Source organism: Salvia miltiorrhiza, chromosome 1 (assembly GCF_028751815.1).
Source record: "Salvia miltiorrhiza cultivar Shanhuang (shh) chromosome 1, IMPLAD_Smil_shh, whole genome shotgun sequence".
In the NCBI taxonomy this organism is placed as follows: domain Eukaryota; kingdom Viridiplantae; phylum Streptophyta; class Magnoliopsida; order Lamiales; family Lamiaceae; genus Salvia; species Salvia miltiorrhiza.
The window spans coordinates 25379708-25451796 of NC_080387.1; the positions used below are offsets into that span (position 1 = coordinate 25379708).

At 39.0% G+C, this 72089-nt stretch overlaps 4 protein-coding genes and 1 long non-coding RNA gene across 11 annotated transcripts; 3 read left to right on the forward strand and 2 right to left on the reverse strand.

Moving 5' to 3' along the window:
- Positions 1 to 1314: 1314 nt before the first annotated feature.
- On the forward strand, positions 1315 to 4966 carry LOC131016628 (rhodanese-like/PpiC domain-containing protein 12, chloroplastic). 2 transcript variants are annotated; one of them, XM_057945340.1, is made up of 8 exons: positions 1315 to 1682; positions 2130 to 2246; positions 2648 to 2739; positions 3132 to 3232; positions 3326 to 3436; positions 3751 to 3859; positions 4352 to 4402; positions 4770 to 4966. In XM_057945340.1, the coding sequence occupies exons 1-8, from the start codon at positions 1457 to 1459 to the stop codon at positions 4848 to 4850; spliced, it is 888 nt and encodes a 295-aa protein (XP_057801323.1). In that variant the 5' UTR covers positions 1315 to 1456; the 3' UTR covers positions 4851 to 4966. The 2 variants fall into 2 exon arrangements, with proteins under 2 accessions (XP_057801323.1, XP_057801322.1); XM_057945339.1 differs by lacking the exon at positions 4770 to 4966 and having other exon boundaries at positions 1335 to 1682; positions 4352 to 4567.
- A 17996-nt stretch (positions 4967 to 22962) lies between these two features.
- Positions 22963 to 28547, reverse strand: LOC131016655 (uncharacterized). 6 transcript variants are annotated; one of them, XR_009099172.1, is made up of 4 exons: positions 28289 to 28547; positions 26932 to 28215; positions 26539 to 26818; positions 22963 to 23230 (listed from the first exon to the last, which is right to left on the reverse strand). It is a non-coding gene; the product is annotated as an uncharacterized LOC131016655 (long non-coding RNA). The 6 variants fall into 6 exon arrangements; XR_009099174.1 differs by lacking the exon at positions 22963 to 23230 and having other exon boundaries at positions 26378 to 26818; positions 26932 to 27469; positions 27560 to 28215; XR_009099175.1 differs by lacking the exon at positions 22963 to 23230 and having other exon boundaries at positions 26378 to 26818; positions 26932 to 27070; positions 27156 to 28215.
- LOC131016647 (calcium-dependent protein kinase 17-like) lies at positions 23538 to 26238 on the forward strand. The gene is made up of 7 exons (XM_057945348.1): positions 23538 to 24552; positions 24632 to 24784; positions 24869 to 24984; positions 25070 to 25237; positions 25338 to 25465; positions 25561 to 25660; positions 25742 to 26238. The coding sequence occupies exons 1-7, from the start codon at positions 23763 to 23765 to the stop codon at positions 25841 to 25843; spliced, it is 1557 nt and encodes a 518-aa protein (XP_057801331.1). The 5' UTR covers positions 23538 to 23762; the 3' UTR covers positions 25844 to 26238.
- Positions 28548 to 39182: 10635 nt separating the features above from the next.
- Positions 39183 to 45072, reverse strand: LOC131016671 (dihydropyrimidinase). Its single transcript, XM_057945383.1, has 13 exons — positions 44855 to 45072; positions 44468 to 44635; positions 43866 to 43917; positions 42588 to 42857; positions 42270 to 42481; positions 41499 to 41619; positions 40994 to 41081; positions 40826 to 40904; positions 40395 to 40482; positions 40270 to 40310; positions 40012 to 40064; positions 39688 to 39844; positions 39183 to 39590 (listed from the first exon to the last, which is right to left on the reverse strand). The coding sequence occupies exons 1-13, from the start codon at positions 44945 to 44947 to the stop codon at positions 39396 to 39398; spliced, it is 1617 nt and encodes a 538-aa protein (XP_057801366.1). The 5' UTR covers positions 44948 to 45072; the 3' UTR covers positions 39183 to 39395.
- Positions 45073 to 49867: 4795 nt separating this feature from the next.
- On the forward strand, positions 49868 to 50521 carry LOC131005100 (uncharacterized). Its single transcript, XM_057931913.1, has one exon. The coding sequence runs from the start codon at positions 49868 to 49870 to the stop codon at positions 50519 to 50521; it is 654 nt and encodes a 217-aa protein (XP_057787896.1).
- Positions 50522 to 72089: the final 21568 nt, after the last annotated feature.

Genomic DNA, 72089 nt, shown 5'->3' on the forward strand with positions numbered 1-72089 from the left:
TATGAGTTTAAATTAATTAATGGATATGAGTTTAAATTAATTAATGGATATGATTTTTCTTAAACATGAAATTCTGAATGAAAACCTTAACCTAGCTGCCGCCACTTTTCTTCGACGATGTCTTTGCCGGATTCCGATTCCGGCACCGACAACATGCATGGTTTCACAGACAAGTCAGTCCTCCGCTTACCTATGGTCTCTAACAATTTCCAACCGAATGCTCAATTTTCAAGGGTTGAGAGCCCACTGAACCCTACATGTTCGACAAGTCATACCAACACGGCTAATCTACGTCGTCAACCAATGGTGAACGCGTCTGAATCCGTTCAAGGTTGCGATGGACTTACAACCCCCAAAGCTGGTATGACTTATGTTGCTATCGCTGCGTCAACGAGTATTAAAAAATCTGATGTGGTTGCGCATAGGTTTCATGCGCTTCGACCAACAAAAGAGGGGGCGTTGCTGTCTCTCTCGGTAACCCAAGATTTAATCATGAAGAAGGTTATTGAATTTAGATATGCCCTAATTGGTATGCATCTTTTACGTAAGAGAGATAAACCCAGAACCACCCTTGAAATCAAACACGAGTTCACGACATTATGGAAAACATCATCTGATTGGAAGTTGATCTTCATGGACAGAGGGTATTACACGATTAAGTTCTCTACTGAGGCGGACAAGATTGCAACGAAGTGCAAGCCTGTTTGGGACTTGGCCACCAAACACTTGCGATTGCGAGAATTGATCGAAAATTTTGATCTTTATAAAGAAACTTCTTCTTTAGCTCAAATTTGGGTGCGAATATAATATTTACCTATTGAATACTGGCAACCAAAGGTAATATCAGGGATAGAGTGTGCTATGAGACAACCGATCAAGATTGATGGCACAACGCCTGATGAATTTTACATTTTTCTTCTTTCAAATTTTAAAGTTTGTAGTTTTTATAATTTGGTGGCTACGAATTCGAAGTTTTTCTTCTTCCAAATTTTAGAGCTCTTAGTTTTGAGAATACGGTGACTATAAGATTATGAGGAGTTATCAGAGATTTAATTTAAAAGTTAACAATAAAATAGTATATTTATTATTATTTTTATTATAATTTTAAAAAGGAGCTATGATGAGTAAAAAGAAAGCTATGAATAGAATTACCTAAAGAATGAGACGAAGAGAGTAGAAGAGATAATGAAGATATTAGTAATTTTTTTTAATAAATAAAGTGATTTATTGAATTAAAACATCTAAATAAAAAAAAAGAACGAAAGAAGTACGTTAAGCGAGTCTAAAATTACAATCACCGTCCACATGTACACTAGTTTTAAAGATAATGCTTGTAAGTTCTAATTCTAAAAAAATTAGGTGATTAGAGAAAATTGAGAACCCCAACCAATCCCAAAGACATACTCACTTCTACTTGTGCAACTCCAAATCGATCGAATCAAGAAAATTGTGAGCAATGATAAGAGTTTCATCCATTCACCTTTCCCCCTTTGTTAGCCGTTTTCCGCCGCCTATCTTTTCTCTTCTTCCGGCGCTCATTCTTCCATCCTCGCCGCTGCCGCTATCTCACCGGAGAACCGCCCACTCCTCGCCCATTGATCGTCGCAATTCTCTGTTTTTTAGCTCTAAGTTCATTCGGTTTCCGGGAATGTCCGCTCCTAAGCGCAATCTCATTGCCACAGGTCTGTCAGCGCGCTTAATATTTTCTTATGAAATGATTGATTTCATTTGAAGTTCTCGTGTTTTTGTTGGATGTTCTTGTTGGAATTTCATCCCTTGCTGTACTCCGGATGATTTTTTTCCTTTGTGTATAATGATTCAGGATTTTTTTTAGTCTTCATTATCTTTTTAGTTGCCGAAACTGGTAGGAATTTTAAATCGGATTGACATCTAGGTTTTGTGTACCTGCATTGCTTGTGCTTGTAGTCAGTGTTTGTGTTTTGTGTTGAACCCTACTAAAACCCTGTTCCTCATCAGTTATGCGTGCTTCCAACCCGTGAGATTCAGCATTTATGGTGTTTGTGAATGGTCCAGAGATGCTTAAAATGACTTTACGCTGTATTTCACTTTTGATTGACAGTTTGAGTTGACTTGAATTGGATATGGTTCTGTTTATGTATTACCTTCAGCTTCACTCAGCACCTCGAGCAGCTCTGAAGCTGGGAGAGAGATTTTAGTGCAGCATTTGCTTGTCAAAGAAGAAGACCAGAAGCTGTTGCTTGAGCTACAGAAAAGAGCTGCTGAGGGTTAGTTCCTGTATTTTCATTGTCCTGCTGGAAGGATAAGAATGCACACACCACACTAAAACAACATTACGTAGACTAGCTGCAGGATTTCTATATCAAGTCTTGATTATAGAAAAGCAAACATTTCTTATGATATCCTCTATGTTCTTACCACCCAGTCCCCAAAAATCTCCTTTGTTTTCAAATCTATTTCTAATAGTAGGAAATATACAGCATACCAGTACTTACTATGAATACATGGGGTGCCCTTTGTAGAGACATTGCTACATTGGAAATGCAAGCTTTACGCATGGTGTCACTGCTTTGAATTTTTTGTGAATACTAGTACTTTAAAAGCTTAAAAGACTTCTTCATTTTTCACTTGTCATTTGGGTAAAAAAAAAGGCACTTGTTACATTCAGGAGAGGACTTGAGTGACTTGGCTGTAGAACACTCGATATGCCCATCAAAAGAGGAAGGAGGTATGCTCGGTTGGGTGACAAAGGGGCAGATGGTATGCTGTTACGTTTATGTTTATATTTGTATCAATGTATCTCTAAGTAGTTTCAATCAAATGGTGAAAATGTTGTTTTCATGAAAGATAAGTAGATAACTAAACTGCATTGTCTAATGATGATAGGAAATAGACTTAGTTTCTCATGTATGAATCAAAATGTGTGCAATTTAGAAGTGGCTGATGTATGAGAGATGTTGGATGTTGAATTATCGATAAGAGTAGCTTAAAATCAGGCTATGTTTTGTCAAAAGAACCACTTTTTGCAGTATCCCAACTTGTACGTTGTATTAAATGACTGCTGTCGTTAATCCATCTTTATACTCTTTGTTAATATTGACAGTACTTGCAATTTTGGTTGTCTGAAACTTCTTCTTGGTGTGATGTATCAGGTGCCAGAATTTGAGGAGGCTGCATTTAATGCTCCTTTAAATAAAATTGTGAGGTGCAAGACTAAATTCGGGTGGCATTTATTGCAAGTACTGTCTGAAAGGTAATGTTTAAACTCTGAATGTAATCAAAACTTGTGTTTACTAGAGTTGGATTTATCAATTCCTGAAAGACACTTCCCTTTCTTAACTTGCAGAGAAGAATCAATGCTTGCAGACATTCAGCCTAGTGAACTCCACGAGAAAATGCAAGATCCATCTTTTCTTGAAGAGGCACAGCTGATTGACGTTAGAGAACCAGATGAAGTGTATGTATATAATTCCTGGTGCTATATTTGAATTACACCAGTAAATTATAGCTAAGAGAAGTCTGTGGTTGAAATCAACCGTTTAGGAGGTGTATATGTTTAAACTTGATTAGCAACAACTTATTGATACATAAAAATGTTATTGATGTGAAGAACATAGTATAAATTTTTTAAAGATGAATATAATCTCGAACACATCATTAAATACTTGAAACTGGGTGACTAGATGAAGAAGAGTTATTCCAAACTTTGAGTAGTACATTACAACGGGATAAAGATGTCACTATTTCTTGTTACATGTCGATCAATAACAGGTCCATAGCCTCGTTGCCGGGTTTCAAAGTTCTTCCACTTCGCCAGTTTGGAAGTTGGGGACCAGAAGTTGCAACAAAGTTTGATCCAGAAAAGGATACCTATGTTATGGTATGTACATCATGTTAGCCCATAGCCATAAATGCAATTTACTTGTGTTATGAGACTATCTTGGCTGTGCATGCTGTTGCTTAAAAAAGCCCTTAAATATCGTAATCTTTAATACTCATCTGAAACTGCCTGCTTAAAGTGAATGATTGCTTGTATTTGTGAATTTTGCTACCATTCATATTGTTATTACATGGATCCTACTTAATTTTCCTCTAAAAATAAAAATAAAATTATCCTGGTGATTTACATGTTGTAACATGTTTCTGTTTGGACAATTATGGTGGACACCGAGTATCTAGTTTTACCTTTATGGAAACTTAAGGTTTATGAGCATCTATGTTTTGGTGACTGTTGCCAACAGGTGCATGAATCTTCACTTGCATGTTTGTACACAAACTAGCTTCTGGATAATTTTTCCTTCTCCCAATCTTCTCGTATTTGTATCTCTTTGCCATTTGGCTTATTATTCAACATATGTTGTCTCTAATGCAGTGTCATCATGGTGTCCGGTCAATGCAAGTTGCTCAATGGTTGCAAACACAGGTAATCCCTTTGCCTCTATTTACAATAAACTACAAATTCTGGAGCGAGTCAGACCAGTCTTTAAGGCACTATTTTCAGTTCAGGATCCAATAAGATTTATAAATGTAAAATTATGCCTAAAGCATCCCCATTGTTCACTATAATTGTCTATATTGAAAATTGATACACATGTGTCAATATTATGGCACTGGGTCAATTTTATTCAAACAACTGAAAATTGAAATTGTGTCTTTGGTGGTTGATGTAAAAATGGTTTTCCCAATATCAGATCCGGCATCGTTGTGGTTAACAATTTTAGTGATGTCTGTAGTTGAAGTTGCATGCTGTTCCACAGATTAAAATTTATGTGGATTTATATGATTGACAGGGATTCAAGAGAGTATTCAATGTGACGGGAGGCATTCATGGATACGCTGTAAAAGTGGACTCATCCATTCCTACTTACTGATAACTTCGCGTCATTATTTCCTAGAACAATAATAGGTTGTTAACTATTCAGAAATTTAACAGTGAACTCCAGATTTTGATTCCGACTTAAAATCTTCATTGCTTTTTGTGGCATCATCCAAATCTTACCAACGAGCAGCTAAGATTGGAAGATAGAATTTTGGATAGGAAATAATGTGTAATGCGGGTAGCATGTCGCTGTGGCATCATACTCCCTCCGTCCCAGCTAACTTAATCAATCTGTTGGGTACAAGATTTAAGAAATTAGTGTTTAATGTTTTAAGTGTGTCTGGTAATAAAGTGAATAAGTGATTAAATGTTCATTGATTTATATTTATTACCAAAATGACCTTATAAATATACATTATTTATTACCCAATGACCTTGTATTTTTGTGCAAGGTTCATTTACTTATATTTTTTAGGATAAATATCACTTTTTGGCCCATCGTTTCAGCGTTTTCTCAAAAATATCTCCCTAAGCATAATTATAAAATAATGTTTCATTTTTTTTCTTCTTTGTGGCCAGCAAAAGTTATCCAGCAACCGGAAATTGATGTGTTTCGGCCAAGTGCCATCGTGGCAGTACACGCATAATAAAAAAAGGAAAAACTAAAGAAAATCCACCTATTTTATCTCTCTTATCCAGCAACCGGAAATTGATGTGTTTCGGCCAAGTGCCATCGTGGCAGTACACGCATAATAAAAAAAAGGAAAAACTAAAGAAAATCCACCTATTTTATCTCTCTTATCTTTATCTCTGCTCTTCGTCAAAGCTTCAGCCTCACCGCTCACGATTTCCTCCTCCTCAAGCTTTCTCTTCTCCTCCAGTTCTGCCAGATCCGCTAATGTTTCCACGTACGCCACCAATTCTTCGTTCGTCTTCCTCGTCGATTCAACTCACACTGTGATGAGAGGAATAAGGATCCTGTCCTGTTCATCGTGCGGAGTTCAAACAACTGCTTCCACCGCTTGCGGAATATGATCCACCCCAGTCGATGTCAGATATTGAGAATGTTGAATCTCTGGAAATTTAGGAGAATTTTACGTTTGATAAGACGACTCTTAATCTTCTACTTCTTCTTCTTTTAATAAATTGCAATTACCTCTACACAATTAAAACTCTCTTAATTTGACTTTCGCACCGTTAGTGATGTCACGGTTGATTGCTTTCTGAGGCACGTTGAGGTAGGTGCTGGTGGCCGGGCCTGGGGCGTCGTCGTTCTGCACGAGGGCCGCATGAGCAATCGAGTGGCAGGCAATGGTAGGCGATCTTGATGATTCTTCACCGTCTTTGTTTTATTATTCTTTACTGTCTTTATTTTTGTGGATGATTCTTCATTTGTTTTCTTTCAAACATACGTTTTTTAAAATAAGTGGTTTTTCTTTAATTTTTTTTTATATTATTATTCCACATGTGCTGCCACGACGTCACTTGGCCGGAACACATCAATTTTCGGTTGCCGGATAATTTTTGCAGGTCACAAAGAAAAAAAATGAAACGATGGGTATTGTTTTGTAATTATGTTTAGGGTGGGATATTTTTTAGAAAATGCTCAAACGATGGGCTAGAAAGTGATATTTACCCTATTTTTTTATAGGGATCTCGCGAGAGATGTTTGGGCTGGTAGATGGGTTAAGCCCAATTATGCATAGATTAAAAATAAGGTGATTCTATTCATAGCCTCAATTTTATTTTTTTTATAGCTCCCTATCTAAGATAATAATTAAAAATAATTAGTAATTTACTATTTTACCTTATATATACTTATAGACTCCAAATTAAATTAAGAGTAAAATTTTGAAGTAGCCAAAATGAAGCATAAAACACAATTTATGGCCACACATTGAAAAAACATAAAATTTGGCCATTTTTATTGATTTGGACGTTTTTACCCTTAATGAGGCGACCGGGTAGGATCAGGCATGCAGGTCGCGTGCCGGGTCGGGTTAGGCACTTACGGCACTATTAGTGCCATAAGTGCCAAGATTTTACTTTGATTTTATTTTGGATTTCTGTTGGCACTTATGGCACTAATAGTGCCATAAGTGCCAAAATGACTATTTTACTTGGTTTTATTTTGGATTTTCGTTGGCACTTATGGCACTATTAGTGCCATAAGTGCCATACGTGCAGCACAAATACAGAAACAACAACATCATTTAAACTCTAGATGGAACATCTAAACCCTAAATGGATAATCTAAACCCTAAATGGAACATCTAAACCCCAAATGGATAATCTAAACCCTAGGGGGAAGTGTGCACTTATGGCACTAATAGTTCCATAAGTGCCATACGTGCAGCACAGATCGGATCAGATCAGATCTGTCGATAGCTGAAATCGAAGGAGGCGGAGATCAGATCTGCCGAAGGAGGAGGCGGCGCAATGATCAGATCAGATCCACCGCCGCTGCCTCATCAGATCAGATCCACCGCCGGAGAATCGGTTTTTGCTGAGGTCAATTCGGTGAGCGAGGCGAGGTCTCTGAACAACGGCGGTACGCTGCCGCTGAAGCGGTTGCTGTTGTTTTGACCAGCGTGTCTTGCAAATTGGCGTGATTGAGAACTATCGCCGCCACCACTTGGCCGGCGGAATTGCCTATGAAATCGACGGAATCGGAGCAGAAGACGCTTTTGAAGGAGCAGAGTCGTCTGAAATGGTGGTTTTCCAGGCCTGGAGGGCGACAAAGGCGACGCTGAACTGAGGCAGCGGATGAGGAGGTCGGAGGGTTCCACCGCCAATCGACACACCTCCGCCGCCGCCGTTAAACTCTAATTGGAGAGAGTTTTTTCAGAATCAAGTGGGCTAGGTCACGCAAGTTAAAAGGGTATAATAGGCATACCGTTTAATTAATGGCCAAAATTTTATGTTTTAAGATTAGGGGCCAAAAATTGATTTTCATTCCTCATTATGGCCATCTGGGTGGATTGTTTCTTAAATTAAATATGCATTTATAGTCCGCTGGCGTAAATATATCAAAGAAACACATTTATGTAGATATGAACTCTATAAAGAAACACATTTACTATTTTTACTTATTTTTGTGTATGAAAGTATTTATTTATTTATTATGACGTGTAAACTCTATGATAATAACACGTAATACTAATTTTCATTATTGAATCCTAATGAAAATATGTATCCGCGGGGCCATTTTGAAGAAGAAAACACAAATTTTGGCCCCGAATTTCAAAAACACAAAATCTAGCCTTTTTTAGCCGTTCTGCCCAATATACTCTTGTCCGCGCCCCTTCTCTACCTCGTTCACTGCCCTGTTGGGCGACTGCTGGCACAATTGGCGCTAATAGTGCAGATTGTTAGTGCCATTTGTATCAACTGCCAGCGGCATCGGGAAAGTCAGCGGTCGCGCCTGAATGGCACAATTGGCACTAATAGTGCCAATTGTGCCATTCATATGGTACTATTAGTGTCATCGGTACCAACTGCCAGTGACCGCGAGAAAGTCTGCGATCGCGTCTGAATGGTACTATTAGTTCCATATGTACCAACTGCTAGCGACCGCAGAAAAGTCAGTCGACGCCTAAATGGCACAATTGACACTATTAGTGCCATTTGTACTATCATAACCCGCGAGTCCAACCCGACCCGAAGCCCAACCCGCGCGCGTAACCCTAACCTAGTCCGCCTAATCAAGAGCAAAATAGTCCTAAAACGTAAAAAAAAAATTGCCAAAATTTGTGTTTTGTAGATGAGTGACCAAATATTGTGTTTCATTGTTCAATATGGCTATCTCAAAAGTTGACTCATAATTTTAAATTTATATAATAACTATAATTATCATTACACTTTATATAAAGGTGAAAATTTATATTTTCAAATTCAGAATTTTATTGAGTAAATGATTTGAATTATTTTATTTTATTTTTAAAATATATTTTATATTTATTTATTTAAATATATTATTTAATTTCAATTTTCATCGTGCATCGCACGAATGAGCGTATTAATTACTAGCATAACTTTGGAGTTCAGACTAAACAGGAACTTACAAAGGAACTGTAAATAGCTGAATCCCAACTCCTACGAAACTACGAACATTGAAAAACAACGTAGTACATTATTTTGAAGAATATTCACTTATTAGTTATTAGTGTAGCATTTTGCATACTTTAAACAACTAATAGTAATTTTTATTTATTTATTTCCAAGACTTGTTTTATACCTATTGAAAATTTGTTACTTTCGCAAATTCAGATAAGTTGAATAAAATTATCAAACAATTCACTCAACAATATGTAGAAAAGCATAAATATAGCGAAAAAGTAAAGTACACACAATGAATTATGTTTATACTGCAATGTTAATTAATTTCAATTGTAAGTTCACTATTGGTAAAGCATAAATGAACGACGAACGTTTGCTTGGTGAATTGTCGGTTAATTACCTAGAGTTTGATCGGAAAAGTAGAAGAGGATTGATTGAATTGCAAAGAGCACGAGAAAATATTGCTGCAGTTGTGAAAGTATTGAAAGCGTAAAATTACAAGGCACGCGTTGGTAGCTATTTATAGATTACACGTAAAGGGCAAAATGGTAACTTCAGTGCCAGAGCATGCGCCTTGCGTGGTCGGGGGCATAATAGTAAAATTGCCCTCAAGCGGGAGATTTTCCCGCTCTTCTGGTGGTTCCTCTGGCGAAGATCGTTACTCTGGCGAGAATGACTTCTCTGGTGTGGGTTGTTCCTCTGATAAGGCCCAGCTTTCTGACTTCTCTGCGAGAGCCCGTTTCTCTGATGAAGCTCGCTCCTCTGTCAAGCCCGTTCCTCTGGCTAAGATGCTTTCTCTGCTCTGCACATATTACTCCTCATCAACTATAAAAATCATTTTACAATGAAGATACATGAATCATTCAATAGAATTTCTCTAATTGAATGAATTTGAAAAGAAAAGAAATCTCTTCTAATCCCATCAACTATGCTAGCAACAACTTAATGAAGCTAATCTATGAACGTCAAACACAGAAACCTACCGACTAGCCCTAACAAACGAGTTTCCCACTCAAAGATTGTTAGACACACGAGTCTCCCACTCAAGATGTGTTTTGAACTAGATGTCGTGTCAGATGTTTGATCATTAGCTTCCTAATTCTGCACTAGTGTTTCTTCGTGTTTGAACTGGTACTGAATGCAATGAGCTATGCCCCTATTTATAGATCCAACATCGAAAATTCACATATTTCAAAGTACATTTAAATTTCAAATCGAAAATTACATGGAGTTCAAATTTCCCTCTAAAATCTAAAACTATAAGACACACATAAAAACACAACTCCCTTCAACTTTAACATAAAGAGACTGAATTTTCTACAACAAAACCGCTCAAATCTGAGTTCATATTCAACAAAGAGAGGTACAAAGTCAACGAGTAAGGGTAAGGGAAATATTGTTGTCTCCATTTTTCTCACAACGAAGTAGAGATCTAGGATTTTGCTGAAGAGGGTTGCGGCATCAAAGAGGAAGTGAAAGTAGAGAGAGTTTGTGAGTAAAAAAAAGGAATTTAATTTAGGATTTCAACAATTAAGAGGTATACGGAGTTCATCAGTGAGGGAACTCATGACCTAATTTTTTTCATTCTAAAACTGGGCCAGAAATTGTGGAACGAATCAAAATGAAAAAGAGAACACAAATAATGGAATGAAGGGAGTATTAACGAAAACCTATTGAAATTAAGGTTTATAATGCTGAAATATTATTAATACTGTAATAATTATAATGCTGTAGTATTTATTTTGTGCTATTGAAATTTATAATACTGTAGTAATATTTTTTTAAAGGTTCCGAGGGGTTAATTTTCTGAAAGGTTATTAAATTATGTTATTTGTATCAAATTAATTATCAAACTTTAATTTAGTTTAAATTAATTACTAAACTTTCATTTTGTATCATTGTAGGTTTTATTTCAGTTTTTTCTAAAACAGAGTTTAATCCAATTTTCCAATCAATTTTATCATACGTGGCAACTAAAATACTGCATAAATATACTCCCTCCGTCCACTAATTCAAGGTCTTCTTTCCTTTTTGGGACGTCCACCAACTCAAGGCCTATCTATTTTTAGTAAACTTTTATACATATTTTAATCCAAAAAGTCAAATGTGGGTCCATTTCTCCACTCAACTAATTAAAATGTGGGTCTCTTTTTCCACTTAACTAATAAAAATATATTTTTTCCTCCACTCAACTAATAAAAATATATTTTTTCTTAAAATCCGTGTTTTGCCTCTTAGATCTTGAATTAGTGGACGGAGGGAGTATACATTATGGTTACATTATACTCCCTCTGTCCATGGAATGGATACCCATTTGGGAGTGACACGAATTTTAAGAAATTGATTAAGTTTGTGTGAATGGAATAAATGGCACACTTTTTATTGTGAGTGAGTTGTGTGGGGTACACTTACCAAAAAAAGAAATGGATACTCATTTGGTGGACGAACCAAAAAAAATATGGATAACTCATTTGGTGGACGAAGTGAGTAGTATATTATGAGATGATCTCTTGTACATTCATTCGCATGGCGAGGATAAATGGAATCCACTTATTCATTTATTTATTTATTTACTTTTAATTAATTAATTTGTCAAATATTATAATTATAGATAAATGTTTAACTCTATTTATTATCGGATTTCTTTTCTCATCGGATTTCTTTTCTCGATTATTATATATAACAAAATTGTGTGAAATTTCACAGGCACATACTTAGTTCAGGCAAATATGATCTTATTTGATGTAAATTTTAGAAGTAATTTTCATAAAATAAAGTGCAAATTGCATGAAAATACCCCACTTTATACTAAAATCTGATTTTTTTGACAATCTTTTTAATTGTAGAAAAATTTTTAACGACGTTTCAATTGATAGCAATGTCCGTCCGGAGTAATTTTTCGACCAAATTAAATATGAGTTGGCAGCCGGAATGCCAACATGGCATCAGAAATACCAAATCACACCCACACACCTCCCTTCCACGTCACCCTCCCCCTCCCACTCCCACGTCACTCTTCCCCCTCTTCACCCTCCCTCTCCCCCTCTCCCCATCGTCTCTCTCGCTCCCTCCTTTTCTCAAATCGCCACCGTCGCCGTTAAGAACTAGCGCCGCCGCCGCCTGAGCTTGCTTGCCGTTGAGGGTTTCTGTCGTTGCCGCTCAGCAAGAAGAGGACAACCATGTTCTCCTCGAAGAGCAAGAAGGCAGAGATTTCGGCTGGGCTGAAGCTCCCGATAGCGGCAGCGACGGCGGAGAGACTGATGTGTTCGTTGAGCCGCCGAAGGAAGGGGAGGCCGCAACGGAGTGAGAGACGAGAGAGAGAGAGAGAGTGGCGGCCGATCTGAGAAAATAATTAGGGCTGATATAAAAATTTGAAGTCTAATTCCAATTACGAAACCCTTCTCTCTCTTTTCCACGCTACCTCATCTTCGTTTATCTGCCCCTCTCCCTTACGCCACCTCTTTCTACTGAAACCCTAGTACGTCATCACATCGATTGATCCATTTGAAGCCACCTTCTTCTAACGGCGATTTCTTTGGCTCTCATCGTCCCCTCACTGGATGACGGCTCTGAGTTGTGGGTTTGCTGGTGGTGGGAGAAAACAGAAGCCTAAGCCCTTGAATCACCCCAATTTCAACGCCACTCATCTCGATACAGTTCCTTCCTTCATCGCTAGCTCCAACTAATTGGGCCTTTATTTTTCCCCAAAAATGCGAAGGCAAATATGATCATATTTGATGTAAATTTCAGAGGCGGCGAGCGAGCTCAGGCGGCAGCGGCGATTTGAGAAAAGGAGGGAGCGAGAGAGAGACGATGGCGAGAGGGGGAAGAGTGACGTGGGAGGGCGAGGGTGACGTGGAAGGGTGTGTGTGGATAATTTGGCATTTCTAATGCTACGTTGGCATTCCGACTGCCAACTCAAATTTAATGGGGTGTATTCGTTCAGGATTTTAATAGATTTCTGCAGACTTTTAAAATCTGGGTGTATTCGTTCAAGACTTTTAAAAGTCTATGAAAATCTAGAGGTATTCGTTCAAGACTTTTAAAATTCTATAAAAATCCAGAGGTATTCGTTTCAGACTTTTAAAAATCTATTAAAATCTAGAGGTATTTAAAAATCTATGAATTTTAAAATTGGATTGATTTTCATTGATTTCATTCAAAAAATACACATGAACAAATCTGACCTCAGACCACGAGATTTCGGAAATCTTCAAATTTCAATGCCGGCTAGGTTCCAGCGGCTGCGGCTCAAGAAGCCAACGCCGACTGGGTAGCGACCGCGGCTCAAGAAGCCAGCGATCGCTGGGTCCTAGCGGTCGCTAGGCAAAATATTAATTTTATCTATTAAAGTCTTGAACTAATACACCCCCCTTAATACCTTTGACATGAGATTTCGTTGTTCTCCGTTGGTTTGTCACCCAACAAGATTTGGTTCTTCTCAAATAGATAAATAACATACATACAGTTTGGACTTCATTCTGGGACACAACTTGGTCCTGCAAAAAAACAATCACGAGAAACTAAGAAAAGCAACCCGATTTCATGTATCGATCATCATCAACAACAGCGATAGTAAGGTAAGAAAGAGTACACGAATATAGAGAGAGAAGCTTCATTAGTTCGTTGTTAGAATATAGTGAAGTCTCTTCCTTGAATCTATTATTTGTTTGTAATCACCGATACACGTACGTATACGATCTCTTCATGTTTTTTGAGAAAGATTACCTCTATTTGTTTGAGAACCATTTCGATGTTTTTTGCATATTTTGATTGATTATAATACATGTTGTTGCTTAATTAAATCATCTACTTGAGGTTTTAATTTTTGTTGAGAAAAAGGCAAAATATTGATTAGAGGCCAAGGGTTTATATAAATATGTTGCCTAGCGGTTGCTGGGCAACATTCTTGATCATTCAACGATCACTAGATATTAAAATTTTATGAAGCCAGCGATCACTGGAAGCTGTCCCAGCGCTCAATTAACTCCAACGAGCACTGGGATGGTCGATTTCAAATCCGTAAAAATCACGTCAAATTCTTGTTAAAATCCCTACAAAATCCGTTCAAAATCTGTTTAGAATTCCAAAATACATGAAGAATCAGTGTGAAATCTGTAGATTTTTAAAATCTCTGGATTTTAAAAATCTATTAAAATCCTGAACGAATACACCCCCCTTAATTTGGCCGAAAAATTACTCCGGATGGACATTGCTATCAATTGAAACATCGTTAAATTTTTTGCTACAATTAAAAAGATTATCAAAAAATCAGATTTTGGTATAAAGTGGGATATTTTCATGCAATTTGCCCTAAAATAAAATAAGACTTTTCTTATGAGTACTCCCTCCGTCCCACGAATCTTGACACGTTTGAATTCGACACGGGAATTAAGGAGTTGTAGGTTCGTGTTTTAAGTGTGTAGTTAATAAAATATAAAAGCGATAAAGTAGGAGATAGAAGGTAATAAAAGTGATAAAGTAGGAGAGAGAATATAATAATTATTATCCAAAATGGAAACGTGTCAAGATTCGTGGGACGACCCAAAAAGGAAAACGTGTCAAGATTCGTGGGACGGAGGGAGTAAATAAGAGTAATACTCCCTTCATCCATTAAATATGATTCCATACTTTTGGGCACAATTATTCAAAAGGAGAATAATTAAGAATAAAAATGATAGAAAGTGATGGAGCCCATAATTTTTTGTGAAAGAAAGTGATTTTTTTTGGAATGAACCATTATTAATGAGACAAACAAAAAAGGAAAGTAAGTCATTATTAATTAGACGAATGAAGTAAGATTTTAAGATTTTTTATTTATAAATGAAACCTTTGTTTGAATGTAAACAATATTTTTTTTATAAAATTAAATAATTTTTTTTAAAATAATAATAATAAGACTTTATTTGAAAATGAGAGTAATCAAATAACTTGAATCGAATAGCCGGAAAAATCGAATGAGTTGATCCAGTTAATATTCCTAACTTTTTTTTTTTTATCGGTAAAATTAAAATTTTATTAAGATAAAAAGCAAGGCACCAGGGATGCCAATCAAAACAAGAAGGAAAGATTGAAACCCTTTGAGCACCACATGGTGAAAGGGATTCTCAACTCCAAAACTTTATAGACCTCATTCCAACTCCAAAGTCTACCCTTGATCTGTAAAACAAGTCTCTCAATATCCCAAATCTTTCCTTGAAAACGACTCTCGTTTCTTTTTTCCCATAGTGTCCAAACCGTTCCCACCCATAACACATTTAGCAATCTTCTTCCTTTCTTCTTTTTGGCAGCAGAGATGAAGGAAGTGTAATGATGGAGAGTACCTCTAGGATTTGCCGTTTTGATGTGTAACCATTGGAAGATTTGGTCCCACACCGCTGCAGCTTTCGGGCAATGAAGAAACAGATGTTCCGTCGTCTCCTCTCCAGCGACGCAGGCGTTGCATCCTCTCTCTTCCCAGCTAATTTGAATTTGTCGTCTTCTTAAGTTGTCACAGGTAGCCAAACGATTTCTAAGACATCTCCACGCTGTCACCTTGGCTTTGTGCGATGTTGGAGCCTCCCAAACCATAGCCATCTCAGCCGGTTGAGTTTGTTGCGCCTCTCTGGAAGCCGCCACCAAATCATAAGCCGACTTTGTTGAGAATTTACCGTCCGTAGTTGCCCTCCAACTCCATCCATCAGTTAAACCTGTAGAAGGGACAAAAGCAGCAACATGTCTCAAAAGTTCCTCCACCTGTCCATTCTCTCTTTCCCTCAAATCCCTCATCCAATTCACCGACCACACCCACTCTTCTCCTTCCCAAAACCCACTCTCTCCGACAAGGGCTTTCTTATTCGAGCACAAGTTATACAATCTCGGGAAAGAGAACTTGAGAGGTTTGTTAACAACCCACACGTCCTCCCAGAACATTGTATTCATCCCATCCCCGAGACTGTGTTGAAGGTGATCAATGAACCATCTATCGTCTCTTCCTCCCCCTTTCTCCACAATTTTCGCCCACCACCCCAACTACCTACTTCTTCCCACCATCGAGCAATCCCCCTCTTCGCCCTAGACAAGTTCCCCATAAATCGATTTGATCACTCTCGCCCACAAAAATCTGGAGAACAAGGAATTGAGGTTCTTGAGCACAGTCTTGGGAATGAAAGCGTAGGCCAGTTGATATACCGGAATAGATTGAAGCACCGCTTTGACAAGAGTGATCCTCCCTGCCAACGAGAGAGGTCTTTTTCTCCAGCTTGCAATTTTGTTTGAGACTTTATCCACCAAGAACTTCCATTCGCTAACACCATTGCTTCGGCCTCCAATTTTGGTTCCCAAGTAAAGACACGGGAAGTAACCAATCTTGCAATGGAGAAACGAAGCCCATGTCCTCTCGACTGACACATTCACTCCCACCGTCATCAGGCTGCTCTTCGCGAAGTTGACAGCAAGACCCGAGACAAAATGAAAGAGAAGCAACAGACTTTTCAGTGATTCCACATTACGCTCATCAGCCTCTAAAATGAAGATGGTGTCATCCGCGTACTGGAGATGTGTAATCGGCACTTCATCCTTACCAATCTTAACAGGAAACAATAACTGTCGTTCCACTGCTCTCTCAACAAGCGCTTTCAACCCTTCCGCAACAATGAAGAATAAGAAGGGAGACATCGGATCACCCTGTCTCAAGCCTCTCTCCATTTTGAAATCTCCCGTTGATGACCCGTTAACAAGGACACTTGCCGTGGCTGACTGTAGACACCCTTGAATCCATTTCCTCCAAATCCCATCGAAGTTCATTCTATCCAGCAAAGTATCCAAAAAATCCCATTGAACTGAGTCGAAAGCTTTGGCAAAGTCAATCTTAAAGAATATCCGGCTTCGTCGCTTCTTTTTTGACTCAACAACAACTTCATTCAAAATGACCGCACCATCGAGAATGAACCGCCCTTTAACGAAAGTGCTTTGATTATCAGAGATGATCGACCCCATCACCTTCGTCAGTCTCCCCGCCAAGATCTTTGCAATGATTTTATACAAGCTGGTAATGAGCGAGATTGGACGAAATTCGTTCAACGAATCAGCCCCTTCTTTCTTCGGTATTAAAACGATGAAAGAAGCATTACCTCCTTTAGGAATTTTACCGTTCGCGTGGAAGTCCTTCAAGACCTGGAGGATATCCTCCTTAACCACATGCCAAGCCGATCTCCAGAATGAAAAGTTAAAGCCATCAGGTCCTGGACTCTTATCGCCAGAGCAGCTCCAGACCGCTTCTTTAACTTCTTCGGGTTCGAAACCTCTAATCAGCCAATTTCTCTCCTCATCAGAGATTTTCCTTCTCACAAAGTCAATGGGAATAACAGGCATCTGTCTATCTTTCCGCTTGAAAAAGGTTTCAAAATGATTTCTCACCCTAGCTTTTACCTCTTCCGGTTTGGAGATCCATGAGTTATCAAAGATCAGTCCGCCTATGTCATTCTTCAACCGCCTCCCTTTAATCGCCTTATGGAAGAAGCCAGAATTCACATCTCCCTCCTTAAGCCATTTCAGTTTAGCCTTCTGTTGTAAAGTCATCTGCTTATGCTTCATCTGAAGGGAAATGAGAGCTTGGAGCTCATTTCTCCTGATAACATCCACTTCGCCTAAACAACTCTGCTCGTCAAGCTCATCTTTCTGTTGTAACTCCTTCTTTAATTCGTGAATTTTAGAATCAATCTCACCAAAGGAAGTACGATTCCAAACTTTTAAAGCCTCGCGAAGTTTCTTCAATTTCTCCTTAACCACGAAAAAGCTCCATCCCTGACAGTCAGTCCCCGTCCACACTTTCTTTACAACATCTTCAAACTCCGGGTGATTCGTCCAAGCATTTAGGAACCTAAAAGGTCTTGGTCCCCAATCCTCCGTTCTAGTAGTGAGAACAATTGGGCAGTGATCCGAGATCGAACGCTGAAGATCGCGTGCAGAACTTCCTTCCCAAGTAAGCATCCAAGTTTCGTTAACAAGGAAACGATCGATCTTGCTCTTGCATTTGCCATTGGGCTTGTACCAAGTGTACTTTCGACCTTGTGTATGAATTTCCTTCAGATCGTTCCCCCTAATAAAATCCTCGAAAAACCTCGCATCCGACGCTCGAAACGTCTCCCCGCTGCCCACCCTCTCTTCTCTTCTCCTGACTGCGTTAAAATCTCCCAAAATACACACACTTCGATCCGCATTCTGTTCAACAATAGAACCAATTGCATCCCAGAGAATCCTCTTTTCCTTTGATTCAGTTGGCGCATAAACATTGATAATGCAACACAAGAGACCGTCCTCCTTGTACCTACCGTTAACAACCACGGCCCCCGGTAAATCCCAAGAACTAGATGCTTCGAACACCTCCCTATTCCATAAACACGCAATTCCCCCAGCTCTCCCCTCAGAGTTCCTGATTGCCTTATCTGTGTTATTAAACCCCCACCAAGAATTACAAAAAACATCACTAAAAGTCTCCATTTTTGTCTCTTGTAAACAACAAATATCAATCTTATGCCCTCTTACAAGTTCCATAATATCTCGCTGTTTCGCAATACTCCTCAAGCCCCTAATGTTGTATGACAGTAAATTCATGGACAATTCATCTGACTCCCAGCATTATTGAAGGAAAGGAAGTTACCTTGCATCTCGATTTGGCGGACAATCACCTCTTCTTCAGTCTGACTTGAAAGACCTAACTTCTTCCCAAAGTCCCAGATTTTCTGACCTGAAATTCCCCCCTCCTCTGTCAAAAGCAACCCTTTTTGTCTCTCCCCAATGTCTTCCTCCTCTGCGGCCTCCTCCTCTCTCCCATTTAGTGGTTCTATTTCAGAGATGAAACGCCCCCAATTCTCCTTCTCTCTCGCTCTATTCTTCTTTTTCCCTTTACCTTTTTTTCCTTTTGTGCATCGGTGATCAGACCTTTTGTTGTTGGAAGGCAGCCTAACTTCCCCTGCTTGGGAGCCCGAAGAATCATCCTTTTCGGTCCTAGACACTCCCTCAGAATGGTTGTTTTCTTCTACAAAAACATTCACGTCGAGACTCTCACTGTTATCTTCCAGATCATCAATACCCCCTTGTAGAAGAATGGGTTCCTTTTCTCTCTTTTCTCTCACAGCAGGAACCGTGGGCAAGGAAATAGGTACCTCGCAAAGAGTGGCCTGCTCGGCCCTGCAAGAAGACTGGCTTAAAACTGCGGCAGCAATCGCATTCAAAAGCAGTCTCGAGCCTCCCAACGTTGTCTCCTCATGATTGGTAACCTCGACTGACGTATCTGCAATGGTTTGTTGCGAAGGAATCGGAGAGTTCAATTCTTGGAGAACTGAGACGTCTTGCGAAGGAATCGAAGAGTTCAATTCTTGGAGAACCGAAACGTCTCCATCTTCCACACCGATGCCATCCATCATTCCAATGGTAGCGATAGCCTGATCCATGGATTCCACTCCATCCGACCATCCTGGATCCGATTCCGATTCCGACTCGTCTAAATCCGGTACTCCGAATAAGGACGAGAGTGGGTTATCCTGAATTTCTTCAATGCGAAGTGTGAAACTAGCTCCATCAATGCAGCACTCCACTACTTGCTCAATGGATTTGAGACCTGTAGAGATTTGGATCAAAGCTTCGTCTAATTTCTCTCTTTCTTTCGTGAGTTCGTGAATTTTCAAAACCCGCCCAAATTTTGCCGTCACCGAATCAAAGAAACGAGAGTTCCATGCATGAAGCGGGATCCTAATCCATTTCGTCCAAATAGATCGCTGCTGGTGAACATCCACGAAGTTCCATTTCCTCTTCCAAAGAAACCAGAAGTCACTCCATTCATCTAACTCCGTGAGAACTTCTTGTGTTGGCAGTTCGCAAATACTTCGGATGAGCACCAAACTTCCCCCCATCGTCGAAACTTTCAGTTTCCCGGCACATTCGCTGTTGATTTCTTCTTTGATTTCATCCCAGAAGAAATCATCTTTGATGAAACCTGTGAATGTTCCTTCAAGCCACTTTGAATCCTCCTCCGAAGTTTTGAATTGTAGCTTTTCTCTTGTGCTGGATTCTCCTTCAGAGACTCCAGTGAGAACTTCTTTAAAGGAAACTCCCGGCTTCTTCTTTGCAGAATCCAAAAAATGGAAGTAGTCTGGTTTCTTTCCAATATCTCTTTTGGCGTCGAACCCCTTTTTTTCTGCATCCCTCACCACCCTCTCAAACCTTGGTTTAAAAACTCTAATTTTGTAGCTTCCAATCCAAAGTTGATTCAACTGTTCAAGCAAACCTTCCGTATCCTCGACACCTTCGAATCGGACAAAGCCGAAAGGCTTCCCTTTTTTATCTCTCTTATTGGGACAGAAAATGTCAGTCGGAACGCGGACGGCACCAAACTTCCTTCTTAAGAAATCAAAGCTGCAATGTTCGGGGATGTTATTGAAGAAGAAGGTGACTCTCTGTGATCTCGGAGGAGGTTTAACCTCTCCAGTGGATCGACCAGCTCCAGTCCTCCAAGTCTTCGGCTGTCTATGAAAGTTATTGCTCCGTTGATACACCTCATTGCCTTCTGCTCTGGTCCTCTCGTGCCCCCTTCTCCTCACCACCCTCCAAACCTCCTCGCGACTCATGCTCTCCGGTCAATGAAATAGGAAAAAACTCTCAACCAAGCAACTTCAAGTAACACCACAATAAATTCAACTCAACAGCCACTGGTCAGTTCAAAAACATTCAAGGTAATCCATTATTGCAAATATCCATTCCAGTAAGCATTCAAATCCAAGGAAAATAAGTTTGAAGAAGATGAATCCGTAAACTGCCTCTATTCGAAGTGTTGTGAAATCCAAATCCCAAACTCCAAACCAAACGCCAATTTCATAGTAGAGAAGAGACTACGATAAGGATGAAGGACGGCACAACGACAGAGCTTTCAACCATTACTAGATAGCTTACATTGGCGTCGGAACTTGGGTACAGTGACAGCAGAGGCCCTGGCCAGAGCGGGAGAAATCGGCCGAGAGAGACTGCAGGCGTTGAGATAGGTGGCTGGTTGGCGAGATTCAGAGCATAGCGTCGTGACTACCGGCGTTGACCGATCTTGCGCAGAGGTGGGATGTCTGCTGGGAGAATTGCACTCTGCGTCGGCGGCTCCGGTGGCTGCGACTGCAGCTACGACTCTGTCTCCTAAGCGTCGGAGGTCTGCTGGGAGCCGGTCTGCTGGGTGGAGGAGGAGCGGCGCCGATCGATCTGCTGGGTGGCGGAGGAGAGGCGTCGGTCTGCTGCCTCAAAATTTGTTCAATGGGAGCCGGTCTGCTGGGTGGAGGAGGAGCGGCGCCGATCGATCTGCTGGGTGGCGGAGGAGAGGCGCCGGTCTGCTGCTGCCTCAAATCTGCACGACTGCAGATCTGCTGGAAGCCGATATGGTGGATGGCGGTGGAGCTCCGCTGGGAGAAAACCGATCTGGTGGATGGCGGAGGAACTCGCGAGGAGACAGATTGGGCGAGAGAGAGAGATCGCGGTCAACTATCTCCAAATCACGATCAGATCTCTCTCTGCTTGCAGGCTGCGTGCAGATCGTCTCTCTGCGGTGGCTGGGTGTGTGCCGATCGCCTCTCTGCTGCTGCTGCTCGGAGGCAGCGGAAAGAGTCAGGTGACGAGGCGGCGAGGCTCAGAGGTGCGGCGGCTCGACGACTATAGTCTCAGAAATGTATCATACCACACCCTCGTACAACTCATTAGTTAATATTCCTAACTGTAGTATATAAAAAACCCACAATTTTTATTGTTATTTGTCCAGGCCATGGTTTGATTTGGGGCGGCGTAGAATTCAACTTTCTAGAATTTATCAAACACTTGATTCTGTATATAATCCAATTGGAAATTAACACAACTTAATTCTTTTAATATGTTTATCGAAATCACAAGACTTGTAGCCCTATTAATTTGTCAATCTCGTCATGGTTTAGTCCCATTATTTTCAAAATCACAAAATTTATTATAAACTTTATAAAATAAATTTTTTAATAGTAAGAGTCAACACAAAATTTATGGTATAATGAATAAAACATTGATTTTTGAAATCAAAGATTTTTGGTTCGATTCTGAACTTAAGCATTCTATGCCGTCATATTTCATCCGCCGGTCTTTGAAACTGGTGTTTAATTAGTGGACTAGAGGGTGGTGCGGGCTGCGGCAATTGCGGGCCGATGGACACGGGCACCAGCAACATGGGAGAGGCGGTCTGGAGGGCGGTTGAAGGGTGCGGCGCGGGCTATGGCAATTGCGGGTCGACGGGGAGGCGAACGAAGGCGCAGAAAGAGAGAGAGAGAGAGAGAGAGAGAGAGTTGTTAGGGTTTGGCCTGGACTGATGTTTAATTAGTGGAATGGGGCCTAGTGCTAATAAAAAATTACATGATTAATTTTTTATTTAATAGGGTATGAGATATTACTAGTGAGACGTTCTAATATAATAATTGGGACATTACTTATGGGACGGAGAGAGTAATATTTAAATTGTGAGAGAACATTAAAGATGGAGAGAGTAGGATGGAGAAAATGTAAAAAATTGAATTATAGGAGAGAGAAAACTTGGGAAAAATAACTACTGCAACTGTGTTTTCATATATTATACCCTTTCGTCCATAATATCGTTTCCACTTTGTAGACAGCACGGGTTTTAAGAAAGTGATGAATAGTAGTTGATAGTAATGAGTATTATTGTGAGTGGAGTTTGAGTCCCACTACAGTTGTGAGTGAAAATTTGTGAACTATATTGCTATAAATTAAAGTGAAAATAATATTGTGAAATGACTAAAATGATAAAAGTAGAAACGATATTGTTGATAAAGAGAGTATATATTAATTTAGCCCTTGGCCCACGCTCATATATGAGACCGTCTCATACAAGTGTGCCTCTAAACTAGAAAACTATAAATATCCAACATAAATTATAATAAAAATATAAAAACACAAGGCTATTTTTTAATGTAATATCCTCTCATAAAATCTTTTTTTTTTCAATTGTCAATAACCCTTTTTTGTAGCCTAAAATACTGGTGACTTGCTTGCAGAGTGCTTGATTACAATGAATACGCAATGTTTAGAATTCAAATGATAGAAGAACATTCATATAAACAAACAAACGTATACTAATACGACTACATCTTATAAAACGTGCATTGTATTTATATGAATGATACATTTTGCAACTAAACTAAGAATAGCTTACTCCCAGTTTACAAAAAGCAAGTTAGGGCACGCAATTAAATCAAACATACCCTAATAATTAATAATCAAGAAATAATCGCAGGAATACCTTCCAACATCACCACCAACCTGCTGCTGTGTCATCTTCATCTTGTTACACGTCGTCTTCGTTATTCTAATTTGACATTGCCACTTCAATTCCAAATATAAATAGATAATGAGAAATTTAGATCAATATAGGTAAATAAATGCAAACAAAATAGTAATTCATGTGTGTCTTGGTTCTATCAATCCGTGTGTAGCTGGTCAGAAATCATTATGGATGGTGATTTGTGACTGGAAACCTAGAAAAGAATTGAATCAAGTATTTTGGGATAGTGAGATATTTTAATTAAGTGGGTATAATAAAATGACAGGAATAGCCTTGGTTTTTTAAGAATAATGAGAAGGTGGTGTGTTTTTATATATAGAGAAAGAAGTAGAGAAGATTTGAAGCGCAAATGAGGTGAACCAACCATGGATAATAGCCTCTCCGCAAAATGGTGGGAAACACAAAAATTAGTGTATGTTTTAGGGAAATATACGGAAAAAGGAGAAAGGCAGAGTAACCGCTGCATGCATATGCATTGGCCCCATATCTCTCTCTAAACCAATAACTAAGTTATAGATCCAACCCACCCCCCTAATACCTAGAAAGCTTCCCTCTTAGAAAGGAATCCATACAATGGGCAGCTGCTGCTCCCGGAGCTCCGAAGAAGATGCTCCGGCAGAGCCAACTCACGACGGCGCAGAGGGAGCAGCCACAGCCACCACCCCGCCCCGGCCCCAGACGCACCCGTCCCCATCCAAGAACGCCCCCATAGGCCCTGTCCTCGGCCGCCCCATGGAGGACGTCCGCAACAGCTACACCATGGGCAAGGAGCTGGGCCGCGGCCAGTTCGGCGTGACCCACCTCTGCACCAACAAGCACACCGGCGAGCAGTTTGCGTGCAAGACCATCGCCAAGCGCAAGCTGGCCAACAACGAGGACGTGGAGGATGTCCGGCGTGAGGTGCAGATCATGCACCATCTCACCGGCCAGCCCAACATCGTCCAGCTCAGGGGTGCCTACGAGGACAAGCACTCCGTCCACCTCGTCATGGAGCTCTGCGCCGGGGGCGAGCTCTTCGACCGCATCATCTCCAAGGGCCACTACACCGAGCGCGCCGCTGCCTCCCTCCTCCGCACCATCGTCCAGATTGTCCACACCTGCCACTCCATGGGGGTCATCCACAGGGATCTCAAGCCTGAGAACTTCCTCTTGCTCAGTAAGGATGAGGATGCGCCGCTCAAGGCCACCGACTTCGGCCTCTCCGTCTTCTACAAAGAAGGGGAGATCTTCAAAGACATCGTCGGCAGCGCCTATTACATTGCGCCCGAAGTTCTCAAGAGAAGATACGGCCCCGAGGCAGATATTTGGAGCGTTGGCGTAATGTTGTACATTCTTCTATCAGGAGTTCCTCCTTTCTGGGCAGGTAATGCTATTTCTATGCTCTTCTCCTCAACCATCTCCATTTCTATCTCCATCTCCATCTCATCTCCATCATTATACAGAATCTGAGAACGGAATCTTCAACGCCATTCTACGCGGACATGTCGATTTCACCTGTGATCCATGGCCTAACCTTTCCAATGGAGCAAAGGACCTTATCAAGAAGATGCTCAACTCGGATCCCAGGCAACGCCTTTCAGCATTCCAAGTGCTAAGTATATACATTCCCACTATACATTTACATAATTATAAATGCTTCTCTTCTCAAATCTCAACTGCGTCTTGTGTCTTATTTCAAGATCATCCATGGATCAAGGAGGATGGAGAGGCTCCTGACACTCCTCTTGACAACGCTGTTCTCGACAGACTCAAGCAGTTCAAAGCCATGAACCAGTTCAAAAAAGTCGCGCTCCGGGTACTCAGATTAAAGTGTCTCATATAACAATTTTCAAATCTCTCTACTAGTCTTTTTTGGTGATATACCTTTCTTGGATGAGCAGGTCATCGCAGGCTGCCTGTCGGAGGAAGAAATCATGGGACTGAAAGAGATGTTCAAGGGAATGGATACAGACAACAGTGGAACCATAACACTCGAAGAGTTAAAGAAAGGATTGTCCAAACAAGGCACAAAGCTGTCCGAATATGAAGTGCAGCAGTTGATGGAAGCTGTAAGTTTAAGAGGGACTAACATACCATGGTTCTTGATTTTGTGTCATCCATCACTCATGATTAGTTGCTAACGCCTTTTCAACTACCAATGAATACCAGGCCGATGCTGATGGTAACGGCACCATAGACTACGAAGAATTCATCACAGCAACGATGCACATGAACAGAATGGACAGAGAAGAGCATCTCTACACAGCATTCCAGTACTTTGATAAAGACAACAGCGGGTACCATGTTATGAGACTAGTTTTTTTAATTAACACATGTTCCATGCATGAACAAAGGGCTAAACCTAACACCTCTAATATTATATTGTAATAAGGTATATTACCATAGAAGAGCTGGAGCAGGCTCTCCGTGAATTCGGCATGGATAACGGGAAGGACATAAAGGAACTCATACAAGAAATCGATGCTGATAACGTAAATAAAGCACAAACCCTCCATCATCAACATCATCACTATGCATTGCAACATGCTAATTTACCCCATAAATATTTGCAGGATGGGCGGATCAACTATGATGAGTTTGCGGCCATGATGAGGAAAGGTAATCCAGAGGCAGCAGCGAATCCCAAGAAACGGAGAAACAGCATCTTCACTTGATAGCTATGGAAAATGTTGAGCTTAAAAGAGATGAAAGGTCATTTTCAACTAAATATATAAAGTCAAGCACTTTACACAGACTTGTCTACAGAATGGGGAGATACTAATGGAACACGATCTTTTTCACAAACTTTTGCTAAAGTTTTTCTACAACAGAGGTTCCTTGAGATTAAGGACCATTCATTGAGAGGCAAATAACATTCCATACATAGATTTGAAAAAAAAAAGAAAAAAGAATACACCCATTTATACACACTTATCGCAGTCGGGTTATGGATCTCTCTAAGTTGAAAATAGAAATGGGGGAAGGGGGAGAGATATGTACATATATGCATTTGTTTTTGTATGTATAGTGAAACCAAAACTATTTTATAGAAGTCCAACTTTTTTTTTTCTTTTTTAGATAATTACGTTAAATTTTGCAGATGCATAATGTTGGTTAATGGTAGCTGTCCTTAAGACAGTCGTTGAACATAGATACTGAATTAGGATTGTGTAAAATATCTTTATAATGACATTAAGAATAGGTTCTTGAAGCAAAGATCTGCCAAATTTCTCATGCATAATTCCATCAACAAGTAAAGAATGTGAAATAGCACCCGATTGGCTGATATTACCAGTTGCCTTTCTCGTCAGAGCAATTTACCAATACTCTTGCACAACTTGGTATGAACATTAATAGCAGATAAACATACCTTAACACCTTACTAGAACAAGCTGCACAGATGGAGATGTACATGGAAATTGCCGCAGCCGGTCCATCAAGCTCGAGTCATTGATAAGTGCATGAAAAGCCAGTGCAATCACGAGTTCCTGAAGTCCACAGGCAGAAACCAGTAGATACCTAACAAACTCGAATTGAGGCTCAAATACCTTGCAATGTTTACCTTCCTAAGGCGATTCAAATAATGATCCGGTGTCTCTTGGGCTCGCATGAATTTTAAAAACAGATTCCACAGTTTTACATGCATATAACTTCATGAAACAGGAATCATGAAATGAAATTAGCACACTCATTATAGCTTAACAAAGTAGTACTTTTTTTTTTTTGGAAAAGGTAAACATAGCGTTGCAGAAGAATTACTTACAGAAACTAGAAACATCTGTAAGTGCAGTGAATTCTTACTAAATGAAGAGCACAAGCAACCTCCTTAACACTATCCAAGGACACGAACTTCTTAAGTACTTTGAGAGTGTTTAAACTGTCAGGAAACTGACTGAATCCTCCTGCACCCACAAATATGGCACAAACAAAAAAAAATTCCAACGGCGTGTGCTCAAAGTCTAGTTAAACAAAAGAACAACATGTGACCTCCAGTATGCGTGGTGCAGATGCAGTTTCTCCAGCGTATGCAGAATATGAAAATGCCCGAAGCCTTTAGAGGACTGAGTTCACTGTTACGAGATAAGAGAGTGGACATGAAATTTCAGAGGGGACTGGATAGTTCTTTAAGTGAATAGTCTTCAAGACACCATGAAGTCTTGATAACCTGAGACAAGGCCTCTTGACTTCATATGAATCCAACTCTTCAAGCACGGAGCAGAGATATATTTAGTACTCGGAGACAGCAGGCACACACTCGACGTCCTGAAAATCTAACGTGAGGAGCCATAAAATTCCCTAACCTGTGGTGGCGATTTGGACATACATATATAAGATTAAGGTGCATCAGTTTGGAACGCAAAGAAATGAGACGTCAATTCATAATTACTAACACAGTCTAGATGAAGGGTTAGATCTTGGAGTTTGGAATTCAGTAGAAGAAAAATCCAGTGATCAATATCCAGATTTCCACATATTCCTACAGTCTCTGAACGAGATACTAATCCTCACTGCATCGCATGATGGCATCTAGTATCTAAGATATTTGGCAGGCAGATTGCTTATGCTATCTGCATCACCAATATTAGGACTCTGCACTATATAAATTCACCAAGGAATCCTGGCAATTACAATAATTCTTACCAAGCTTGAATTGAAACTGGAATAGAAACAAAATCAGAGCCAGACAGAGTTCGATCTTCCCTACCCCAACATTTGAAATACTACATCCTACCATCACCAGTAATAAACTAGAATTAAATTAATAACAGTGCACAGATCAAATAACCAACCACTCAAAGAAAAATTACACACATACCAAAACCAATAATATGAACGAAAGCTTTAAACTCTAATCTCATGGCATATGTTTCATCGTGGAACAAATATCTAACCTAAGCAATCACTGAGACAAAAAGGAAGCGATCGATTAAACTAAACCAAACAAGAGATACTTCGTTAAAGAAACAAACGCAACGCTGAAGGCCATCTCTCTCTGGAACTCTAGGGATTTAAACTGCTAGATATGTCAAGTTTGATCCTATCGTACCTAACAAACAAACCTTAAAATTAAGTAAGAAATAGGATTGGAACAAGTTGAGTTGAAATAAGGAAAAGCTCACCTTTTCATGCGTACAAATTCTTCAGCTCCTCGCCATGAAATGCGCGTGCAAAACAAATTCATTCCATTCGTCCAACATCGATCGGGAATGAACTTCATCATATCTCCAAAACCTTCAGGTGATTAACCATAATTCAGTTATTTAAGTAGCTAATTTTGATCATTAATCTCTTATTCATCTAAAATTAATTTTTAGGTGAAAAAGAGAATTAGGAAAAGGGAATATAATCCAATTGAAGCAAGTTAACTTCGACGACGGCTTTGACCTTCACCGATTTGGCGCCACCTTTACGTAGTTTAAAACTTTAAATAGCGGCAATTCATAGATAGCATGTAGTACTCTCTTGGTCCCATTATAAATATTTCATTACTTTTGAGTACAAATTAAGAAATGTGTAAAACATAGATAAAGTGAGTTGATGAAAATTATTTAAATATTAAGTATAGAGAAATAATATATTGTCAAAAAATGAATTAGACATTTGTAATGGGACATCTCATTATTGAAAATGACACATTTGCAATGGGACGAAAAGAGTACTATTTAATTACGAATCGGTCAAGTGTATAAAAAAAAACAGGTAAAAAGGTTGGGACTGAGACAAATCGTGGATTATTTTTATGGGCGGGCTATAAAAGTAATTTTTTTTAAGGGACCATGAAATTAATTATTGATATAAAGAAAGTTAATGTTTCAAAAACATTACAATAATTATTTTGAATAATTTATACTCCCCCATCCCACTAAAAGTGACATGAATTCTATTTTGGATCGTCCCACTATAAGTGGTTTGTTTAACAATTGTAGAAAAATACTCTTCAAGAGGTTTTTGTGGCATTGACAAGGGCTTGAAATCTAGGGCCGCTTATGTGACATTTAGCAAAGGCCCTAGGGGTCAAACATATACGAGGGTACTAATGATAGAGACAATTTTGTCGATGGCACTACCATTCCACAATTCCGGCTGGAGGTTAGGGAATGACCTTCACACCGAAAACTTGTGCATGGACACACTATCGAAGCAGAAAGTATCAGGCATGAGATTTTCTCTCACTAGAAAGAAGTGCTCCCACTTCTCTCTAGACTTCACGCCTTGCTCTCTCTTTAGAATCCCGTCGGAGAAACCTTTCTCCCTCACTCACGGGATTCCATCCTTCCTCCAATCCTACACTTCTTATATCATCTATCATTAAACGAGAATGATTACAAAGGTATTGTGAAAGCTCTTGGCTTCTTGGCGACGGTGAAACATCATCGGAGGGCCCCCTCAAAACCCTCAGGTTTTAGGGCTCTCTTGCAACCTCCGACACGCGGCGGTAGGTAACCAAACTGGTGGAGCCCTAGAACTCATCCCGGCGACGGAAGTCTAAGTACGCTGCCCTTTGCCTCATCGAAAAATCTGGAATTCCCACCGGAAAATGTATTGGACACTCCAAAGATACGGTACGCACCTTTCTCAGTTGTTCGGTTTGGTAGGTGATGCCAACGGAAGTCTGAGTGCGTTGGCGGAAGTTTCTTCCACACCTTTTTCTAAGTTTTCCGTGCGGCTGTGGTCTTAAGTTTATGATTTTACAACTCTTGTCCTGTCAAAATCTTCCGGCGGGGGTGCTCTTCTTGAGTGTTATTCATTATTTTCACTTCGTTGGACTGTGTTACTTAATCTTTATCTTAAATTTGTGATTGAGTGTGTTGTTTTTCTCTTCGTTTTAACCTCCTCAACCTTGTCACTGGTGATCTTTTTCCGGTGATCTTTGTTGGCTAGATTATCTTGTGATTGTGCCTTTTATTGCCTTATTCTTAAGTCACGGTGGTGTTGGCTATTTTTTGTTCGTTGTTATCTTTTAATTACCGCCACTTGGCCGGAAAGGTAGTTTTGGCTTGTTTTCTTATCTTGCTAGGTGTTTTCTCGCGGGTTTCACTACCGGAAAACATCCTGCTTGACCGGAAAAGCCCCCGGAAAAGGCTGCCGGAAATCTTTACGGTGAGACACAGCCGGAACCAACGGCTGGAAACACATCCACAGTAACATTAATTTTTGGGCAGCAACGTTCAAACTTGGGCGGTGCTGAGGAGTAACCCAAGACTAGGAATAATTACAGGCACAAGTTTCACTAATCCTCATTAGTTGCATTAATTACTTACTTAGTGGATTTTAAATTTCAAATTCCACCGGTAGTTAATTTTCTTTGCATGTGCCCTAGTCATTAAAAGAAGCATTAATTGTAGCAAGATTAGTTATCCAAAAATCCGACATACTCCTTAAGACTTCTCGGGAGTGACTAAACCCTTAGGGCCTGTTTGATATGGGTTTATAGGTAGGATAAATTAAATTAATACATGTTAGTGTGATGTTTGATATCATGTTCTATTAATGTGGTCAACTCCTACTTAATCCTACTTCTACATGCTATTTTGTGGGAATAACCCATACTAATAATCCGGCCTCCCCCCTCGGACAACTTTAATACTGCGAAGTTGGATAAAAATTCTGCTACCCTTCCTCACGCATATCGATGCAAATGCCCAAGTAATGGTGGACACACATGATATTTTTAAAATTATATGAGGATAGTTTTGGTATTAGATAATATAATCCAACATAATCCTATGGATATCAAACACAATATAGGATTAAGTAGCCATGATATCAAACACCCATGAAATAATATAAATCCACACTAATCCACACTAATTTCTCAAGATAATTTTAATTCTAATCAATCCTAAACTGCAAATCAAACGGCCCCTTAGTGCTTTAATTTATACTGTTTTTATAAAAAAAAAAAAAAAAAAGTGTTTGGCTTTCCTTCTCCTCTCTCATCATGACTAATCCCTCTCTGGAGTTAGGAAACACAAACCCAAATGCGGGTGTAGGCGTGGGCCGCACCGCACCGTCATACAAAAATGTAACCTCTCCCCTCCCTCCCTCGTCGACTATCCTCAACCTTGGGAATTTGCCGTCGACCTACTTGCACAAATTGACCCTACGGCACTTGAGGATGAGCTTTTTTTCATGGATACACAAACAAGGTTGGTAAGGCAAAAGGACCTTGGGTTAATGGATTCTAGTGATGGGGGAAGTGGCCCCGATGGCCCCGACGTCAATGCCGCCGTGCCGTTGGCGGCCACTAACCCTAACCCTAAAATCTCTAATGCCTCGGCACATGTGGGGGGATTACATGATTCATAGTTTGTATCACCTTAGGTAAGGAGTTTGGGAAATTTTCGTGAAAAAGTTACTATCAATAATAGTAAACTAACGCTACCGAATAAAGCTCCTAATATTGTTGGTGATACACTAATCTTGGAACCCGAGGACTATATTGCAACAAAACATTCTTGGAGTTTTTGTCTCCTTGGCTTTCTTGCAGGGAAATTACCAAAGAAGGAGGAAGTTCAAGATTTTGCCAAGAAATGGCCCGTTGGTTGCAAGATTTCCTTTCATGAGGAAGGTTGGTTGGTGTTCTCTTTTGAAACCGAGATTGATAGGGTTAGAGTCTACCGGGGAGGTTTCTATGAAATTAATGGGTCGAACCTCTCTCTTTTCCCCCTCCCGGCGGACTTTACCTTTAATATCTCGGCTTTGAATAAGTACACGACATGGGGGGTTCTTGCCCAACCTTCCTCTTGAGCTATGGAATGAAAGTGCGATTGCTAAGATTGCGATTGCTAAGATTGCGGCACTCAATGGTACACCAATTTCCGTGGATGAAAAGACCTTCTATAAAAGTGATGTCACGACGGCGAGATTTCAAATCTTAGTGGATGCTACAAAGCCACAACGGAAGAAAGCCGTGATGATCAAACTACCTAGTGGAAAATTGATAAACCAACAAATAAGGTTTAAATTCTTCCCTAAATTATGTTCCTTTTGTACTAAACTTGGCCATCTTGAGGATGAATGTAGGAACAAGGAAAAGGAGAAGGATACTTATTTGAAAAAGAAAAAGGAAAGGCTTCATGCAATGGAAGCCGAGAATGAAGAGGGATGGACCACGGTGAACCGAAGGAAGGCAAGAAGCTGTACCCGTAGGGATGCCCGTAGTGCACCCCCACCAAATAGAAGGAAAACCCCGGGAAAGGGGAGCAAACCACCACCGAACCAACGTCGGGAGGAACCCAAACTCCCACCACAAAAGGTTTACGTCCCGGTGAAGAAGCCCCCTCCTCGCCCTAACACTCACCTTAGATTTCCAAGTTCGCCATTCTCTCATTTTTATGAGGATGGAGTGGTGGATGATTGGGAAGATTTGGATGACCTTGATGAGGGGGATTTCCAATAAGGTTTTGAGAATGCAAAAACTCCCATCGCAACACCGAGCCCGACACTCTACTCGGCAACAGCTGCCGCGCATGACTCGGCATCAAGCGGCGCACTTACCTTGGCCCGCGCCGGGACATGTGCCTCGGCTATTAGTGAGGAATGCGTATCGGCTATCGTCGTGGCGCCTGCCTCGACAAGTGTGGCAGCACCCGTCTTGACAGTTGTTGTGGCCTCCGTCTCGACTGATGTTGAGGTTCCCATCTCGGCAGTAACTGCGGCCCCCGCCTCGGCTACTGCCGATGCAATCAGCTCGGCAGTTGCTGTGACACGCTCCTCGGTTGCTGATGCGGTACCCGCTGAGGCTCCCACACTAGCACCCATCTTGGTACTTGCTGGGACTGCCACCTTGACTAGTGCCTCGGCACCCGTTGGGGCCCCCGCCTCGGCACAGCCTGTAACGACTACCGTGGACCAGTTGAAACAAAAGAATAAGGGGAAAAATCCTAAAGTGAACCAACCTACAAAGCCTAATGACTCAAAGCAAGAGGTCCCAAAAAATGGGAAAAAACCCAAAGGTTCACCAAGGAAGAGAGGTAAGGGGACGGTAAGTACCAACGTATAAATTTGTTTCCTTATGATTATTGCAACATGGAACATTCGGGGCTTGCATAAGCCCCATAAACACACGACAATATTGGATTTTGTGAAAACGCATAAATTAAATCTTCTTGGTCTTGTGGAAACTAAATTGAATTCGGCTAAGGTAAATAAAATCATGGGGAAAATTTTACCTCATTGGAAGTTTGAGCACAATTTTGACCTTTGTAAAGGGGGACACATTCTTTTAATGTGGAACTCGGATTTACTCACGGTCTTAATTGTCCAAAAAGATGAACAACATATCGTCATGAAACTTCGGATTCTGCAAACCAAAAATTCTTTCTATTTTTCGTGTATCTATGCCTTTAACGTGCTTGCGAAAAGAAAGCCTTTGTGGAAAACATTGGTGGACTTGAGCCTGCAAAATTTGCCTCTTATAGTTTCAGGAGATTTTAACAATGTCAAGAAACCGGGGGATAGGGCGGGATGAGCGACGCCTATGCCGTGGGAGTATTGTGACTTTGTCGATGCTTGTACGATAGGGGGCTTTGAGTACGCCCCGTCATCCGGTTGTTTCTTCACTTGGACTAAGAAGGTCTATTCGAAAATAGATAGGGTGATGTACAACACGGCTTGGGCAATGAAGAATTTCTTTTGCCGAGCAGAGTTCCTTACAAGGGGAGTATATTCTGACTATTCAGCATCTATTATTCATCTTTTTGATAGAGTCAAGAATTTTACTCGCCCCTATAAATTCTTCAATTTTTGGATGCAGAATCCGAAGTTTCATGACCTCGTGGAAACAAATTGGTAAGGGTCACTAGATGACAAAGCCCAACTCAACATTTCCATGAAGCTTAAAAAACTTCAACAAGTGCTCAAGAATTTCAATCATAAGGAATGTGCGCATCTCACAAAAAGAGCTAAAATGGCGAGGACCAAGCTCAATACGGTGCAAGAAATGCTTGACAAAGACTCATGCAATGAGGAGCTCAAAGAGGAAGAGATTGCCGCACGAAAGGAGGCTCTACTCCTTGATTTGGCCGAGAAGAATTTCCTTAAACAAAAAGCCAAATGCCAACACTTAAATTTTGTGGATAAAAATTTAAAGTTCTTTTTCTCCATGATTAAGAAAAGAAACATTACTAACTCTATCTCATTTCTATGCAAGGAAAATGGGGAGGAGATTAGAGAAATGGAGAAGATTGTTTCACTTTTTGGGGACCACTACAAAGACCTCTTCGACACCTCAACACAACCGGATCCAATCATGTGGAGTGCTTTTGATGAAGGGCCGAGACTTCAACAAGGCGAGAGAGATGCAACAGTCTTGCCAATAACAGACCAAGAGATCAAGGATGCGCTTTGGGACATTGGAAATGACAAGTCACCAGGACCCGATGGCTACTCGGCGGCTTTCTTCAAGAGGTAATGGGCGACGGTAAAAGTTGAGATTCTTGAGGCGATCCATGAGTTTTTTAACTATGGACTTCTCCTTAGGGATCTCAATCATATCGTCGTCACACTCATTCCAAAAACGAACCACAACCCCTCCGTGGGGGATTTTAGGCCGATCTCTTGCACCAATGTTCTCTATAAGATCATCACTAAAATCCTCACAAATAGAATGCAATCATCCCTTAATAATATCATTCACTCTTCTTAATTCACTTTTGTTAAGGGACTTTCTATCACTGACAATATCTTTTTGGCACAGGAACTTATTCGGAAATATGAGAGGAAGAGGATATCACCTCGGTGCACATGCTAAAGATAGACTTGTAAAAGGCCTATGATTCGATATCTTGAGAGTTCTTGGAGAAAGTGTTAGTTGGCCTTGGTCTTCACTCATCATTCATCCAATGGGTTATGACGTGTGTCACCTCGGCCATTTTCACCTTAGCCATCAATGGAGGACACCGCCATTTCATTGAAGGTAAAAGGGGCTTAAGGCAAGGTGACCCGATGTCACCCACGCTCTTTCTGTTTTGTATGGAGTACTTGGCGAGACTACTCCAACTATGCACGAAAGAGAGAGAACTTCCATCCAAAGTGTGAAAGTCTCAAAATCACACACCTTGCCTTTGCCGACGACCTACTCATGTTCGGTAGGGGTGACCTTGGCTCCATGGAGATTATTGATGATACACTTAAGGAGTTTTCAGGGGCTTCGGGACTCAAAATCAACAAAAGAAAGTCTCAAATATTCTTGGCAGGAATGAAAGACACGGAGAGGAAGGAGATCATTGACCTTTTTGGATTTGAGGTTGGCTCACTCCCAATAAAATATTTGGGTATCCCCCTTGCATCTAAGAAGCTCACGGCTACCCAATATGAGCCGTTAATCAAAAATATCTCCGACGCCATCTACAAGTGGACGGACATCAACCTATCCATGGCCGGAAGACTTGAGTTGGCGCGGGCTGTCCTTCAAGGTACGGAATGCTATTGGCTTCAAATTTTCCCTATACCGGCCGAAGTCATCCAAAGACTCAATAGGATTGTCCGAACATTTGTTTGGGGCAAGGCAGCGGGACAAATGGCGTGGAAAAAAGTTTGCCTCCCCAAGGAGGAAGAGGGCCTTGCCTTGCGGGACCTTAGTATTTGGAACAAGGCGCTCCTCATAAAAAATCTTTGGAATATTCATTCCAAAGCGGAGTCCTTGTGGGTACTTTGGATTCACACGGAATACATCAAGAAGAAGAACATTTGGACCCTACAACCGCACTCAATGGATTCACCTCTCATCAAGAATATTTGTGGGGTCCGGGACTTACTTATTGAGAAGCATGCAAGCTCTATACCGAAGGCGCAAGATTCACTCCTCGAGTGGACGAAATCAAATCTCATGGCAGGGGCGTATGAGTGCTTTCGACCTAAATGTGAGAAAGCTTTTTGGCACAAAGTCATTTGGAAATTATTTATCCCTCCACGTTTCTCTATCACACTTTGGCTAGCACTCCAACACCGACTCAAAACAGTGGATAGATTGGAAGGAGTGCAAAAATTGTGTTCCATTTGCAAGCTTGATGACGAGACTCACGATCATCTCTTCTTTAAATGCGATGGCACTAAAAAGATTTGGGATGATATCAAAGCTTGGATGAGATTAAAGGGCCTCATGTCTACAATACCAATTGCGGTAAAGCATCTCACGACTAAGAAGAAGGGATCGACGATCGTGAACAAGGCAAAACTCCTTGCGCTTGCAATGATGGTAAACCATCTTTGGTTTGCTCGAAATAAATTAATTTTTGAGGAGGAGCCATTCGTCAGGACAAAGGTACTTTATGAGATGAAATGTGATATCTTTAGATGCTTGAATGAGCTCTATTCTCCGGAGGTAGTTAGAGCTCATCTCGAGTGGAATGGTGTCTCTATGACTTGGAAATAGCTCACACCATTAACCTTGGGACTGTTTTGATGTATCCCCTTCGTACTTTGGTACTTGGGACTGTTTTCTTTGTTCATCATAATAATAAAACAGTTGGGTGGGTGTATTGAGGGTCCGATGCTACCGCAACGGGGCACTTCTTGAGTTCGTATGGCTCTTAATTGTTTAAATCAACAAACTTACACTCTTGAAAACAAGATCTAAATGCCAAGAAAATACTTTAAAAACCATAAGAAAATCACTGCTAAATCATCAAGTAAATATCTATAAAATCTGGAAAAGTACTAGCGGCCCTCGGCAGGTACTAAAGGTAAGGAAGCTCTCCACGGGCGCACCGGCGGCCACACGGCAGTAGCGGCATCGTGCGAATTTTTTTTTTTTTTGGACTGCCTTCGGCTGTTTCCTTGGCAGTTTCTCAACAGGCGCCCCGAATGCTTTCACCAGCCCTACGCGCGCACAAAGGCATATTTCTCGGCAGGTTGCGGCCTACCACATCCCGACGGACTTATACTTTACTTGTAATTTTAGGAGTTTTTTGTAACACTCTGACCATAGCACCATTCACTTATAGAATGTGCTAAGTATGTACCAAGTGTTCTTTTTTCATAAAAAAGACCCCCCCCCCCCGCCACCACTTTCTCACTTGAGAATTGTGTTTTGGTGGCTCGTACTTCCCTTGGGTATGCCCAAGTACTTTGTATTTCTCTTTTTCTTTATTTATATACTTCGTATTTTCATAAAAAAAAGTATCAGGCATGAGATGGGCTGTGTTGGACCTGAAATTTTGCAGTCCAGTCAGATTTCGGGTCAGCTCGTCCCGACCTAATATAAGTCGAAAGCCCAGTGGGCCCGGGCCAGGGTGGCCCGGCCCAGGCCCGTTTGACAGCTCTAGGTTTCATTAATCCTCTATCAAAATTTATTAATCTTTAATTATTTTTTTAGTTATAATTAAAATGGATGTGTCATGCATCTGAATGTAGTGTATCTCTTACTTTTAAGGTGTGTGCGCGCATCTCTTCTGTCAATCTAATTATTCAAATTGCGTGTGCAATGCGCGTGCCAGACAGACACGTAACCGTAGTGGAATCCATCGTCTAAGAGCATCTTTAACGGGGGATGTATTGAAGATGTATCCCCAAGATCAACTATTAGAGGTGTCAAATGGTGGGGGGAGGGGGGTAGTTTGAGGTGAGAGGAGACAGGAGATGTGTTTTTACCTCCTCTGACATTGGGGGTGTATGGGTGGGCATTCGGTTATTAGGTCACCGAACTGAACCGAATAGCAAAAATCAAATTAAAATCGTATTATATTATTAATATCCAAATTCAAGCCGAACATGCCTAAAATCGAACAAAACCGAACCAAAATATTTCGGTTAAAACCAAATAACCGAAATAAAATACACAATATATTTTCTAAAATTTAATATACAAGATTCGAAATCCGTAAAAAATAATAATTCAGAATTTCAAAACATCTTAACCAAAGACTAATAGTATAAATTAAAAGTAATTATTGAAAATTTACTTTAATTTTTTTAATTGACCGAGATTAAGAGTATAAATTAACAATTATTATTGACTATTTTATTGAATAGTAATAAGAATCATTTTAATTTTATATACTATATATAAATTATTAAATTAGTTATTATTCCGGTTCGATTTTTGGTTAATCAAATATTTTTTCTTAAAAATCATAACCGAACCGAAAAATAAAAACTTTCAAAATTCAAAATCAAAATCGAACCGAAAACCAAATTAACCGAACCGAATTAGTATTTCAGTTAGGATCAGTTCAATTTTTCGGATTTTGCTCACTAGTCACTCCTATTGGGGTGGAACAATTTTTTTTATTATTATATTTTTGTTTTTATATATTTTTTTGTTTTAGTAATTTATTTACATTTGTTCTATTTCTAGTTTTCCATTCCTTTTCATTTATGTTGCTTTTTAACTCTATTAGTTTTTTTTCCATTATTTTCGTTCATTTTTATTCTTTTACTTTTTTTTTATTATCTTATCTTCTACTCCCTCCGTCTCAATTCAAATGACCTAATTTTTATTTTAGGTTGTCCTATTTCAAATAATCCAACCGAAATTTAGAAATAAAATTAAACATTTAACACTATTTTTTGGGTTGTCTCACCACCACTTTACACCTTTATCACACATTTTTTTTATCTTCGTGCCCAATTTTTTTTAGATCATTTGAAGCGGGACAGGGGGAGTATTAATTAGTGTGTTAATTTTGTTATATTACCTTTTATAAAATAATTAATTTATTTTATATTACCTTAATTTATATTAGGTGGTAAAGAATATATGTAGAATTTAAATTAAATATAAATAAATATTGAATGAATTAAAGTGGGTGGAAAATAGGTTCACAATAATGTCAACAAAAATATGAATTTGATGAGTTATGGGAGGAGAGGAATAAGATGATGTGGCGTGGCTACGATGATACTGGAGATGCTCTAAATATGCATGTGCATTATTTTAGGCCACGTGAAATTCAGTTGGTTGAAAATTGGGACTATGTTGTGAATTGTGATAGCAAAAATTGTTAAGGTGGTGTTTTGGTGCAACGTTTTAAGTCATTAAAATCAGAGTTTGTATACGGGGCATGATTATGTATGCAATTATCTCTATTATAAATGAGCTCTTGAGAGAGAGAGAGAGAGAGAGAGAATCTTCTGTACATTGTACAATACATAACTGAAATCCCCAGCTGCCAAAGCCTTATTCCTACTTACATCATAGCTTATGGGAGAGGAGGTGTTGCTGGATACTTACTGTGAGTCTTTTGTACATAAAAATCAAGTTTCAAGTGTAGAACCAGGAGCTCAAGTTGTGTGCACGCTGTGCCGCATCACTGGAGCTCGTAGGGAAGATAAATACTCCGCGTCTGCTCTTTCCAATCCATCGTACAAATAGTTGAAAGGTGCCATTTTAATGTACTTGCCCCAGCCTGGGACAGCCTTCAGTTCCTCCTCCTCCCAAACAATTCTTCCTCCAGCAATTGTTACTTCCACTTTTCCCTTTAAGAAATTAATGAAACATAGCTTTTAACAACTTAAGTATTCCATGGCTTATAAGCCAGCATGCAGTTGAGAGAGAACTACGGAAAGGTTTTACCTTCCCCCTTCTTCCCTCGTAGACATTTGTATCTGTTCGATAATGGTGGGATTTTGCGCTGATCTCAAAGCTTGAATTCGGGTTCAAGACTATGACATCTGCATCTGACCCGACTAGTATTGCACCTTTTCTTGGATAGATGTTGAAAATTCTGGCGCTGAATCAAAGAAAATTTTAAACCTTAAAGTTGAGAGCCAATCTACAGAGATCAATGAATACAGAAAATGAAAATTTCTTCTGTGGAATCTAAAGTCCAGAGCTGCATATGGATGTCAGAAAAATTGTAACTGTTGGAATTGATCACCGGAGAAAAATATACCGTACCACTCTGAGCTCGTCACCCTAACAAATTCAGTGACAGATAGTTGTCCAGATTCCTGAAAGAAAATAATGGTGTAGGAAAACATGATTTGTTAGAGCTGCAATGCGAACAATAAATACTCTGTAATTCTACTTATGTGTCACTGAGACAGACCACAAAAGCCAGTTTTGAAATCCACCACAAATAATAGTCTTTTAAGTGTATGAACTCTGTATAAGAACTAATTAAACTACGAGAAAAGGAAATAATGGCAAACATACCACCATTGTATCCCAAACCAGATGCATTCTCTCCTCAAGACCTGTAGAGGACAAGGGCTTATCAGAGGAAAGAGAAAATTATCCGTACTTTAGAATGCAGAAAGTATTTTAGAAAATGGTGATACCATTGACACCATTTGGTATTTTCCGAAAATCATCAATCCCCATGGCTTTCTGGGTTGAGTTAAAGGTGCAGTGGTCTGTTCCTACAAGCTGCCATATGTTTGAGATACTTAGGTCGAGTAGAAGACATAATGACAACTATCACATGTGAGGTGAAGATCAGAATCTTGAATAGATGATACAGCACCAACATTCATATAGGTAAAGTATACCTTGCCTACTAGGAATAATAAATAATGAATGTTTTAATTTTAACAGTTAACAGCAGGGACAGCTCCCACAAATATCAAAGTATTCAAAATCTCTAATATAAATAAATTGGTTCTACTATATATTCTGGTTCTTTGCTACTAACTGATAATTAGCCTGAGTATACCTAATGATAATTTTAAAGGGTATGTCACAAGATCAGAAGTCATATAAGAGTAAAAACCTGTAGAACCCCGGTTGAGAGAGCTGCTTGAAGAGCTTTACCATGTCCAGGTGCTCTAATAGGTGGACTCATGACATACCTGGAACAAAAAAAAATCAAAATGTCACACGATAACAAGGTATGGAAAAATATTATCTAATTATTTCTAGAAAGGAAGAAAACTCTTGCTTTGCTGCTGTCAGAAAATCAGAGTCCCAAAGGACAGAATCATCCAGTTCTAGTCCTGAAACTACTGGCTCCCCAATAACCTTTTGACCTGCAGATATGAAGCACAATAATGTATATGTTTCTCTTTCGTAGATCTGATGACAATAGAGAGCATGACCAAATGAACAAGGGTGACAAATGAAAACAGAACGATGATGAAACTGGAAACAAGTGAACTGTTTAGCAAGAAATGAAAGAGAGCATACTACATTGCAAGATCAGAGAAGTCAATCTAAGCATGATGACCAACGAAATGGGTGAAAAATGGATATGTTGGTTTCGAGTAAGGCTTTGAAAAGTGACTGAAGTACTGATACTGATTTTGATAATTAAACAAGAGTAACCTAAGATGGATCACATGGGAAAAAGATCAGTCAAGAATACTATGGTTCTTCAGAATTAAGAGATGTAGTTGATTTGAAAGTAATTAATAATGCAGCAGCATTTATATTTAAGTTCAACAAACCTGATTTTCGAGCTTTAGCTATTTCTTCCATTGCATCAATGCTCATGACATGGACAACATACAGAGGAGTGTTCACAAAACCAGCCAAACGAATAGCTCGACTAGTTGCCTCACCTTCTAGCTGCACAATGTTAAAACGAAATCAATTGGGTGAGGAGTGACGACAAAACATACAAGTTTATTGATGCCCAGGTACTAGGTATTAGCCTGACACTATAATAAGTGATTCAATCTAGCATTGTAAACTATTAAATCTTAGAAAAATCTGGCCATAACCTGATGCTATAATAAGTGCCTCAACCTAACACTATAATTTTACTACTGAATTCTAGAAGAGTTGTAGTATTAACTTTCAAAGTATCATCAATCTTCTCACAACTGCTAGCATGGGAAACCGAATGATAAATGTTCATTGTCATTGATCGAACATGTTATACTGCAAGCTATTTTGAGGAAATCCCTGATAAAATGACGTTCGGAAAGTAAAATGACGAATATAGCTTGGAAGAAAACATAAACTTGGTCTCAGAGTTTACACTTAGCGAGCTTTTCTACAAACTTAGCAGAAAGCAGCCCTTTCCACAATTATCGAGTTAAAAAAATTGTTGACATTTGAGCTTTATTGAAAGATTAATGTCACAGATATCTCAAAAAAAAAAAAAAAAAAACGGATTAATGTCACAAAGTCACAATTCTGAAAATTAAATAAAACGAAAAATTCGAATAATTGATGGTAGACTGGTAGTACAACCAAACCTAAATTGAATTTACCGCTGGTGGCCTTGAAAGGGCATGACCCTCAGGCCCTGTAATGCCAAGTTCTATCATTCTTTTTTGTCCTTCAAACACGGCATCTCCATTCTCTGCATGAACCATGGCTAAGGCACCAAGAGATTTGCATTTTTTGAACCCCTCAAGCAAAAGTTCATCACTGATCATTAGAGAACCCTTGTAGGCCATGAAAAATTTAAAAGAATTAATTCCTGTATAGTGACAAACGAGTTAGTCAGTTATTTGAAACAGAGTGAGACAAAACTTTGTCTTTAATGATTCAAAAGTACAATGGAAGATAGGGAAAATGGGACACACCTTTTTCCTTAACCATTACCTCCATTTCTCTAGAAACAGTGTCATCCCATTTTGTAATTGCCATGTGAAAACCATAATCCATGACTGACCTTTCTGCCTTTTTAACATAAGCTTCAAATCCTGCTGATAAGCCCCCATTCACAGGTATAACAAAATCAATGTGCATTGTGGTTCCACCGGCTAATGCAGCAGCCTGCCCACTGAAAAAGTCATCAATCGTTTCAGTGCCCATGAACTCCATTGCCAAATGTGTGTGCGGATCAATTCCTCCTGGCACCATCAGAAGATAAACATTACAAGGATGTATGAGTCATAAGTTATTAGACTATGGAGACTCTGCGATCTTCGACTAGGCAAGCTGAGATTGCCACCTTAGCCTCACAAGTGTCAAAGCTCTTATGCATTCCAAGCATCCAAAGTTGATTTTCCCTCCGTCCTTGAAACATCTTCCGAAGAGGAGGCGGCATGGGTTTTAATAAAAGTTAGTTGTGTACTTGATAAGTGGAGAAGAGGTCCCACAAATTAGAAAAAGTGATGATAGTGACTAATGGACCAATTAAAATGAAAAGAGGTGGGTCCATTAGTGGAAATGTGTGTAAATATGTGGAAATTGTAAGGGTAATAATTAGTGGAATTATTTCCAAAAATAGATTAGGAAGATGTTTTGGAGACGGACGAAAAAGGAAACAAAGGAAGATGTTTCACGGACGTAGGGAGTACCAATTTTTAAGAACATCATTCTAGTAGAGACAGCTATATGTTCTGCATTATTCGATGAACTAGCTCACTAATCATCATCTCACATGGAGGAGGGTGTTTTGTTTTATGTACTTTGATAGCAGTGATAGTGGATCCGGGAGGGAAATCACAATGAGAGTCATATTAATTAATCATGGGGTGTTGTAATGGAAATGGGGGAATCACTACCTTATCCAATATACCAAGCAACACTAATGGCAATGATTCCCCCTTGATTCCATCGCTAAATATGATTAACCTCAGCTAAGCACCCCCTAATAAGGTATGACCGATTCATATTATTCTCACCACCAGCTTAAGGGACAGCAATCTATCCAGCCTTAATTCATCAGGCAGAAAAACTACTATATATTTGCACAGCAGGACATTCCCTTTAAATGCCAAAGGGAAATTAAATTCATTTCTAATGTCTGAATATAACTTTCTCCTTATATATCAATTGTAAACAGTTGAAAAATATTATGAAGATCATCGAAATGCTTTAGAGATATTAGTCACAGATTTTAGTTGAAAATATACCTGGCATGACATACTTTCCAGTAGCATCAATAATCTTAACATCATCTGCAACCTGCAGATCCAGGCATAAGCTTATCTTACGTATTTATAAGCATTAAGCTACACACCAGGAAATATTGAGTTTCAATCAAATCATCTCAGCCTCTTATGTAATGTATTTAGCAAACTCTTAGCATTGCTGGTGTAAAAACAATCCACGAACAGTGTATAGAGCGGCTATAACTCACACCACAAACAACAAGCACTCTAGAAATGTGTATGCAAAATACTCCTCAGCATAGGAACTTCCAGCACTATTATTATTATTATTATTATTATTATTATTATTATTATTATTATTATTATTATTATTATTCTCAATCAAGTTTTTCATCCCTGAAGTAACCATGTCACTAGTAAACCAAAAAGTGCATCTAATTTGATATGGCATTTTATAGTTCTGCAAGACTGCATCATCACTTCTCTGTTCCAGCTTCTCTTTCTAGGTATTTTTCTCATGAAAGCACTTCTATCTTCAGTTAAACTAAGAACTCCACATGTAAAACAAACTAGAAATCCATTTCCAATATTCAAATTACATCGAGATTTATTGATGTCATTACCACGATATTCTTCTGTACTGCAGCAATGATGCCATCCTCAATATATACATCAGAAACCTCTTTATGGTGAGCATTCACCACAGTTCCCCCCTTTATCAATATCTTCGACGTAGGCGCCGTAGCAGTTCCACACGCCGATTCACCATACGCAATCCCAGCATCACAGAACTACATAATCCGATAAAACGAAAAAAAAGAAGAAGAAGAAGAAAACTGGTGAAAGAGGAAATGACAAACATTGATTTATCGAGATATCACAAAAAGAAGAGAACTAAAGATAAAATAAGATAGCAAAGCAAAATATGCAGATATATCAATGTTTAAAAACCCCTTTTCCGTTGAAACGTAACTTAGATGATCGATAACTAAATTCAAAATCCAATATACCTGATTGGATTGACATAACGGCAAAAGGAGTGAAAGGAAAACGATGATGAGGAGATGGGCTGAAGGAGCTATTTGAGCAAGAGAAGAGTCCATTTTTAGTTGTTTACCAAGCTTGATTTCCAATTCGGCAATGGAGATGAGCGTCAATCAATGGGAGTGAGGAATCTGCAACCAGTTTGACTTGTTGAGAGTAGCGGCATTGGAGATGAGATGAGCGACAATTAGAATTGTAATCGAAACGAGCCGAACCTAATAGTAGTGTGTGCTCAAGTTTGATTTGTTTAATTTCGAATTGAATTCCAAACTTTGTTTATTGAATATTTTGAGGCTCATGAGCTCATACGAATTTTTTAAATTTATATTTATATTCAAAATATTTATTATTTCATTAAAAAATAAGTTATTTCATTCATATTTTTAAATATATTAATTATTTTATTAACAAATAGAGTTAATTAGTGATTTAATAGAATTATTATTAATTTTAGTAGATAAATATAAGTTGTACTTACTAGTAATTTATACTTTTTCAAATTAAAATACTTAACGAACGTGTTCACGAGCTAGCGAGCCGAATACTACCAAGTTCAAGTTTGGTTTGTTTATTTATCGAATTTCTCTAAATGAATTTGAACGACCTTTTTTCAATCCGAACTTTGAATAATTTTTTAGTGGCTTGATTTGTTTATAGCCCTAGCGACAATCAATGAGGCGCACAAAATGGAACCAAAAATAAAATGCTACTGTTTAATCTTACCTTCTTAATTTTTAAATCTTAAATGGAGTAAATGCTTTGCAAAGTTCACATTTCAGCCATTATTCTATTGCAAAGTGTTCGTTTGATTCAAGTAGAGAAATGAAAAGGGAATGAAATCAAATAAAAGGGTGGAATAGTAACAATAACTATTACTCCATCCGTCCCGATTTTTAATATCTATTTGAGAACGACACGAATTTTAATAAAGTGATTAAGTGTGTTGTGCGTGAATACGGGTCTCACCTTTTATGTGAGTGTTAAAATAATTAAAGTGATGTAAGGGTCTCACCTAATTTTACTAAAAATAAAAATAGATACTAAAATGGTTAATTGCATGAAAATACACAAACTATAGTCACTTTTTCATTCTACACACGAACTTCGAAACTTACATTTTTAATCATGAACTTTGCATTTGTTCCAATTTTTCCATACAATTAAAGTCTGGCAGCCGGAAAGCTGACGTGTCATTAAACATGACACGTGTATGTAACACGTCATTAATTAAAATGATGTGGCACGGAAACGACGTCGTTTTATTACTGGTCTTTTGCTCCTTGCTTCGCCGCCACCATCTCCGGCGAGGGTTGCCATCGGCAGCCACGCCGCGGCGCCTCGCCTTCGTCCCTCGCCCCCTATCTACTTCTCTCACTCTTTCTTTTCTCCCTCCACCGTCCTTTCGACATCTCTCTCTTGCCTAACTCTCCTCCATCGCCGCGCACGGTCGCGGACCGCCGCTGCACATGCAGCACCGGTCACCGGCGTCGCTACCTCTTCAACCCGACACCATCTTCTCTCCCTCTCTATTCCGACCTTCTACCCAACAAAACCCCGAAATTGAAAACCCTAGCCCCCTAAATCTCACAACCCTCTCTCCCAATTTCAGCGACAACCACCCGATGAAAATTGTCGACGCCGCCGTCCCTTAGACACCTCCATCTTGCTTGACTCTCCTCTACCTAAAGCCCCAAATCAGAAATCTTTCCCCCTCAAACACCACCAGCCCTCAAACACCACCAGTCGCCTCTTTTTCTCACGCTGAACTGTACAGTAGCAACACCAGTCGACTCTCCTCAAACACCACCAGTCGCCTCTTCTCCTCACTCTTGCCCGACGACAGCAGCAGTAACAGCCACCATGGCCGCCTGTCAACAACCTCCACCTTGTCTTTTCAGCCATTTTTGGAGCAAAACGACATCGTTTAATTTATCGGACGGCGGTTTAAATGGCACACTTCTGGCTGCCACATAGGCGCCACATCATCATCAAATTGGGGGTAAATTAATTTTATGGAAAAATTGGAGCAAATGCAAAGTTCATGATTAAAAATGTAAGTTTCAGAGTTTGTGTGCAGAATGAAAAAGTGACTATAGTTCATGTATTTTCATGCAATTAACCCATACTAAAATGTGGGATAACTCAAAAAGGAAAGTTTGATACTAAAAGTTGGGACAGAGGGGATATTTTTATTGAGAGTTTGATTTAACAATGGAAATGAATCATTAGGAAGTGATTCTCTTTCTTTTGTTTCTTCTCTATTTTGAGGGGTAACAAATTGGATAATTGGATTACCCTCAAGTAAGGGTAATGGTTAACTCATTACCCAAATCAAACAACAAGTAATAGATTCAATTAATTGAATCCCTTTTCAACCTCCAAAAATATCCAACCAAACATGGGCTAAATATTATTGTGCATATAAGAAAGTTTAATATATTTTGTTTACGTGCATCGAGGAAATGTTAAACTATACTATATTAAAACATCAAAATTTTAATTTAAAATTAATTTTAAATTGATTTTAAATAAAGCGACAATTTTGTAGTTGATGAGAACAAAAATATACATCCATGTAACGCCAGAGAAGAGCATGCCAGTAGACATGAGGTCTACGGTTAGCAGAGCTGTTCTACTGTCAAAACAGTCCTGCCTGGCTTGAGACATCGCTGCGAAGGATAAGCAGAGGCCTAACTACGGAGATATCTTGCAGGCCTATCAATCTTTCAGAGCTGTTTGAGTTTAAGCCCACACCGTTGTAGCCTTCAAACGAGACAAGCCCAATTCTTCAGAGATAAAATCTATTTTTATGAAGAGTCCAATAAAGATCGTTGATAGGTATTAAGATTGAAAGAAATCTCGAGAGGATCAAGATGAAAAGAAGAAAGATATACATGAAGATTTATTGCCCTAGATAGTGTTTTATTCCTAATATATCTCTTTGTTGTTACTTATAAAAAGGGGAAAAAAACTCTAATGTAAAAAATATAGTCATTCGCCATTTTTTAGACTCATAGCCTCACGCTTAATACGAAGTTCTACGTAAATCTCGTGTTCTTATTGCTTTTTTTTATAGGTGTTATTTTTGGGCACGACAACTGGCGCCGTTTGTGGGAAACCTGTACCTGAGCTAGACGTTAGACGATTTTTCCTCGGAAAATTATTATATTTGATCCCAACGACTGAAGAGATTTTGGCAAAGGAAAGCGATAACACCAACCTTAACCGCAATCTCAATACGGTTTTCGACGGAGAAAATGCCAATCGTAATCGGATATAGGATCTAGCCTCCGGGGCTACTGGTGGTGAGGCCGATGGACACAGCCCTATTAATACCAATACCAACAACGCCATTGCTGCACCAGCTTGAGGCAGCATAGTCCCTAATTCCGAGGAAGTTGTGTCACAAACACTGGGAGCGATGCTCGTGAGACATCTGCTAAGCTTGACCGGGACACCAAATTCCTTGTTCACTACACCGCAGCCGCAGATCGGAGGTGTGGGAAAAGATCCGGCAACACAACAGATGGACGTGGGAACAAAAACGACCAAATCCACTCTTACTGGGGAGAACAAGGATGGAGAACTTTATCGAGAAAGAAGGGTGCGACATACAAGATCTGTCGCTGACAGAAGATGAAGGAGAATCCACCACGGAAGCCTCGAGGGGCTCAAGTTATGACGAAAAGGGCAACACAAACCTGACTGCATAATTGGAAGAGATGCAACGATATGTTTAGACTTTACAAACAACACTGCAAAAGAAGAAGAACGGCGAGGAATCAGTGCACAAGAAGAAAAATAAAGATACTTATAAGGCCCCGTTCAAGCGGATGAGATTCGCTCGAAAGGGAGGAGGTAGAAGTGAGCGACCTGTCAAAAGAACAACTCTTAGCATTGCGTCTAAACAACGCAAGGCAAGGAGTCCATTCTCCTAAGAGATTCTGGCAGATGTGTTACCGGCCCATTACAAGCTGATAATGCTAGACTATAACGGAAGAGAAGACCCGGAGGTTCATATGGCTCGCTTCGAAGGGCTCATGATGTTATACCAATATAGCGAGGGCATCCGATGCAGGCTCTTCTCGACAACTTTATCGGGATTGGCTCAACAACGGTTTGGTACATTGAAACCAGGGTGTATTCATAGCTTTAACGATTTGCATGACCTGTTCATGCACCAATTCGCTAGATCTAAGCGATCTGAGAAAACAGCAATGTCTCTAATGGACATACAACAGGAACCGCATGAAACCCTACGGGAATACACCGCACGATTCAACAGGCTTCGTTAGAAGTCCCTGACATGGAGTCAACGATCAAGGGATATGATTTCACCCGAGGGCTTAGACTTGGCCCCTTCTTCGACGCACTACAGATCATACCGCCTAGGAACTTCGATGATTTGCTATCACGGCTACCAGGTTACAAACAGTTGGAGGAGGCCAAAGCAGCCAGAAAGGCAGAGAGTGACAGGGGCAAAAACAGGAGAACGAAAAGAGATGAGGACAAAAAGAAGTTCGATATCCAAACAGAGCTGTAAGGAAGACTCCGCCTCCTAGAGGCCCAGCTGCCTTTAACATCAATACGGAACAGTGCCCTCCACCCGAACGGGAGGTCGAAGGAAGAAAAGTAGAAGTGCTGCAGCCAACACCCTTGAGGAGGGTTGACAATAAAGGCGGCGACACCAGCCGGGTTCGACCTGCACCGATGTACACAATGTACACACCGCTAAACCGAAGTCAAGAAGATATTTTCCACGATATAAAAAACAATGATTGGTTTCACCCCCCAAGGTCATACCAGGAAGGACCTCCGCAACCAGGGCCCAATAATTCGCTATGTGAATTCCATAACAGATTTGGGCACACTACTGAAGAATGGTCACATCTGAAAAATAAGATTGAATATTGCTAATACGCAAAGGCCGGCTATATCAGTACATCCGAGCCGAGGGAGTTGCAGAGCCAAGAGAGCACATGGAACATATATTATTGCCTGCACCACCTAAACTCCCCAACCGTGAAGTCCGAATGATCACCGAAGGGAAAGTGGACGGGACCTCCAACAGGGCTAGAAAAACGGTAATCAGAGCTGCAAGAGGTAAAGCAGGGCAGGTGATGGTGATTACCCACACGCCTAACGATCCCGAGATCTCCTTCGGGCCTAAGGATGAAAGGCCACTGATACACCCACACACGAACGCCCTGGTATGCACGGTCGAATTGGCATTATGCTTAGTCCATCGAACTTTCGTAGACACAGAGAGCTCTGTCAACATCCTATACCAGGATTGTCTGGAAGCCGTGAATATAAATGCACAACTAAAACAAACCACCGATCCCCTTTATGGGTTCCCAGGAGAGATGGTGATGCCGGCAGGACAGATTGAGCTTCCGCTCACGATGGGAAGCCCTGCGGCCAAGCAAACAAGAATAGTGGAATTCTTGGTAATCAGCCAAACAAAACCTGCGTACAATGTAATCTTGGGACGGCCTACCCTAGATGCATTCAGAGCAGTGGTGTCAATGTATTATCTGAAGATGAAATTTCCGATTGAGGGGGGAATAGGCGAGGTATATGGTAATCAGCTAGCCGCCAAGGAATGTTATGCCCAAACGGTCAGCCAATAACCTAGGCAGATGGAATGAATGGTAATAGAGACAAAAAAAGCAGAGAATAGGAACAAAGGAAACACTCAAAGAAAGTCTAATACCCAAAGAAGAATTCGGATATGATCCAGAAAGACCTTTTATAGGGGAGGGAAGAGCAGAACTCCCCCAGGACTACCGCGAGTTTGGAAAGTTCCTCACATAAAGAGCACTCGAGGTAGCGCCCCAGAGGACATAGCAGCGCTGCCAAGTTCACTTCCACTACTACCCCTTTTTACTTTTGTTTATTTTATGATTTTAGATTTTTCAAGGTAGTCTTAGTCCAGACACTCTTTTTCCCAAAGGGTTTTAATAAGGTATGGGCCAATGTGTTGTTATGAGAATAAAACACTTTGGTTCTAGGAAATTTCTAAATTTTTTCCTAAGCAGTACAACTTACTAAAGCACACAGTATAACGCTAGGTAAGTATTCACAATATATATATATATATATATATAGGGTGGTGCTATTCAATGGACTTCCCTTAGTCTATAATATAAGACTAATTTATAACAGTAGATTGTACATGATCTACGGCTGGATTTTAAATAAAATGTAGTGTATAGTGCATTTAATAAAATAAATTATGCAGACTGATATGTGACGTGAGGGTAAAATCGCCCATATGAATTTGACTCCCTAAATCTTTTATATGGTAGTGCCGATTCTGAAGCATCAATTAAAAGGAAAATTAAGATTTGCAATGATTACATTTCTAAACCCTATGAAACAAGAAGCTCGATTCATATTCTCTAAACCAGAAAAATTCCACGGCGACTGAAGATAGGAAATATAGAGTTCTTAGTTTCCAGGTAGTACTCGTCGCTGGTTCAGTTCACCTACAAACAAATAGCGCATACTAAATTTAATCCACCGATAAGAAATTCGACGATTTTGTGAAATTTTCGGTAAATATGGAGAATATTTCTGATGTTAAAAATGGAGTTCAATTCGTGAGTTAATGTGTAAATTTTTTTCGTGTGCCGGTGAATCTAAATCGCATAGGGGCGCTGACGACGCGGCAGTTGTAGGTGCGGACGGTAGTGGACTGACGTAAGCTGTGGTGGTGGAGGCGCTGCTACTCGGCGTCTGGATCTGGCGGCGACGCTGTGTGCAGTAACGACAAACAGAGGTGGTGCGTGGATGAATGGCGATAGGACCTGGTGTGAGGAGGCGTGGCAGATATGCGCAGGGCGGCACTGACATCGTCCGGCTGAACTGAAGTGGTGAGCTGTAGTATCCCGTCCTTTTTAATTATGGATTAAGTCAGTAAATGCAATTATTATATTTTGCACATTCCAGATATTGATCATATAGATTATGACTATTGGATAAGTTAATTTAGTGATACGATATCCAGAGTGTGAATTAATTTAGTGAGAATTCCCTTCCTTAGCCAAAATGAGATAGTTTGTGACTTATATAACCACCACACATAAAAGATGACTTTAGGGGTCAAAAGGCATTGAAATGACAAACACACCCTTACTAATTAGTAATAAAAATAAAAGAAAAATAAAATTGACTTTTGAACCCAACAACACTTTCTCTCTCTGGCTTAATTCACTCAAGAATGACTCTCTCTCTCTCTTTCGAATTCAGCCAACAATGGCTCTCTCTCTCTCTCTCTCTCTTCGAATTCACCTTCTTCCTCATAAATGACTCTCTCTCTCTTTCGAATTCAGCCAACAACTCTCATTTAATCGAATTCAGCCAACAAAAGGCATTGAAATGACTCTCTCTCTCTCTCTCTCTCTTTCGAATTCAGCCAACAACTCTCTCTCTATCTCTCTTCGAATTGAGCTGATTCCTCATAAATGAAGTTATCTTCCTCAGCCATGAGAATTTCGCATGTTAAGGATTCACCGTACAAATCAATTAATGTGATAGTAAATGCAAATTTTAAGGTAGGTTGGTGAAGAAATAGATGAATATTTGGGTGTGTGTTCATTCTTCATCTCTTTGTTTTTCTATCGAAAACCCACGAAAATTCAGAAAAAATTATCGATTTTTTATTTGGAAAAGCTTGGGTCGGACGAAATTGTTTGGGCATTCTGATTGTATTTAGGTATGTATGTTAAATTCATAGCAAATGTATCAATTATATGTTTTATTTTCTGATTTTGGTGAGAAAATTTTAGTACACAGTAGCCTCTGCGTAAATGACACAGTTAAGACTATATTGGAATCAAAATCGAGATTTATTGTTGTGTAATGATAAAATTTAGTTTTTTCACGTCTAAGACCACGTTGAGTGTGAAAAATATAAAATAAATGCTTGATTTTGAGGACACAGTTGGGAGATATGAAGGTGTTCTTAGCTACACAGTTGAGCTAAATTGCGCAGGGTGTTTATGTTGACTGTGTTGTATATGTAAATGACACAGTTAAAAATATATTGATATCAAAATCATGATTTATTGTTTTGTATGATAAAATTTTATTTTTTTCACGTCTAAGACCACATTGAGTGTGAAAAATATAAAATAAACATAAACACAGTTGCATCCACAACGACACAGTTGTAAAACGTCAACTATGTACAAAGTCAATCAACAGTGTAAATAATATGCACAGTTGAATAATATACACAGTTGACTATAATACTTAAATAGTTGTATAATAATTAAATTCACTAATCAATACTAGTATTTAATTTATTTAATTTAGCTAGTTAATTAAATTAATACGTGCACAATAATTGATTCTATTTGTACATGTTTGATCAAAATCAACCGTATAAATGTTGTGCACATTTGACCATATACACAGTTGACATATTATTAATGAATTATCTTAATTATTTCTTATTAAAATTTAATTAATATTTAACTTTGTTAATTTATCTAGTTAATTAATTTACTAATTAATCATATTGTTTAATTTTATTATAATATTTATTTTGAGCACATTTGACTATAATGCGTACACAGTTGATTCAATTTGTACACATTTGATCAAAATCAATTGTGTAAATGTGTGCATAGTTGAACAATATACACAGTTTAGATATTATTTATAAATTAGCTTAAATATTTATTATTAGAAATTAATCAATATTTAACTTTGTTAATTTATCTAGTTAATTAAATTACTAATTAATCATATTATTTAATTTTTTATTAATTAAGTTACATATTTATTTTGAGCACACTTGACTATAATGCGTACATAGTTGATTAAATTTGTACACATTTGATCAAAATCAACCGTGTAAATGTGTGCATAGTTGAACAACATACACAGTTGAGATATTATTTATGAATTAGCTTAAATATTTCTTATTAGAAATTAATCAATATTTAAATTTGTTAATTTATCTAGTTAATTAAATTACTAATTAATCATATTATTTAATTTTAATTAATTAAGTTACATATTTATTTATTAATATTATAATATTCATTTTGAGCACACTTGACTATAATGCGTACACAATTGATTCAATTTGTACACGTTTGATCAAAATCAACCGTATAAATGTGTGCATAGTTGAACAATATACACAGTTGACATATTATTTATAAATTAGCTTAATTATTTCTTATTAAAATTAATTAATATTTAATTTTGTTAATTTAGATACTTAATTAAAATACTAATTGAGCTTATTATTTAATTTTTTATTAATTAATTTATATATTTATTTATTATTGTTATAATATTTATTTTGCGCACACTTGACTAAAATGCGTACACAGTTGATTTTAATTGTTGTGCACAGTTGAAAAACACATTTACTAATTTATATGCACTTCTTTTGCAGATATGTCGTCAAGACGTGTAGCAATTCGTCATGGTGGTCATTGGGAGAGATCTAATTACATAGGTGGGGACGAGGTTCTTTTATATATGCCTGTGGGTTTGTTATCCTTTGATAATCTAGTACGAGGGATTAACGAGCAACTGGATTGTGATGAAAGCGCCTCTGATTATTTGTTTCATTATCTGACGAGCATGAGCGATGGTAAGAGAACAAAAGTTGCCTTGAAAAGTGATACAGATTTTTTTCGACTGCTTTTGGAACAGAATGACTATCCAGTAGTATATGTTGTCAAGAAAGGCAAGCAGCCAACTAGAGATGTAGAAAATCGCACAGAGTCAAGGTGTTTTGGTGACGGCAAGCGTCAAACAGTCGACGCGCATGCTCAGATAGTGTCTTCGGATGATGAGTCTTCAGATGATGAGGTCGTCGACAAGCATCGTGAAGAGATAGTGTTGGCGGCAATCCATGAATTTACAGGTTGGATTTGTCAACCTGGTCACCTCGAGAAGATGATTGGGAATCGTAAATTTTCTTCTGATGATCATGGTAACAAAGATGTGCCTGCTGAAGATGACGTTCCTCATTTAAGTAATGAACTCCGCAATTGGTTGATTGTTATCCCAGATTTTGATAGTGTCTTACCATTGAATTGGGCTGAACCATCGTTTCCAGATAAAGACCAACTTGCGGTGAATGCCACATTTCGGTCTAAGGATGAGTTGGCAATTGCTGTAGGGCTTTATCACATGGAGGAAAAAGTGAAGTACGCGGTGGATCGATCCACCAACAAACGTTTGGGTTATATCTGCAAACATGCCGACGAATTCCCTTTCATATTGCGTGCAGTACAGGAAGTTGGACTTTGGAGAATCATTAAGTTCATTCCAAACCACACTTGTCGTTCGAATTTGACTCGCACTGCTCCAAGAATGGTGCCGTCTAGAGTAGTTGCTGCATACTTTTCAGGAAAATTATCGGTGGAGAGGATTGTTCTAAAACCGAAAGAGATGATGGATGAAATGCTTAGGCTATTTGGCATTCAGATGGGCTACAAGTTTACTTTGCGGTCCAGGGATATTGCTCTAGAGATGATGTATGGTGGGTTCGAGCAGTCTTATCAGAGGCTCCCGACTTATCTATACTTGTTGGGGGAGCGTAATACTGGGACCATATATGATGTTCAGACTACTCAGACGGGTGAGTTCCGCTACATGTTTTTAGCTCTTGGACAGTCTATTCACGCCTTTCAAAATCATCTTAGGCCTGTCATTGTAGTAGATGGAACCCACCTTAAAGGAAAGAACAAAGGGGTTCTCTTTGTCGCAGTTACCAAAGACGGTAACAAAGGGGTCTTTCCACTTGCAATTGGTCTTGGTCCGATCGAGAATGACGAATCATGGACATATTTTTTCTCGATGCTGCGTGCGAGCCTAGGAGATCCACCGGATGACTTACTGATCGTGTCTGATCAACACACGAGCATCCGGAGTGCCATTGAGTCCATATACCCGAATGTTGCTCACGGGTTGTGCTTTTATCATATACAGAAGAACTTGGCGCGATTTGGCCGTCACGTAGCTGAAATATACAAAAATGCAACCTACAGTTATCGACATGAAGTATTTAACTTGAGCTTTGCTGCTTTGGAAGCCCACCACCGGGCGGGTGCTTACAAGAGACTGACAGATATTGGGGTTGAAAGGTTAGATTTTTTATTCACATACTGTACACAGTTGATTCACAGAGTACACAATCAATTGAATTCTAAATACACAGTTGACAGATTATTATTTATTTAATAAGGTGGGCAAGATCGAAGTGTCCGGTACGGCGCTACAGTTTTATGACGTCTAATGCAGCTGAAAGTATGAATGCTCGATTGTTATGGGTGAGACGTCTGCCGGTTTGCGCCATGTTGGAAGTGTATCGCTCAACTGTAGAACAATGGTTTGACCAACGATGCGCAGAAGCTTTAGCCAGAGACCACGAGATGACAGAGGAGGCTTTCAGAAAACTATCTTTATTTGTAGAATCGGGTCGTCGCTATACTGTTCGGGGAACAACGACATATGTATTTAAAGTCGAATTAGAGAACAAGACAACCTTTGTTGATCTACAAAGCTGGACATGCGATTGTCGTGAGTTTGATTTGGACATGATACCTTGTCATCACGCTTGTGTTTCTATACGGTATCTCAGTTATTTATTTCGTATAATGTTTCCAAGTTATTGATCCTTTTTATAATTGATCATTTTTTATTTAGTGCTAATTGAAATTTACAATTGATCCTTTTTTATTTTTTGTTTTTATTTTAGGCATGCCAACCTCAACGTCTATGACTTTGTGGGACGTTATTTCAAACAACATGCCTTATTACAAACTTATGCAGCTCGGGTAGAGCCAGTTCCACAACCTGACACGTGGGATGTGCCGACTTCAGTATCGGGCTACATTATTCGACCACCAGTGATTGACCGACAATCTGGACGACCGAAAGACAGCAGAGCAAAATTACATCTTGAGAAATCGTCGTCCACCACACCGCGTCAAATTTGTGGCAGGTGTAAAGGCCGTGGGCACAATAGGAGATCATGCACGGCATCTCTTCCTACCGAGGATGTGGACCCTCAACCACAGAAGGGCCGACAAAAGAAGAAGTGCAGTATATGTAAGAGTACGGATCATACGAAGAAAAAATGCCCTCCTCCTCCACAGGAAGAAGTGCAGTATGTGTAAGTATATGTTAGCAATTGTGTATGCATTCAACTGTGTACTCTATTTGTGCGACTGTTTGTCACAGCCCGCAATCCCTAAGGATGGTTTAACCGGGGTTATGACTCGGGAAGGGGATTAAGAAGCGGGGAAAGAAAGGGGCATTTACTTAACAATCAAACATTTTACGAAAAGAGACATTTATTATATAACACTAGGATCATAACTGATCACTTGGGCAAATACAAGACGTTTATTCGGGAAGGCCCGTCGAAGTGGATTACCCAACAAAATAGTATCATACTTAAAACAAAACATTAGCATAATCAGAGTATCTTGCAGCGGAAATACGTGTGAGTTATACATATGAAGATGTATACTCAAGGTTACATTATTGTTTTACGTCACAAGGGTACATCCGCTCAACTCCACTCCATTCCATCACCCGCTCAATCTGCACATTAGGGAAAACAACATGCAGGGCTGAGTAAAAATACTCAGTGAACATATGCCGGAAATATAACATTTTATATCATTTATTGTACTGCCAACAGTAACACACAGGGTTTTACTTGAAGGACCTGTGCTTACTAAACATTTTCTTTCATTTCATAAAGTTGGATGCGCATCCCATTTTCGGTCTATATGATCCATATCTGTTCCTTTAACGCGCCGGGAAGGAGGCCTCCTTCCACGGACGCCAAGACCGGTCGCAAGCGACACACAGTCTCCATGGGTGTACACGTTAACCCTTACTAGCAAACCTTCGTCTAGCGTAGGGTCCGAATTCGATTTCCTTTATAGTTGGCGAACCAACACAGATAGGATACATACATAAAACATAAACATTTTTGGCAGACAATCATTTCATAAACATTTCATTTACTTTCATAAGAACCATTCATCATTTAATCATTTCCATAAACATTTCATTTCATAAGAACCATTTACCATTTGAAATAATACAGTTATATCATGTCATTCATTTCATTTCGTATAAGAGGCCTGTATGCAGGGGATCTCTATATACGTGTTTTAAGAAAGCCCACCTCATTCTGTTCCCACTAGGGGCGTAGAGTTACCTCCTTCTTTAGCTTTCACTTCCCGTCTGGACCTTTATTGACGAAGAGTCGATAAGTTCGAGAAGAAAGTCGTGTAAGAAAGGAAGATTGATCTCTAAACTAAACTATCTCATTTTTAATGATTTTAGGGTTCTAGCATCCATATTAATCTTGTCTCATCAAAACCTTAAACTCAAAACATTTATCACATAACTAACATTTAGGTTCGAAACTATTTATTCGAACATCAACATGCGCATTAATCATAACTCGTTCTATTTATGTCATCAAGTTAAATATTCCGTCATCTTAAAAACAAATCCTATAATATCACATAGATAAATTATATCATCATAGATCATGCTTTCTCATATTTAAAATCATTTAATCATTTTCAAATAATCCATATTAATAAGTCATTTTAAAAGAATTAATTTAAATAAGAGTTTAACTCAAAATATTTTATTTTAAAGTCCATTTGTAAAAATACTTGAAATAAAAGAACTCCATTTAAATAATTAATTTAAAGGTCAATATATAATTAAATTAATCAAGCTCAATTTAAATTTAATAATTAAGAGCTCAAATAATTTAAATAGATATAAGCCCAAATTAATTAGATAAATTAGGTCCATTATATTTTCTTTAATCAAGGCCCAAACATTTTAAATTAAAAGGAGCCCAATTAACAAGGAAAGGCCCATCAGTCAAATAAATTAAGAGGAAGCCCAACAACTTAAATAAAAGCCCAAATACTTATTAAAAACGGCCCAAAACCCGGCCCAAAACCGGGCCCAAAACCCGGCCCAACCTCAAACACCCTAACCCAAACCCTTCTTCTTTTCTTCCCCCTTCTTCTACCTAAGCTGCGCCCCTCCCCAACACTCTCTCTCTCTCTCTCGGACAAGTCTGTCCGCCGCCGCTGCCGTTCAACGGCGCCGTCGCCGCCGGCGAGCGGCGCGGCTCTCCCTCCGTTGGCATCTCTCCTCTCCCTGACTCATTCCCCCTCTCTTCTCCTACTCTCGGTCTCACTCTCTATCTCTATTTCTTCTATTTCTCTCTCTACACGCCCTCATACGCGCACGGACTCGGCGTAAGCCGCGCCGCCGCCGGAAACAAGACAGCAGACGTCCGCCACCGACTCTCTCTCCCTTTCCTCGATCTGCCGGAACAAGGCGGCAGACAGCCACCTTCGCGGTGCGCCGCAGCCTCCGGTGTCTCCTCCTCTCCCTGACCCCTCTATCTCTATCTATCTGCTGGAAACAGGACGCACGCGCCGTCAAAACGGTGCGCCGCCGCCGCTGCCTCCGTCGTCCTCACCGGTGGCTCACGGCCAGGAGCCGTCGACCGCCGACAACCAGGTATACCCCATCTCCCTATTCTCCTTTTTCTTCCCTTCCCTCATCTTTTCCTTTTTCTAAATTAAAAACTGAAATACTCATCTCCTTTCCCCTCTTTGGCAGATCGGAAGCCACCGCGGCTCCGTCGCCGTCCGTCGACCACCGGCAGCCACCGCGGCTGCCGTCCCTTGACCTCGACTCACACACACACAGCAGGGTTCAAGCCACAATTCATTTCACAAAATAGCATTCTTAGCACATATCATTCTCATACTGTAATCTGTAATTGCTTAATCAAATCTGAATTTCTTTTCTTGCAAATTAAACACTCAGTTTATAAATATTTCAGTTCATATGTGCATATGTAAACATGTTGTGAAATATCAAATCAGCCGTATATGAATTGGTGGTTCTCTGAAAAGTGAAATAGGGAAAACCTTGGATTGGTGGTGAATGTTGCTTGTCTCTGCAGATTTGGTATATCACATAAGTTAGAATTGTTGTGAAGAAGAATTGAATGGGATGAATTATCTTGCTCTATTACCTTGTAATTTGTTGGGGTGAAACTTGCTGCAGAGGTGGGAAAATTGTGAAGTGGTGGGGTTGGTTTAATAGAAGTAAAATTCTTTTTCAGCATGCGTATGACTGAAATAAATTCTTCAGCATGCGTATGACTGAAATAAATTCTTCAGCATGCGCTATGACTAAAATAAATTCTTCAGCATGCGTATGATTGAAATAAATTCTTCAGCATGCGCTATGACTATAATAATTCTTCAGCATGCTTAGGATTTATTCGAATTTAATCATTAAAATATCTAATGGATTAATACATTAATCATATGGTTCCAAACTCAATTAAATAATTTAACACATACAAGACTAATTCTTATTTGAAGTATAAAATCCATTTGGGCTTGTCAATTTAATAATTTAACTAACCACATGGATCAACTTTAGTAAAAAAATTCATATTTAACACTTCAATGTTAAATCCTCATTAATAAATTAATGGACTCAAAATATATTTTGAGTGCATCGTCCACTGAAAATAAAAATAAAAATAAATCATCACGTATATAAATCCTCAAATTCATATAAGTCCGTATTTTATTAATGGATGCCGAACCCTAATTGTCATAATAAATCCTTAATCTGTCATTAGAAGATTTTAAATCTTCAATTAAAAGTCGGGTCATTACATACTATCCCCCTTAAAAGAAATTTCGTCCCGAAATTTGTACCGCAGAAAATAACTCTGAGTACTTCATTTTCCTGTTAGACCGTAGTCTATTCTTGACCATGATATATTCATAGGTCCCTTACTATCGGTATCGACTTAGTCCTTAGTACCTGAACTTCCCGATCTAAGATAGATTTGGATCTTCCTTCGTAACTCAAATACTGACTAATAACAATGTTGTTCTTATGGATCATATGCTTTGAATCGTAAACATACTTCTCTATTCGCGACACAAGGGATACGTTACGCACATTCTCAAAGCTTAGCGCTAACGCTAACCAATAAGTCATTGGGCTCATCCTTTCTACAATCTCGTATGAGCCTATAAAACGGGGTTTAGGTTTACCCTTCACATTAAATCCAATGATTTCTATTGATGGAGAAACTTTTATGGAAATTATTTCTCCACTTTCACATCATAGGTCAATTCGTCATTTGTCAACATATGACTCTGTCAATCATGGCCCTCTTTTATTCACTATCAAATTTTGACGAATGATTTCAATCATCTAGTCATTTCATCTCAACAAAGTGGTGATCTATATTCCTCACGTGTAACGCCTCATTTGGCAACCTATCGATAGTCGATTGATAACTGGTATTATATGCCTCACAATGAGTGGCAAAAACATGTTCTCAGCTTTCACCCCGGTTTAGCTCGGTCGTCCTCAACATACCTCATTAGTAATTTCTATGTCGTTTAAGCGGAACTATAACGACTAATATCTCCAAAGCATTCCTAAGGCAACTTAAACAGTTTGTAAGGAGACCAACCATTTCGAGCATGTAGGCAGTCAGCCTAAAACGCCGTTATAAACTTTTATTCATTCATCGATGGAATCTCGAGTCATGTGGGCATTCACTGCCCCCTTTCGTGACAACCTTTGCTTAAGTCTGATGGATTCGAAAAATCCATCTCGACAACGAAATTCATTGGTTCGTTAAGGGCTCGGTTTGTCCCAAACACGACATTAAGCTTGACTTTATGAGCTCGAAGACTCAAAGTAACAATATGATATGTTGTAAAACCTTCACTTGCTAGCACGCAAGACATATTTCAACAAATGAGGTTACATCTCGTTTTATTCCTCCTAACTAGAATTTTTTTTTTTTTTTTTTTTTTTTTTTTAGATCTTAATACATCTTAGTACTTCCTGGTAATAGTATAAGGGTGCCGTGGCTTTATCTTATTCTTAAGTTCATTGTTTATGGAGATGCATATTTTCCCTTCAAAGAAGATAGCATTATTTGATTCCTCGTGGTAATTCTTGAAACTTTTTATCCTTATTCTTACTCTTAACTTCTCATCCTTCCTTCGTGCTCCTACCACAATTTTCCTCAAGCTGGGTGGTTTAATCACTTCTATCATCATCTTATCTTATCTTAGACGAGACCTTCCGGCTCACTATATCATCTACTACATTGGTCTTGTCCATGTGATGGTTAATACCAAAATCATAATTCTTTACGGGTTCAACCCATCCTCTTTGTCCCATCAGCTACTACAAATTCCTTATCAGGTTTTAGAATCTCTAGCACTACAATTCAAAATCATCAAAACTTTTTATCATTAAACTATCATTTATACTCGACACCAATTGTTCGAGTGTCAGATACCAACATTTATGTGCGTTATTCATAACTCTCACACTCACTCCATTTAGACACATAATCGATATCAAACTCAAATAATAAATTATATCTTAACAATTTATCATGCTCATAGTTCTCGATTAAATCTCGGACTTTGTAATTAAATACTAAATTCCAACTATAATTAATTAACATGCTTCCCTAATTTATTTATCTCATTTAAACTAATAAATCTAATCCATGCTAATTTCTCATACTTAGCCATTTTATATGCATTTCTCATGCAATTCAAAAAGCTCAATAACTTACTAATCATGCTCATCTCATAAATACTCAAATAATTCATATAGTCTTACTAACATAGCATTAACTCATATGCACTGCTAGTTCACTTACATGACTTCACATACTCCACATATCTCAACTTAATAAATCATCGAATAGTTAGAAAATTCGTATTTAATGGAAATACATTCCAAAAATTTAAATACAAATATTTTTAATTATTTTAAACGCATTGGCATGCTCAAAATAACTCAATTAAAATCGAGCATCGCTCGTCTCTGGCCTTATGACTCACGGCCTTCATCAAATTTGAACCTTGGTGTTCAAATTAATCTAAGTAAATTATACGTGCAATATTTAATAAATATAAACACATATATAAACTCAAATCATTCAATATGTTCCAGAAAATGCCACTTCCTTGAGCAAAACTCACACCTACTGATTTGGCATAAATTCGTTCACCCAATAGTACTTGTGTACATGGTCCCTAAATGTTCCTTATGTTCATCTTCATTCTTGAAGTCATTAAGACAAACTTATCCAGGTGAAGGTAGAATACTCTATCAATGATGCCCATGAATATATCTGGGCATTTGTTAGCCTGAATGACACAACTACAAACTTGTAGTGGTCATAACCCGTTCTAAAAGTTGTCTTGGGTGATGACATCCGATCCTCAATCGATCTTGGTAAACACATTTGCACCTTTGAGTTGGTCAAACAATTCATCTACCCTCAGTAAAGGATATTCATTCTTGAGTATTAATTTGTTCCACGCTCTATTGTGTGTGCGCCTTTTTAAAGTACCATACTTCTTCATAACATACAAATATGCGCTCCCGATGGGAATGCACTAGACATGATCTAACTTAGGTCTAGTAGTTTCTGCAATTAGATCTTTAGGCTCTCCAACTCCTTTGGAGTCATCTTGTTCGATGCTTTTGATACACGTGTCGATCTTGGTACTAGGTCGATGGTAAATTCTACTTGTCTATTGGGTGGCAGTCTTGGTAAGTTTTTCGGATAATCATAATGGAATTCACGTATAACTTCTATGTCCTCAACTGTCCTTTCGATTCTAGCTCCTCCGTTTAGGTATACAAGGAAAGCTTGGTAATGTTTCTTATTTATCACCTTTATGGCTTGTATGTATGAAATAACTGGTATCCGCTCCTTATACTAATCTCGTGAAAACTTAAAGCGTCTATTCCTGGAGGTTTGAAGGAGATTTCCCATTCATTGCATAAATCATAGCATATAGTTCTCAGCTAACCAGTCCATTCTTAGGGTTACATCTACGTTCCATATTGGTATAACATCAAGTTATTCGCTACCACCTTAAGTGATCCTACATTCAATTAAAGGTTCATATAACTACGCGTTACTATCGTTGTCCCTTCTACGGGTGAAAAGTTTTTTTTTTTTTTTTTTGTCTTGACCACTTTGTTCAGTTTGAATTTGTGTCGGTTGATCCTCGAGCATAACTACCTTAGCGTCTAGAGTTTTGCTGAGTAATTCAAAGTACGTAAACTCATCGTGGTTGGCGAGTGCCATTCTTATCTCATACTTTAGGCCAGGGCGAAACTTCTTCGGGATCTTTTCATTGATGTCCACCTATTGTGGGGTATAACGGACATGCCACAACAAATGTGGTCATACTAGGTCATAGATATCCTGTTTTGCTTTAGATTGAACATTTTCGTTTCTCTCCTCCTATCGCAGATATAAAAAAAAAATATATGTAATATGTGTCCGTCTTAAAGTCTTTCTAAGACAAGTTTGCTAACCACATTCTTGAGTCATTGCTTTTCTTTTGGCCTCCTACCAAAATCTGTAGATCTAGTCAACTGGAACGCAACACATGAAGTCTTTCTTGTGCGGTACAAAGAAAATCAAAGGTTTTCTTCATCGTCTTAATCTAGAGTTTACCCTCAACTGGATTCTTGGTTTCATAGCTATCACAAGCTTTACTCGAGAAAAAGTTCATCCATCTTTCGTAATGGTTCATTTTTGTCCCCATCTCGTTTCTAGCTTCTCATCTACCAGACATTCTATTTTTCAAAGAAAAACGATCATCAATACATTCCTTTTCTCATATCACATGCGTAACACTTTTCCATGATTCCCTCGTGAAATCAGCATAGACAAAATAACTCAAGTCCTTATTCTCAAACCTTACGGTTTGTACTATAAATTGCTAACAAAATGTATGGTTGATAATAATCATAGGAGAAGAACTAATGTCAACTAATTTTAGACACAAACTGATGGACAGTTAACCAAGCTATAGTTTGGGTGACTTACTAAGTCAATATACTAACACTTCTTAGTCGTATACCTCAAAAGAATCTACTAGGGCAACTCAAAAGTTGTAAAAATTCAAATCTCAAATGATATCAGAATAAAGTGTTGTAGAAAATTTGTTCAAGAGACTCAAATAAATAACCAGAGGGTAGAAAGGAGTAACTACCAGGTCGAACAAAATGACCTAGAGTGAGAACCCATCTGATTTTTAAACTGAAGTTGAAATACAGGGGTTTATAAACTCAAAAGACGTCTACTGAGATCTGGATCATGTGGACTGGCCAGGTCCAACATCATCACCTCCCAGTCACACGGAAAACATCGTCCCGAACTTAGAAAGCCGTGGACAACTATTCATAATAAAACTCAAGTTCGTAGTGGCAGCTTAAAGCTCAAACTTAAGGTTCTAGTCCTATTGAACTAGACTCTTATTCCCCAAGGTCTACATACAGACAGTCGAACCATATTTTCTTATATAACTTGTAGTCCTAAAGACATGAGCAACAGTCCAAAGGCGTGTATACTGAGCTATAACAACTCTTATGTCGTTGTCAAAAGCTATACTAAAATCCTGATATGCCCGGGTAGTCTCTGCTGGGGTCAAACACGGAGCTCTCCTACCCATTGGAATAAGCCTGAACTTAACTATCTTTAATAGATAAGGGCAAGTCTGAGTCTTCTTATACGTAAGTAAACGCAAAACTCTTAAAGGTACACGGTTATGAACATACTACGCATAACAAAACATAAGTTTCATTAAGACAACTAAACTTATTTTAAGGTCTTCTATTCTAGTGGACTCGGATCCCATTTCCCATGTATGTCACAAATATATATATAACCCGCAGACAATCAATTCACGCCCTTTTTATAATCTATCGTGTAACATAAGTCGATTCGATGTTCCATCGTGGGTAAACATTCGAACGTAGAGACTTATGCTTAAACCCTTGATGCAACGTTTGCCTTGAATTTATCTTGTATCATCATTCCGTGCTTTTCCTTCAACGCGTACATGTCTTTTCATTCCTCTTTGTAGTTCAAAAGAACCATTGTTTTCTTGTGGAAGCTGAAATGCTCTAAGTTCTCTATCATTCTTCTAAATCATTACTTCAAGAATCTAGATTGTAGAGATATCCTACTAATCCAGCAGTCTATGTTCTTTTAGAATCGTGATCATGCAACTTATAGCAATCTATGTTTTCTGGGGAAAACACGTGTCAATTCTCTATCATCCTTCTTATTATATCATCATAACTGTAATGATATGCCATGAAAGGCAAAACATTCAACATTTTAATGAAAGGCAAAACATTCAACATTTCATCATAGCATGCTCTTTACATAAACATCTTCATGAAACAGTTTAGAACAATAACATCTTTAAAACGTTGTAATTGCAGTTACCTTTTTCCTTGATTGAGCACGATGCAATGGAGTGTTGAGCGGTGTCGTATGAACCCATAAGTATAGTGACTCGATCTAGGCTTTACTTTGAAAGGAACTTTTAGGGTCCAGAGCAAACGAACTGCTCTGATACCACTCTGTCACAGCCCGCAATCCCTAAGGATGGTTTAACCGGGGTTATGACTCGGGAAGGGGATTAAGAAGCGGGGAAAGAAAGGGGCATTTACTTAACAATCAAACATTTTACGAAAAGAGACATTTATTATATAACACTAGGATCATAACTGATCACTTGGGCAAATACAAGACGTTTATTCGGGAAGGCCCGTCGAAGTGGATTACCCAACAAAATAGTATCATACTTAAAACAAAACATTAGCATAATCAGAGTATCTTGCAGCGGAAATACGTGTGAGTTATACATATGAAGATGTATACTCAAGGTTACATTATTGTTTTACGTCACAAGGGTACATCCGCTCAACTCCACTCCATTCCATCACCCGCTCAATCTGCACATTAGGGAAAACAACATGCAGGGCTGAGTAAAAATACTCAGTGAACATATGCCGGAAATATAACATTTTATATCATTTATTGTACTGCCAACAGTAACACACAGGGTTTTACTTGAAGGACCTGTGCTTACTAAACATTTTCTTTCATTTCATAAAGTTGGATGCGCATCCCATTTTCGGTCTATATGATCCATATCTGTTCCTTTAACGCGCCGGGAAGGAGGCCTCCTTCCACGGACGCCAAGACCGGTCGCAAGCGACACACAGTCTCCATGGGTGTACACGTTAACCCTTACTAGCAAACCTTCGTCTAGCGTAGGGTCCGAATTCGATTTCCTTTATAGTTGGCGAACCAACACAGATAGGATACATACATAAAACATAAACATTTTTGGCAGACAATCATTTCATAAACATTTCATTTACTTTCATAAGAACCATTCATCATTTAATCATTTCCATAAACATTTCATTTCATAAGAACCATTTACCATTTGAAATAATACAGTTATATCATGTCATTCATTTCATTTCGTATAAGAGGCCTGTATGCAGGGGATCTCTATATACGTGTTTTAAGAAAGCCCACCTCATTCTGTTCCCACTAGGGGCGTAGAGTTACCTCCTTCTTTAGCTTTCACTTCCCGTCTGGACCTTTATTGACGAAGAGTCGATAAGTTCGAGAAGAAAGTCGTGTAAGAAAGGAAGATTGATCTCTAAACTAAACTATCTCATTTTTAATGATTTTAGGGTTCTAGCATCCATATTAATCTTGTCTCATCAAAACCTTAAACTCAAAACATTTATCACATAACTAACATTTAGGTTCGAAACTATTTATTCGAACATCAACATGCGCATTAATCATAACTCGTTCTATTTATGTCATCAAGTTAAATATTCCGTCATCTTAAAAACAAATCCTATAATATCACATAGATAAATTATATCATCATAGATCATGCTTTCTCATATTTAAAATCATTTAATCATTTTCAAATAATCCATATTAATAAGTCATTTTAAAAGAATTAATTTAAATAAGAGTTTAACTCAAAATATTTTATTTTAAAGTCCATTTGTAAAAATACTTGAAATAAAAGAACTCCATTTAAATAATTAATTTAAAGGTCAATATATAATTAAATTAATCAAGCTCAATTTAAATTTAATAATTAAGAGCTCAAATAATTTAAATAGATATAAGCCCAAATTAATTAGATAAATTAGGTCCATTATATTTTCTTTAATCAAGGCCCAAACATTTTAAATTAAAAGGAGCCCAATTAACAAGGAAAGGCCCATCAGTCAAATAAATTAAGAGGAAGCCCAACAACTTAAATAAAAGCCCAAATACTTATTAAAAACGGCCCAAAACCCGGCCCAAAACCGGGCCCAAAACCCGGCCCAACCTCAAACACCCTAACCCAAACCCTTCTTCTTTTCTTCCCCCTTCTTCTACCTAAGCTGCGCCCCTCCCCAACACTCTCTCTCTCTCTCTCGGACAAGTCTGTCCGCCGTCGCCGCCGGCGAGCGGCGCGGCTCTCCCTCCGTTGGCATCTCTCCTCTCCCTGACTCATTCCCCCTCTCTTCTCCTACTCTCGGTCTCACTCTCTATCTCTATTTCTTCTATTTCTCTCTCTACACGCCCTCATACGCGCACGGACTCGGCGTAAGCCGCGCCGCCGCCGGAAACAAGACAGCAGACGTCCGCCACCGACTCTCTCTCCCTTTCCTCGATCTGCCGGAACAAGGCGGCAGACAGCCACCTTCGCGGTGCGCCGCAGCCTCCGGTGTCTCCTCCTCTCCCTGACCCCTCTATCTCTATCTATCTGCTGGAAACAGGACGCACGCGCCGTCAAAACGGTGCGCCGCCGCCGCTGCCTCCGTCGTCCTCACCGGTGGCTCACGGCCAGGAGCCGTCGACCGCCGACAACCAGGTATACCCCATCTCCCTATTCTCCTTTTTCTTCCCTTCCCTCATCTTTTCCTTTTTCTAAATTAAAAACTGAAATACTCATCTCCTTTCCCCTCTTTGGCAGATCGGAAGCCACCGCGGCTCCGTCGCCGTCCGTCGACCACCGGCAGCCACCGCGGCTGCCGTCCCTTGACCTCGACTCACACACACACAGCAGGGTTCAAGCCACAATTCATTTCACAAAATAGCATTCTTAGCACATATCATTCTCATACTGTAATCTGTAATTGCTTAATCAAATCTGAATTTCTTTTCTTGCAAATTAAACACTCAGTTTATAAATATTTCAGTTCATATGTGCATATGTAAACATGTTGTGAAATATCAAATCAGCCGTATATGAATTGGTGGTTCTCTGAAAAGTGAAATAGGGAAAACCTTGGATTGGTGGTGAATGTTGCTTGTCTCTGCAGATTTGGTATATCACATAAGTTAGAATTGTTGTGAAGAAGAATTGAATGGGATGAATTATCTTGCTCTATTACCTTGTAATTTGTTGGGGTGAAACTTGCTGCAGAGGTGGGAAAATTGTGAAGTGGTGGGGTTGGTTTAATAGAAGTAAAATTCTTTTTCAGCATGCGTATGACTGAAATAAATTCTTCAGCATGCGTATGACTGAAATAAATTCTTCAGCATGCGCTATGACTATAATAATTCTTCAGCATGCTTAGGATTTATTCGAATTTAATCATTAAAATATCTAATGGATTAATACATTAATCATATGGTTCCAAACTCAATTAAATAATTTAACACATACAAGACTAATTCTTATTTGAAGTATAAAATCCATTTGGGCTTGTCAATTTAATAATTTAACTAACCACATGGATCAACTTTAGTAAAAAAATTCATATTTAACACTTCAATGTTAAATCCTCATTAATAAATTAATGGACTCAAAATATATTTTGAGTGCATCGTCCACTGAAAATAAAAATAAAAATAAATCATCACGTATATAAATCCTCAAATTCATATAAGTCCGTATTTTATTAATGGATGCCGAACCCTAATTGTCATAATAAATCCTTAATCTGTCATTAGAAGATTTTAAATCTTCAATTAAAAGTCGGGTCATTACACTGTTATTGTGCACCGGATAACTGTGTATGCATTCGACTGTGTACTATCATTGTGCACCGTAGAACTATTCCTTGTGGCCGATTTGAGGGCGTTTGGGCAATAGAAATTAAGAACTTGAACATCCTAAGTTAATTTCAATGGTCTACAAATCAAATTGAATAGTTGTTTTTAATGAAACATGTGTAAATTACTAAGATGCTATTATATGCACTCTAACATAGACACTTACTACACTTAAGTTACATATGAAATATATTCAATATGTTTGAGCGAGTGATGAATATGAACACAATTAACTCATTTTATTGAATATAATGTTTACCAATACATTTCAATACTTAATTTCACTTAATTGCATCTCAATTACTAAAATATGCCCCGTTTAAAGGATAGTTAGCCCACAGTTGTGTATGCGTTCGACTGTGTACTGTCATTGTGCACCGTAGAACTATTCCTTTTGGCTGATTTGAGAGTGTTTGGGCAATGGAAATTAAGAAATTGAAACTCCTAAGTTAATTTCAATGGTTAACAAATCAAATTGAATACTTGTTTTTAATGAAACACGTGTAAGCTACTAAGATGCTATTATATGCACTCTAACATATACACTTACTACACTTAAGTTATATGTGATATATGTTCAATATGTTTGAGCAAGTGATGGTTATGAACACAATTAACTCATTATATTGAATATAATGTTTACTAATACATTTTAAATATTTAATTTCAGCTAACTGCATCTCAATTATCAAAATATGCCCCGTTTAAAGGATAGTTAGCCCACAAATGTGTATGCATTAAACTGTGTATTGTCATTGTGCACTATTTTACACAATTGAAGAATCGTACACACTTCAGAATTTGGTACACAAATGTAAATTTGTGCACAGTTTATCCAATTTGTACACATGTAATTTAATTTCCTTAATTAATTAGTACACAGTTCATCAAAGTTGTACACGGTTAATTCCATTAATACAGATGAAATTCGTGCACAGTGGAAGAGTCGTACATACTTGAGTATTTGGTACACAACTGAAAATTCATGCACAGTTCATCCAATTTGTACATATGTAATTTAATTTTCTTAATTAATTAGTACCTAGTTCATTCAATTTGACCACAATTAATTCAATTAATACAAATGAAAATTCGTGCACAGTTGAAGACTCGTACACACTTGAAAATTCGTGCACAGTTGATTAGCACAAATGATGTAATAAGTGCATAATCGATATATTCAAAATATGTGCACAGTAGCTAAATACGTATACAGTTCATCCACATTAAAAACAGCCCACAATCCAAAGCAGAGTTCAACATCCAACCTAAATATCAAATAGTAAGAGAAAATATCCGACGAGCAACACGATGCCTATACTGGGACAAGTACGTCTCGTCGATAGCCCCTCGGTGATGCTCTGTGCGCGTCAAGAGACGATCAAGTATCATGGTGCAAATGGGGCCGCAACTAACCGAGTCCGTTTGACAAAATTGATCACGCGAAGGCATCACGGCCAATGGAATCTCGTACAGTTGCTCCAGTTTGGAATCGTGATGCTGCCAGTAACCTGCCTTCCTCAAGAGTCGGGGAATGAGACGAGTAATAGGCTTCAATTCCGAAGTCCGAGCGGCTAATGAAACCCCGACCTCAGTGTCGTACTTGAAGGCCAAAGAATCGTACAACTCTACAATCCATTCGTGCAATAGTACACGGACGATGACTCAATGACGACGACCGACATTACATATGATAATGACCTACATTACATATAGGACTTTGTGTTAGTATTTCAATGATAGATAAAAATTGACAAAACATTAAAAATACATACCTGTTTCGCCTTCCCCCATTCACTCACGTCTGTCACCAATCCCTTCGGTGGAGTCCAAAAATGGTACAGGCTTTTCACACCCATATGAACTCCACTCGGCTTTGGTCCGTGGATTTTTTCAAACTCACTATGCAATACCATCTAAATATGTAAAAATGAGTTAGATTCAACAAAAAATATTTAAATTGCTAAACAAAAGAATATCAAAGATTTTTTATACTTACATAGAAATCACATCCAACAATTACTGTCGAGTTATCTTTCACCGCCGAAGATATGTTATTTTTCTTCCTCAATCTCTCTCTCATATAGATCAAATACAAATCAATGATTTGCACAGTTAAGCATTTTAGAATCTGCACAGTTGAATTAGAATGTGCACAGTAGATAAAATTTAAATATTACCGTCCCGGT

Coding starts and splice junctions, on each gene's coding strand:
- LOC131016628 (XM_057945339.1), top strand. CDS start 1,457: ATGATAAGAGTTTCATCCATTCACCTTTCCCCCTTTGTTAGCCGTTTT. Junction 2,247..2,647: donor ACAGAAAAGAGCTGCTGAGG/GTTAGTTCCTGT, acceptor TGTTACATTCAG/GAGAGGACTTGAGTGACTTG. Junction 3,860..4,351: donor AAAAGGATACCTATGTTATG/GTATGTACATCA, acceptor TCTCTAATGCAG/TGTCATCATGGTGTCCGGTC.
- LOC131005100 (XM_057931913.1), top strand. CDS start 49,868: ATGGAACATATATTATTGCCTGCACCACCTAAACTCCCCAACCGTGAA.
- LOC131016647 (XM_057945348.1), top strand. CDS start 23,763: ATGGGCAGCTGCTGCTCCCGGAGCTCCGAAGAAGATGCTCCGGCAGAG. Junction 24,553..24,631: donor AGTTCCTCCTTTCTGGGCAG/GTAATGCTATTT, acceptor ATCATTATACAG/AATCTGAGAACGGAATCTTC. Junction 25,661..25,741: donor AAGAAATCGATGCTGATAAC/GTAAATAAAGCA, acceptor AAATATTTGCAG/GATGGGCGGATCAACTATGA.
- LOC131016671 (XM_057945383.1), bottom strand. CDS start 44,947: ATGGACTCTTCTCTTGCTCAAATAGCTCCTTCAGCCCATCTCCTCATC. Junction 44,636..44,854: donor CGTTATGTCAATCCAATCAG/GTATATTGGATT, acceptor CGGATTATGTAG/TTCTGTGATGCTGGGATTGC. Junction 40,905..40,993: donor GATTTTCTGACAGCAGCAAA/GCAAGAGTTTTC, acceptor TTTTTGTTCCAG/GTATGTCATGAGTCCACCTA.